The 67240-nt window shown below is 60.1% G+C and overlaps 3 protein-coding genes across 3 annotated transcripts in view; 1 reads left to right on the forward strand and 2 right to left on the reverse strand.

The window, feature by feature from the left end:
- The first annotated feature begins 9095 nt into the window (after positions 1-9095).
- Positions 9096-28029, forward strand: CYSTM1 (cysteine rich transmembrane module containing 1). Its single transcript, XM_068168048.1, has 3 exons — positions 9096-9180; positions 13421-13668; positions 27574-28029. The coding sequence occupies exons 2-3, from the start codon at positions 13440-13442 to the stop codon at positions 27678-27680; spliced, it is 336 nt and encodes a 111-aa protein (XP_068024149.1). The 5' UTR covers positions 9096-9180; positions 13421-13439; the 3' UTR covers positions 27681-28029.
- A 2186-nt stretch (positions 28030-30215) lies between these two features.
- On the reverse strand, positions 30216-58564 carry PFDN1 (prefoldin subunit 1). The gene is made up of 4 exons (XM_068168057.1): positions 58487-58564; positions 58128-58294; positions 43631-43715; positions 30216-30433 (listed from the first exon to the last, which is right to left on the reverse strand). The coding sequence occupies exons 1-4, from the start codon at positions 58517-58519 to the stop codon at positions 30350-30352; spliced, it is 369 nt and encodes a 122-aa protein (XP_068024158.1). The 5' UTR covers positions 58520-58564; the 3' UTR covers positions 30216-30349.
- Positions 58565-61990: 3426 nt separating this feature from the next.
- HBEGF (heparin binding EGF like growth factor) overlaps positions 61991-67240 on the reverse strand; it is a 7118-nt gene continuing 1868 nt past the window's right edge. The window contains exons 3-6 of the mRNA XM_068168061.1: positions 66120-66297; positions 64093-64248; positions 63894-63986; positions 61991-62853 (exon numbers count right to left, since the gene is read on the reverse strand). Of these exons, the coding sequence (XP_068024162.1) occupies positions 63914-63986; positions 64093-64248; positions 66120-66297 (407 nt within the window). The 3' untranslated portion in view covers positions 61991-62853; positions 63894-63913. The remainder of the gene's footprint in view (positions 62854-63893; positions 63987-64092; positions 64249-66119; positions 66298-67240) is intronic.

Consider the following 67240-nt stretch of genomic DNA (forward strand, 5'->3'; position numbering starts at 1 on the left):
GGCGGCCCGGCTCGGCTGCCTCCCCCTTCGTGCCGTGGTAAATACAGTGAGGAGATACAAGGTGAGGGAGGTGCCGTGTGACAGAGGAGGGGTGTTCCTCTTTCAGCTGCATCAGTTGCTTTGATCAAAAGGCTGACTCTTCCCAGGCACGTTGGGCGAGAAGTGTACTAGTGCTGTGTCGGTCAGCGTGAGGAGGAGGCAGAGGGGGCTGAGACTCGATCCAGCCTGGTGATCGTGTTTCAGTGCCTCTAGGGGACGGTCAGGATTTAGCGTGCGCTGCGGAGTGGTGTTTCTACCGAGGGCTGAAACTCCTTCAGCACTGGGGTCTTCAAAGGAGACACCAAACCCATTCACCTTCCAAGTTCGAGCAGTCTCTAATGCTTTGCCCCTGTACACCGCACTGGTTAGGCCACACCTCGAGTCCTGTGTCCCGTGCTGGGTTGATGGTTTGGACACTATGATCTTGAAGGTCTCTTCCAACCTGGTTTATCCTATCCTATCCTATCCTATCCTATCCTATCCTATCCTATCCTATCCTATCCTATCCTATCCTATCCTATCCTATCCTATCCTATCCTATCCTATCCTATCCCATCCTATCCCATCCTATCCTATCCTGCCCTGCCCTGCCCTGCCCTGCCCTGCCCTGCCCTATCCTACCCTCCCCTACCCTACCCTCCCCTATCTCCTGAAGTGCTATGTCTATGCCTACACCAAAGGGCAGCACACACATTCTCAGGCAGAGTGAGGCCAGTGCAGGCAGACAGAAGCAATGCATTACTCAGGGTGATTTCTGTGACAGGCTGGACAGAAGTTTCCTCTCCCCCCTCACACTTCTGCTCTTCCACATCCGACAGGCAGTTGCAACACTGATGCTTTACTTTGCCTGCAGGGCATGTGCAAGAAGCCTTCTTTAAAGGCTGCTCCCCACATTGCACAAGCAAATTTCTCTCATACCATTTGTCAGGAAACCAAGAATGCCTTTGCCTCACTCTGCCAGAAGTTGAAAGGGCTATTACAGTTCAGGGCACTGCCCTCAAAAGGTTCCAAGCCCAAATCATGCCTCAACAATGCAGTTACAGTGCTAGGGTGGAAATACATCTTTCTGATATACAAGTGAAAGAAAGAGCAGCTTTTTGTTTAGTAGAGATAGTGCCTGGCCAAGGAAGAGAGTAGGGCAGACACTCCCAAGCAGGGGCATTTCCCAAGCCCCCCAGGTGGGCTGTTGGGGCACAGCCTTGCCCCCTCTCCAAGGCAAGCAGCTTCCATAGAACTGGGTCCTGGCTGGGAAATGCACCCTAGGAGGTGACCACGGAGCTGGCACTGCACACACCTGCCCTGCAGCAAGGGTGCAAGGCCAGGCACTTGATCCCAGAGGAGGTGGTCTCTCCCACTCCTCAGAAGCTCCCAGACTGCCTTGTGGGAAGCCAGGCTGCAGCCAGCAGGATGTCAGACTCGGCACTGCTTGAATGACTCAGGCTCCTTGCTCCCTTCCCCTCTTCCCAAAATGACAGGGTGCTATTTTCTACTCACTGAGCCACAGGGTTTCAGCTCACCCACAGGAAATTGAGGAAGACAGAATACACAACTGAGAGTAGGAAACATCAATATTGAAGGCAGGCTCTCCAGCCCTGCTCATTCAGGTCCACAGCTCCCACCAGAAGTTTGCTGGACTGCCTGCCCAGCATGTGCCTTGATCACAGGGAGACCACAGCAGCTAACAGAGCAAAAGCAGGCTTGTCTGTTGGAAATCCACTTGCTCTGCCCTCCTAGAAAAAGTCAGTGTATTGATCTGATCATGCACTGAGCTACCTCAAAACCAAGCAGCTTCTCTGCTTCCCACCCCAGCAGCACTCCAGTGCAGTGCCATGAGCAGGAGCAGGGCTGCTTACACTCACTGGAACAGCAGCAAGCCACTGCCAGTTTCAAATGCCATACGGACCTGGGGGGCACACATGGCAGCAAAATACTTGAGCCTTCTGCTCTGACACAGAGCAGAGCCTGGTCAGCCCAGGTCAGAGCCCCTCACTCATTCACAGGACACCTCCTCTTCTGTTCAGCGAGGACACCTGCCAGCCCCTGCAGGTTAGCACTTGCTGCTCTCAAAGACTTAGGGGAGTGATAAATCAGTGCTACAACAGGGATGGCTTTTGTAGCACATGAATAAGGGGTAGGATAGGGTAGGGTAGGATAGGGTAGGATAGGATAGGACAGGACAGGACAGGATAGAATAGAATTAGAATAGAGTGGAATGGAATGGAATGGAATGGAATGGAATGGAATGGAATGGAATGGAATGGAATGGAATGGAATGGAATGGAATGGAATGGAATGGAATAGAATCAACCAGGTTGGAAGAGACCTTCAAGCTCATCACATCCAACCCATCAACCAACCCAACACCACCCAAACAACTAACCCATGGCACCCAGCACCCCAGCAAGTCTCCTCCTGAACACCTCCAGGGATGGGGACTCCACCACCTCCCCAGGCAGCCCATTCCCATGGGCAATCTCTCTCTCTGTGGAGAACTTCCTCCTCACCTCCAGCCTAAACCTCCCCTGGCACAGCCTGAGACTGTGTCCTCTTGTTCTGGTGCTGGCTGCCTGGCAGAAGAGACCAACCTCTGCCTGGCTACAACCTCTCTCCAGGGAGTTGGAGAGAGCAAGAAGGTCACCCCTGAGCCTCCTCTTCTCCAGGCTAAGCAACCCCAGCTCCCTCAGCCTCTCCTCACAGGGCTGTGTTCCAAACCCCTCCCCAGCTTTGTTACCCTTCTCTGGACACCTTCCAGCAGCTCAACCTCCTTCCTAACCTGAGGGGCCCAGCACTGGACACAGGACTGGAGGTGTGTCCTGAGCAGTTCCTGCTGAGGGTGGCAGGAAATCACGCGCAGTCCAGCAGCTGAGTCTGGGAGCGTGTCAGAGCCAGGGGGGTCACCCTGAGAGGCTGCTGCTGTCCCTGCTGGGGTGCTGCCAGAGCACCAGCTGAGAGCACACATGAAGTTATCATCTCTGCTTAGCCATTTTCTTGCCAGTCATCCTGTTTGTTTCACGTGCTCTTCTGAGCTGGACCAACCAAGCTGCTCTCTTTAACAGCTGTGATTTGCCAGGGCTAGTTCAGCTTGCTAATGGGATGTTTTCCTTGATGTTGTTGTTGGGTTTGGTATCTGTGGCACCTCAAATCTCTCTTGAGAGGAAAATATATCTGTGTGTGTTCCTGGAATAACCTAATATAGCCCATGATACAAAGGCTTGAATAAGAGCAGTGTGTGCCAAAGCATCCAAACACTGGCACCAAGATGGGAATGCCCCTCTGAGGCTGCACCAGGGGAGGTTTAGGCTGGAGGTGAGGAGGAAGTTCTACAGAGAGAGAGAGATTGGCCATGGGAATGGGCTGCCTGGGGAGGTGGTGGAGTCCCCATCCCTGGAGGTGTTCAGGAGGAGACTTGCTGGGGTGCTGGGTGCCATGGGTTAGTTGTTTGGGTGGTGTTGGATTGGTTGATGGGTTGGATGTGATGAGCTTGGAGGTCTCTTCCAACCTGGTTTATTCTCTTCCCTTCTCCTTCCCTTCTCCTTCCCTTCTCCTTCCCTTCTCCTTCCCTTCTCCTTCCCTTCTCCTTCCCTTCTCCTTCCCTTCTCCTTCCCTTCTCCTTCCCTTCTCCTTCCCTTCTCCTTCCCTTCTCCTTCCCTTCTCCTTCCCTTCTCCTTCCCTTCTCCTTCCCTTCTCCTTCCCTTCTCCTTCCCTTCTCCTTCCCTTCTCCTTCCCTTCTCCTTCCCTTCTCCTTCCCTTCTCCTTCCCTTCTCCTTCCCTTCTCCTTCCCTTCTCCTTCCCTTCTCCTTCCCTTCTCCTTCCCTTCTCCTTCCCTTCTCCTTCCCTTCTCCTTCCCTTCTCCTTCCCTTCTCCTTCCCTTCTCCTTCCCTTCTCCTTCCCTTCTCCTTCCCTTCTCCTTCCCTTCTCCTTCCCTTCTCCTTCCCTTCTCCTTCCCTTCTCCTTCCCTTCTCCTTCCCTTCTCCTTCCCTTCTCCTTCCCTTCTCCTTCCCTTCTCCTTCCCTTCTCCTTCCCTTCTCTCTGCAGTGAGGTCTGTATAAAGGGCTTCCATTTCTTGGTACCCTTCGCCCCAAGGACTTCTGCAGCTGGGTGTCTCAGCTGGTGTGTCAGCCTTGGCCTGTGGCACTGGGAGGGCTGTGCTGGGCCGTGTGCTGGCATGGTAGCTGTTTGCCTCTGGGGTTAAAGCACACATTCTTAAACCTTCATCAGAGGCCTGATTAGTCTGAGAGGTTTTCCCCACCAGTGTGGAGCTCCTGCAGGAGCAGCAGCAGAGTGCTGGGTTTGGGTTTTGCTCACCAACACAGGCAGCTGCTTCAGCCTCATTCATGCTCCTGCCGTGCAGAAGGTGTGGGTGGATGGTGGACAGCACATCCTGAGCAGGAAAGCTGGGCAGGGAGTTCTGAGTGGTGTGGTTTTGTGTTCACTGGTGAGGCACTGAAGCTTGTCTGCAGCAGGACAGCCCTGGCATTCAGAGCTGTGGAGGTGGGAGGCTGCACTGAGCCCTGTGGAGACAGAGCACCAAGGACAGGCAGATCCTGTGGCTGCCAGACGAAGGACACTGTGTCTCATAGTATCACAGTGTCACAGAATCAGTCAGGGCTGGAAGGGGCCTCAAGGATCAGCCAGTTCCATGGGCAGGGACACCCCACACTAGATCAGGCTGCCCAGAGCCTCGTCCAGCCTGGCCTTAAACACCTCCAGGGCTGGGGCCTCAACCACCTCCCTGGACAACCCATCCCAGGGCTTCACCACTCTCATGGGGAAGAACTTCCTCCTCCCCTCCAGCCTGAATCTCCCCACCTCCAGCTTCATTCCATTCCCTCTAGTCCTATCACTCCCTGAGATCCTGAGCAGTCCCTCCCCAGCCTTCCTGGAGCCCCCTGCAGATCCTGGAAGGCCACAATGAGGTCACCTGGGAGCCTTCTCTTCTCCAGACTGAACAGCCCCAACTCCTTCAGTCTGTCCTCACAGCAGAGCAGCTCCAGCCCTCTGCTCATCCTCCTGGCCCTGCTCTGGACACCTTCCAGCACCTCCAGATCCCTCTTGTCATAGGGGCTCCAGAGCTGGAGGCAGTACTCCAGGTGGGGTCTGCCCAGAGCTGAGCAGAGGGGGAGAATCACCTCCCTTGCCCTGCTGGCCACACTTCTCCTGCTGTAGCCCAGGCTCTGCTTGGCTTTGTGGGCTGCAAGTGCAGACTGAGAGCTCCTGGTGAGCTTCTCCTCCCCCAGCACCCCCAAGGCTCTCTCCTCAGGGCTGCTTCCCAGCCAGTCTGAGGCAGACACTGTCAGCATGACCACAGCAGGCCCTTTAGAACTGCTCATCCCCCTGATTCCTGAAGCCAGGCCCCACTGGGAACATGGAGACCAGACCTGCTTTCCTGCAGAAGGCAGGAGTGGAGAGGTGAGACAGGGATGCAAGTGCCAGCCTCACACATGAATATGCTGAGCATTTGCACAGAGAGGCAGGCTGCAGGCCTCAGGAGGGCTGGGAGGATGCTGGGAGGTGGAGGTGCCTGGCTCAGGAGCTCAGAAGCTTGCTCCATCTAGCCCTCCATTGCTCACTCTGCCCAGCTCCCTGCTTCAGCCACAGCAGCTAAGGCTCTCTTTGTGCAGCCACACAAATTCAGGGTGAGGAGATGCAGCTCTTCCTGATGACCCTGGAGCACCCCATGGCCCTGGAGCCCTCCTGAGAGAATAGCTTTTGGGGAAGCAGCATGCTCTGGCTTTCCTGTGGTGGCACAGAGCTGGGCTTTCCACTTCTGCCTGGGCCTGTGTTCTGGGAAGGAACCCAGTTTGGAGCAGCTTTGGTCAGAGAAGGTGGCTGCAGGGCTTGTGCAGTTCCCCTTTCAGCTCTGGCTCCAGGCTTGATGGTGCTGCCTGGTGAAGGGCGTGGGCAGATAGGGATAGGCCTTAAAGATCACCCAGCTCCAACTCCCCCACCATGGGCAGGGACATCTCCCACTAGCCCAGGTTACTCCAGGCCTCATCCAGCCTCCAGGAGGAGGCATCCATGGCCTCCCTAGGCAACCTGTTCCAGTGTCTCCACACCCTCACTGGCAAGGATTGCTTCCTAACCTCCAGTCTAGATCTCCCCTTCCCCAGCTCAAAGTCATTGCCTCTCATCCTATCACCACAAGTCCCTCCCCAGCTTTCTTGTAGGCATCCTTCAGGAACTGGAAGGAGACATCACAGGGCTGGAGCCCTGTGAGGAGAGGCTGAGGGAGCTGGGGTTGCTTAGCCTGGAGAGGAGGAGGCTCAGGGGAGACCTTCTTGCTCTCTACAACTCCCTGAAGGGAGGTTGTAGCCAGGCAGAGGTTGGTCTCTTGTCCCAGGCAGCCAGCAGCAGAACAAGAGGACTCAGTCTCAAGCTGTGCCAGAGGAGGTTTGGGTTGGATGCTGGGGAGAAACTCTTCCCAGCAAGAGAGATTGGCCCTGGGGATGTGCTGCCCAGGGAGGTGGTGGAGTCCCCATCCCTGGAGGTGTTCAGGAAGAGCCTGGCTGAGGCCCTTGGTGCCATGGCTGAGTTGATTGGGTAGGGCTGGGTGACAGGTTGGACTGGATGATCTCTGAGGTCTTTTCCAACCTGGTTAATTCTGTTCTGAATACCACCAAAAAGGATCAGGTGGGGAGGTGACTCTTCCTGGAAGCAAACTGAGCAAGGATGGCATCACTTCAGATCTATCCTCAGTGCACCTCTCCTGCAATCACCAAATGGAGCTGGCAAAGCAGCTGGCAGGAGGGAGAGACAGAGCCAGTGCCATTTCAAAGCCACTTGTGCTTTTTCCCTTTGGATGCTGTTCATGTTGAAATGTGGTTTAAATGCTAGGCTGGTTGCCAGGGGCTGGCCTGGTGATGTTCAATGTACTTTCCATTAGAGCTCTGTATTGGAAAACTACTTCCTAGTGCTGCAGGCATTGGAGGGGTGGGTTACATCAGGGTGCCCCAGTTGCCCTTCTCAGGGTCTGTGCCTCTCATTGTGCCCTCCAGCATCTGTGCAGAGGCCAGCTGAGTCGATGCCTGGCATGGCAGATGGGAACCCTGCTGGCTGGAGGAGCTCCTGAGGTGGGCTGCCTGTCCTGCTGCCCCCAACCCAAACTTCTTCTTGCCTCTCCATTCCTAACATCTGCTAATGGCTTGGAGGCTTTTGAGGGGCAGGAGGCTCTCTGAATGCTCCAGGCTGCTGACCTGCCTTGGAGTTCTCTGTTTGGGGGTGGTTTGTTTCACAGGGCTGCTGCTTGCCCTGTTCCCTGTGCAGCTAACCCTGCTTCAGTGCCCAGCTCAGGCTGCCCTCCCCCCGAGGCATGCACAGCTTTGCCCTTCATGGATTGTCTTGCACAGGAGATTGCATCTGGCTCCCAGGCAGCTGTCTGCAGGGACTGGTATTTCCCTGCAGGAGGGTTAGCAGCTGTGAACACCTGCTGGGTACATAGGTAGATGCTTCACTTATGCCAGGGCAATGAGGTGTCACCAGCACCATCACACAGAAGCAGGACAAAAGGTGTACTGGATCTTCTGGGGAAGGACTGGAGGCTCTTTGTCTGAGACCCTCTTGTGCTAGCAGAAGAGCTTTCCCTCCATCACTCCCTCCCATGTTCTCTTCATTCTTCTTTACCTGCATTGTGTTATCTTCTGATCAAAGGTCCAGCCTCTTCAGGGCCTTCATGCTGTGCTGCAGGGCTCCTCTTGCCAAGTGAGGTAGTAGTCAGATACCTCAATGAGGCTACTGACTTCTTTTCCCCTCCCCCCCCACTTGTTTAAGGGAAAAAGAAAATCCTTCCCAGTGATTCCTGAAGATGGATGGGATAAAGGTGGATCTCACTTGATTCATAATCCACCACATGCTGTCCTGTAGAAAGGGGGAATTCAGGGGCAGCTGTGGATGCTGAGACTTTCCCAGGGTGGAACCAAGGCTGTTTGCAGAGGCTTGCAGAAGAGTGACAGCTGCTCAGTGAAACTCTGCATCAGCTCTGCCCTGAGCAGTGGGAGGAGGATGGTGATCATAGATGTGCATGTGCAGGGACAGGCTCCACCTGTCCCACTCACAGGGAGCTTGCAGCTACAGTTAGTGTGGTGCAGCCTGAGCTCTCTGGGTGAGAGCTGTCCTGGGAGTGGGCTGGGAGCAGAATGAGAAGCAGAAGACTGCTGTAGCACTGCAGAGCAGAGCATCACACAGTAAGTGTGCAGAAGACACCAAGCTGGGGGCAGGAGTTGGTCTGCTGGAGGGCAGAGAGGCTCTGCAGAGGGACCTGGACAGATGGGCAGAGGCCAAGGGCAGGAGATTGAACACATCCCAGTGCCAGGGGCTGCACATTGGCCACAGCAACCCCAGGCAGTGCTACAGGCTGGGGGCAGAGTGGCTGAGAGCAGCCAGGCAGAGAGGGACCTGGGGGTGCTGAACATGAGCCTGAAATGTGCCCAGGCATCCAGGAGGGCCAAGGGCATCCTGGCCTGCATCAGGAACAGTGTGGCCAGCAGGAGCAGGGAGCTCATTCTGCCCCTGTACACTGCACTGCTTAGGCCTCACCTTGAGTCCTGTGTCCAGTTCTGGGCCCCTCAGGTTAGGAAGGAGGTTGAGCTGCTGGAAGGTGTCCAGAGAAGGGCAACAAAGCTGGGGAGGGGTTTGGAACACAGCCCTGTGAGGAGAGGCTGAGGGAGCTGGGGTTGCTTAGCCTGGAGAGGAGGAGGCTCAGGGGAGACCTTCTTGCTCTCTCCAACTCCCTGAAGGGAGGTTGTAGCCAGGAAGGGGTTGATCTCTTCTGCCAGGCAGCCAGCACCAGAACAAGAGGACACAGTCTCAGGCTGTGCCAGGGGAGGTTTAGGCTGGAGGTGAGGAGGAAGTTCTCCACAGAGAGATTGGCCATGGTAATGGGCTGCCTGGGGAGGTGGTGGAGTCCCCATCCCTGGAGGTGTTCAGGAGGAGACTTGCTGGGGTGCTGGGTGCCATGGGTTAGTTGTTTGAGTGGTGTTGGATTGGTTGATGGATTGGATGTGATGAGCTTGAAGGTCTCTTCCAACCTGGTCTGTTCTGTTCTACTCTCCCCCAGGGTTGCCTGGTTTCTGTACAAGCACCCAGGGTGGGACCACACCAAAAGGCCTTCAGAAAGCTGACACAGCTGCAAGCAGGACCTCAGGGGTAGGAGAGCACCTCTGCAGCAAGCTCTGGGGTGGGTGCCAGTGCAGCAGGCTGTGACTGCTACAGCAGACAGAAGGAGTTAAAAAGCTGCCAGTGGCTTGAGCAAACAGGGAAATGTTGACATGGGGGAGAGAAAGGAAGTAGCTGTGCTCTTTGTCCCACAGCCTGGCCCAGCCAAGGCAAAACAGGCTGTGGAGAGGAGGCTGGTCAGCACCTGAGCTCCTGCCTGTGAACGTGGGGGAGGGACAGAGGAGTCTGCTGAACAGCAGAGAGGTGCCTGGGCAGAGACCTCAGAGGAACAGAACAGTGCAGGAGGTGAGGGAGAGTGGGATTAGGAGGTGCACATCCACCTGGGCAAAGTTCCTTCTCCTCCACGCCCAAGGGTAAAGTAACAGGACTGGGATCAGAGGAGGAGAGAGCCTCTGAGCACAGCAGGGTCATGATGAAGAAGGAAACTCCTGAGCAGCTGGTGAAGGTCTCCAACAGCCCAGATTCCAGGTCCTCCAGAGCCCTGACCACTGCATCTGCCCATCCCTCCCAGCCCCACCCCAGCTGCAAAGCTCAGCCTCCTCCCAGCAGTCTTTGTCCTCACTGAAGTTCTTGGGAGGCATTTTCCCCTTGTCCCCCACTTCCACTCTCAGCTGCTGCCAAGCATACATCACAGTCTCACAGCCTCACAGCATCACCAAGGCTGGGACAGACCTGGAGGATCATCGCGTCCAAGCTGGCACCACAGCCCTCATGACCAGACCATGGCACCCAGTGCCACATCCAATCCCCTCTGGACCCCCTCCAGGGATGGGGACTCCACCACCTCCCTGGGCAGCACATCCCAATGGGCAATGACTCCCCCAGTGAAGAACTTTCTCCTCACCTCCAGCCTAAACCTCCCCTGGCACAGCTTGAGACTGTGTCCTCTTGTTCTGGTGCTGGCTGCCTGGGAGAAGAGACCAACCCCTTCCTGGCTATAACTGGACACAGGACTCAGGTGTGGCCTAACCAGTGCAGTGTACAGGGGCAGAATGAGCTCCCTGCTCCTGCTGGCCACACTGTTCCTGCTGCAGGCCAGGATGCCCTTGGCCCTCCTGGCTGCCTGGGCACACTGCAGGCTCATGTTCAGCCTACCATCAACCAGCACCCCCAGGTCCCTCTCTGCCTGGCTGCTCTGACCCCAGCCTGCAGCACTGCCTGGGGTTGCTGTGGCAGTGCTACAGGTAGTGGCAGGCTTCCTGCTTGGGCACCAAAGGGAGCAGGGAAGGGAGTGGATGGCCAGCCCTGAGGGTGGGAGATGGCCCCCAGGGATGCTGGCACAAGCCCCTGTGGCAAGGAGCATTGTGGTGGCTGTGGTTAAGGTCTCCTGGCCTGAACTGGAGTTCACAACCAGCTGGGGAATCACAACAGCTCTTGAGCACTGGCACAGCAATGGTGCCGACCACAGAGAGCTGAGTGGAGGTGTGTGAGGGGGCAGAAGGGAGGACTGCTCTGGGCAGCACTGGGAGGGGAGGGGGTGAGCTGAGCCTGCTGAGGCAGGAGGGCTTGGGAAAACCCAAGCAATAAATGTGACTTTAATGGAGCATGGCATTGATCACCAAAGTGAGCTGAGCCCTGGGGGTTCCTCATGAAAAGGTTTGCCTTGTGTCTGTCTGTCTGTCTGTAGGGTGGCAGCCTAGCACAGGCCTGGAGGGGCTCAGAGAAGGGGGAGGCTCTTGCCTGGGGAGTAGGCAGCAGGCTGGGGCTCTCTGGAACAGGGGATCCCCCCTGGAACAGGGGATCCCACATGCCTCCTCCTTGGTTTGGTGATCCCCAAGTTCAGGAGGGTGACTGCTGACCTCCTGCAGCCACCCCAGTGGGGCAGGAGCAGAGGTTTGGATCCCCTCCTGCTGGGCACAGGCACTGTCACTGTGTGCCAGTTGGGGGGGGGGGTTTCACAGGGGTCTGTGGAGTGCCTGGGCCCTGCCTGGTGTGGGCACCAAATGGTTAGCCTGCCATGTGCAGCACTGTAGGTGTACACATGCACTCCCCCTGTCCTTGTTCTTCCCTGGGAGTTTGCCTTTGGCTGCTATTTTGGGAGGATTTTATGGGTTAGATGAAAATCACTGACCTGTTAATGGGTCAGTTCTCAGCTCAGTGCACTGAGGTGAGCTGCAGGGCTGGCTGCCTGTCCTTTCTGGCTCTGGAGGGAGAGCTGCCTTGCTGCAGCTCAGGTGGAGGCTTGGCAGTGTAGTACAGGGGCTGAAGAACCTGGGGTGAAATGTGTTGTGCTGAGCTGGAAATGAGGAGAGAAGTGGTCTGGAAGTGAAGAGAGGAGAGGAGTGGTCTGGAAATGAAATGAAGAGAGGAGAGGAGTGGTCTGGAAATGAAATGAAGAGAGGAGAGGAGTGGTCTGGAAATGAAATGAAATGAAGAGAGGAGTGGTCTGGAAGTGAAGAGAGGAGAGGAGTGGTCTGGAAATGAAGAGAGGAGTGGTCTGAAAATGAAGAGAGGAGAGGAGAGGTCTGGAAATGAAGAGAGGAGTGGTCCTGGCTGGTCTGGCAGTGGAAAAGTAAATAAAATGCCTGCAATCCTTGGCTTTGGTTAAGCAGTTAGAGCTCATCAAAGCATTAAGACCATTGGAAAGGTGACAGCCCTGCCTTGGCAGCTCCTTGGGGCTGTGCCTGTCTGGCACAGCTAGAGGAGCATCGCAGTGAGTTCAGGTGAATGGCAACTGCAGGCTGGGGGAGGCCTGGAGAGGGCTTCTCGGTGTCCCTGTGGCAGGAGAGCCGCCCCTGGTCCCTTGGGGTGTGCCTCTGGAGTGGTTTGGGGTGGGCAGTGCTCTCCTGGGCCTGCTCCCTGCCCGGGGAGCCTACGTGGCAGCCAGCGCCACGCTCAGCACAGCCTGTAACGAGGCAGGGAGCCTCGGGATCCTTCCTTGGGGAGGGACAGGCAGCTCTGAGCTGATGAAAGCGCAAGCTGTAAACAGAGCTCATTGCAACAGTCAGGGCTGCTGCAGCTAAACATAGCCCCACGGCCTGGGCTGGCTTGGCTCCTGCCTGGAGATCACAGTGTCACAGAAGCAGTCAGGGTTGGAAGGGACCACAAGGATCAGCCAGTTCCATGGGCAGGGACACCCCACACTAGGTCAGGCTGGCCAGAGCCTCGTCCAGCCTGGGCTTAAACACCAGCTCTGGGCTGGCTCCAGAGCTACAGAGGTGAAACTCTGCACTCTGCCTCACACCACAGCCCAGGCTGGATGTGATGAAGGGCTCTTATGGACTGGAAATCTGCAGGGCCCCAGGAGTGGCTGTGCAGTCCTGAGCATCCAGGGCAGCCTAGCCCAGCTCCCTGCCCCTCTCTGTGCTACCCAAGGAGGATCCTGCTTGTCAGCATCTCCTGCTCCATGCTGGCAGAGCAAGCCTCAGTGGAGGCAAGTCAGGCTCCTGGTACTTCTGCTTGAAGCCTGTGGTGTGTGGGAGGAGATGATGTGCAGCAGAGGGGAAGGATGACCCTTCTGCACCCTGCAGTGCAAAAAGAAACCCTCAGGATGCAGTGGCTGAAGCCAGGATGTTTCCTCAGCACATGGCACCAAGAACTTCTCTTTCTTCAGCAAGGAGAAGCTTCAGAACCCTCATGGGAGAAGTGGTTTGCTTAGTCATGCTGCTTGCACATCCGAGTTGCACCCTTGTGGCAGTGTTGATGGCTGTACCATGAGGGTTTATGAACAGCAGCTCCCTGAGGAGGTCTTTAATGTTGCTTTTTGAATGAGACCCAGCCCGAGGTCCTGATGGTGTATGGCTGCTGAGTGATTCAGCTGCATATTACTGGAAGAGGGCAGCTTGATTTTGGTGTCAGCAGGAAATTATTCACACACAGCCTCGCTCCAGAGTGCTGGGTGGAGGTGCTTGGAGCCATCAGCAGGAGTGTGGTGGGCTGGTGCGCTTACTCTCTGCTGGCGGGGTTAATCCCAGCAGCAGCACGAAGGAAGCACGTCTAAATCTCTTCTGAAAGCAGTTTAATCACGAGTGGAAGCAGAGGATTTTGCTTTGCAGGACTGCCTGGTGACTTAGGGGGAGCAGCTGCTGCCCAGCTGAGCTGCTGTCACTGGACTCACCCCAGCTCTGCCCCTGTGCTGGGGCTAAAATAACCTCACAGTGAGGTCTGTGTCTTACAGCTCAGGCAGAGCAGTCTGAAGTGGGCATGACCTGGTGGTGGTTGAAGCAGACAAAGCCAAACTGTTTCCCTCTTTGTTTTCCTTCCTCTGCAGGACAGAGTCTGCATCCCACATGAGCTACGAGAATCCTCCGCCCTACCCCGGCCCGGGCCCGACCGCCCCTTACCCACCCTATGCCCAGCAGCCAGGGGGTCCTCCAGGCCCCTACCCAGGCTACCCTCCTGGACCCACGGGGCCATACCAGCCAGGCCAGCCAGGTTACCAAGGCTACCCCCAGTATGGATGGCAAAATCCACCTCCTCCTCCAGGACCCATGTATGCAGAGGGGCCTAAAAACACAGGTATGCCTAGCAGGGCAGGTGGGGGAGTGGAGCTGTGCTGCAAGAGGCCATTCTCCTTGCAGCCTGTTCTGCTGTATTCTGCTGTTGTGCCTCTGACAGATCTTCAGCTGCTGGAGATCTTGCTGAACATCTTGAATGTGGATCCCCCCAAGGCCATCCTTGTGCCCAGGCTGTTGTTCCCCCTGCTCTTTTGCTGGCTTTAGGGCTGCCACAGCCATCAGCCAGCAGGCAGGCAGGCAGGGTGAGAAGTGTCAGTGCAAAGCTGCAGTTAAAGAGTGTTAAAACACAGCTGCTGCTGGACTACAGACCAGAGAAAGGCTACCTGAGTGATCCAGCATCAGTGCCACTGCACTCAGTCACAGAATCAGAGGATGCACTGGGCTGGAAAGGACCTTTACAGGTCATCTGCTGTAAGCAGAGACATCCCCAGCTAGATCAGGTTGCTCAGGGCCCAATCAAGCCTCATCTTGAATGCCTTCAGGGATGGGGCCTAAGCCACCTCCTTGGGCAACCTGTTCCAGCCACCCTCTTTCTAACATCCAATCTAAACCTACCCTGACCCAGTTTCAAACCATTGCCTCTCATCCTGTCACGACAAGCCCTTGGAAAACATCCCTTTCCCAGCTCTCCCCTAGTCCCCTTCAGGTCCTGGAATGCTGCTCTAAGGTCTCCCTGCAGCCTTTTCTCCTCCAGGCTGAACAGCCCCAGCTCTCTCAGCCTGTCCTTGTAGGAGAGGTGTTCCAGTCCCCTGAGTATTTTTGGTGGCCCTTCTCTAGACCTGCTCCATCATATCCTTGTCCTTGTGCTGAGGTCCAACACAGCATAATCAGCAAATCAACACTAGTCCCAGTATGGACCCCTGAGGGACACCACTTGTCACCTTTCTCTGTCTGGACATCACGCCATTGATTGCTGTCCTCTGGATGAAACCATTCAGCCAGTTCCTTGTCCACCCATGGGATCCACACTCCCCAGCTTAGAGAGAAGGGTGCAGCAGGGGCTGTGCCAAAGGCCTTGCACAAGTCCAGAGAGATGACATCTGCTGCCCTTCCCTTGGCCACTGCAGAAAGCCACAAGGCTGGTCAGGCAGGACTTGCCCTTGGGAAGGTAAAAGGCTTTCCAAAGCTCTCATTTCTGTGGGGAGCTGGAAGCTCCCAGCAGGAGTTTTCCACCACAGTGCATCCAAGGAACATTTGAGGTGGGTGGGTGGGCAGGCTGGGCTGTGGGGAGGATGTTTTCATCAACTCTTCTCCAGCATTCTTGGCTAAAATGGGGGACAGCTTGGCCAGTGCCTGTGACAGCATGCCTGGGTCTAGAGCTGGTGGAGGATGGTGTGGCTCTGGCCAGAAGGACCAGAGAGGAGCAGCAAACAATAGGTGGAAGTGAATCAGAACCTGAAGGAGTGCAAGTCATGAGTTCAGCTTCCTCTGTGAAAGACAGAGGACCTCGAGGGCCTGCCCTTGGCAGGGAGGAAGCAGCACAGTGATGCTTCCAGCAGCAGCCCCACGTGGGCTGGCAGTGCAGGCAGGGCTTTCCCTGGGAAAGGCACATGGGTTTGGGGTGGCCAACAGGCAGCTCATGATACTGTGGGGGGAAAACTCCTTCTCTCCCCTGTGGAACATCTTTGGTTGGTGCCATGGTTGCTTTGCTGCCATAGCCATGAAAAAGGGATGTGAGTAGAGTAGAGTAGAGTAGAGTAGAATAGAATAGACCAGACCAGGTTGGAAGAGACCTTCAAGCTCATCACATCCAACCCATCAACCAATACAACACCACCCAACCAACTAACCCATGGCACCCAGCACCCCAGCAAGTCTCCTCCTGAACACCTCCAGGGATGGGGACTCCACCACCTCCCCAGGCAGCACATCCCCATGGGCAATCTCTCTCTCTGTGGAGAACTTCCTCCTCACCTCCAGCCTAAACCTCCCCTGGCACAGCCTGAGACTGTGTCCTCTTGTTCTGGTGCTGGCTGCCTGGCAGAAGAGACCAACCTCTGCCTGGCTACAACCTCCCTTCAGGTAGTTGTAGAGAGCAAGAAGGTCTCCCCTGAGCCTCCTCCTCTCCAGGCTAAGCAACCCCAGCTCCCTCAGCCTCTCCTCACAGGGCTGTGCTCCAGACCCCTCCCCAGCTTTGTTGCCCTTCTCTGGACTCCTTCCAGCAGCTCAACCTCCTTCCTAACCTGAGGGGCCCAGAGCTGGACTCAGGACTCGAGGTGTGGCCTAAGCAGTGCAGTGTGCAGGGGCAGAATGAGCTCCCTGCTCCTGCTGGCCACACTGTTCCTGATGCAGGCCAGGATGCCCTTGGCCCTCCTGGCTTGCTAGCAGAAGCTGAAGGGAAAGTGGTCTGCTGCTTTGGGCAGCCTGGCTCTGAGCCCAATCTGCTGCCTTGGAGGATTAAAGGATCTCTGTCAGCCTGCACCGGGGAGCTGATGACGCTGAACATCCTCTGCTCTGCTCAGGGCTCTGCTCATCTGGGGACCAGTGCAGAGGAGGAGGGTGGAGACTGGAGAGGGCAAGGAGTGTTGGAGCACCCCTGTCACTGGGAGCCTGCACTGCAGGAGGCACAGTCTCCTTGTTAAACCTGAGCTAACAAAGTGCTGCTTTGCAGAAGCAGCACCCTAACCCACGAGCCAAAGATCTTGGGGGCAGCCCTGTCCAGGCTGCCTTCCTGTGGCCTTCTGCAGGCTCTGAACCCCCCTTTGGAGCCTCTTGGCTGCACTGCTTCTGCTGAAGTGGGTATAACAAAGCCTTTGATAAGTGTGAGATGAAATCAGGGCTGGGGCTCTGTTTGTCTGCAGCAGCTTTGAGTTGCTCTGGATTCTGCTGCTGTTAGGCAGCTTTTCCCTCTTGCCCACTTGGGCCAGCCTGTCAGGCTGGAACCTGATCCTGTGGTGCTTTAACAGAAGCCTTCTGAAGGGGTTTTCAATGAGGCTTTGTTTAGTGATCACCTCCACAAGTGTGGGACACAGAAGGGATGTCCCTGAGAAAGCTGCTTGTCCAAAGCTCTGTCACACTGCTGCTACCTGCTAGTGTGGCTGAGTCTCTCACCTGGCAAATCACAGTGTCACAGAATCAGTCAGGGCTGGAAGGGACCCCAAGGATCAGCCAGTTCCATGGGCAGGGACACCCCACACTAGATCAGGCTGCCCAGAGCCTCGTCCAGCCTGGCCTTAAACACCTCCAGGGCTGGGGCCTCAACCACCTCCCTGGCCAACCCATTCCAGGGCTTCACCACTCTCATGGGGAAGAATTTCCTCCTCACCTCCAGCCTGAATCTCCCCACCTCCAGCTTCATTCCATTCCCCCTAGTCCCATCACTCCCTGAGATCCTGAGCAGTCCCTCCCCAGCCTTCCTGTAGCCCCCTGCAGATCCTGGAAGGCCACAATGAGGTCACCTGGGAGCCTTCTCTTCTCCAGACTGAACAGCCCCAACTCCTTCAGTCTGTCCTCACAGCAGAGCAGCTCCAGCCCTCTGCTCATCCTCCTGGCCCTGCTCTGGACACCTTCCAGCACCTCCAGATCCCTCTTGTCATAGGGGCTCCAGAACTGGAGGCAGTACTCCAGGTGGGGTCTGCCCAGAGCTGAGCAGAGGGGGAGAATCACCTCCCTTGCCCTGCTGGCCACACTTCTCCTGCTGTAGCCCAGGCTCTGGTTGGCTTTGTGGGCTGCAAGTGCAGACTGAGAGCTCCTGCTGAGCTTCTCCTCCCCCAGCACCCCCAAGGCTCTCTCCTCAGGGCTGCTTCCCAGCAGAGTTAGGCTGCCCCCACAGCCCCCATCCTCCATGTCCCCAGGAGGGGTGGGAGCAGTAAATCCAGAAAGGGCTTGGGGGGGGGGGGGAGGGGGGAGAACAGCCCAGCACAGTGCTGAACATGCAGCACAAGTGTTTGCCACAGCAGGCTGGCTGTGCACAGTGAGCCACCCACCATGGCAGTCAGAGCTGCCCTGGTCAGCCTGGGGTCTGCACAGCAGGATGTGGCAGTGGTGGCTGTGGGGCTCCCCTGGGGTACTGCACTGTAGAAGAGGGAGGCCAGGGGTGGCAGTGGAAGCTGGTGGTCCCTTCTCCATTCTCACAGGGAGTAGATGCAGTCCACCCCTCAGAGGCACTCCACTTGCCTCAACACTCCTGGGCACAAAAGGCCTTGGAGCAGGCATTTCTTCTCCAGGTGGAGGAACAGTGAGCCACAGTCTGGGTGAGCTGCTGGGGTGGCATGGGAGATGTCCTGGCAAGGTTTGGGGGGGTTGGGTGTTTGATAGCTGGCTGTTGGGCTTGCACAGTCCCCAAGGATATAACATCCCTTGGGTCTTGCAAGGGCTGGCAGCTGGCTTGGCTGTTGCTCATTGCAAGTAAACAACTTGACCTTTACCTTAGAGCTGATCATTCCTGCTCTGAGCCTGAGGGGTGTTACCCTTAAGGGATCCAACTTCCTAGCTCTGTGAACTGCCTTGCTCTGATTCCTCTTTGCACCTTTCCTGCTGTCTGTCTGCACACAGTCTGTGCAGGAGTGAGCTCTGCCACACCACACATCCACCACCCAGCTTCACACAAGGCTTTGGGTAGCTGGAGGGAACTCACCTGAGCCAGAACAGAGCTGGGATGGGAGCAGGGGTGGGAGCAGGGTGCCTGCATGGGGCATGGCAGGAGGAGCCAGGCCTTCTCCAGCAGCAGGGTCCTGCTTAGGTGGAAGGACATGTCTCGTGGCAGTGGCAGGGGACTGAACACATCCCAGTGCCAGGGGCTGCACATTGGCCACAGCAACCCCAGGCAGAGCTACAGGCTGGGGGCAGAGTGGCTGAGAGCAGCCAGGCAGAGAGGGACCTGGGGGGTGCTGGTCAATGGTAGGCTGAATATGAGCCTGCAGTGTGCCCAGGCAGCCAGGAGGGCCAAGGGCATCCTGGCCTGCATCAGGAGCAGTGTGGCCAGCAGGAGCAGGGAGCTCATTCTGCCCCTGTACACTGCACTGCTTAGGCCACACCTGGAGTCCTGTGTCCAGTGCTGGGCCCCTCAGGTTAGGAAGGAGGTTGAGCTGCTGGAAGGAGTCCAGAGAAGGGCAACAAAGCTGGGGAGGGGTTTGGAGCACAGCCCTGTGAGGAGAGGCTGAGGGAGCTGGGGTTGCTTAGCCTGGAGAGGAGGAGGCTCAGGGGAGACCTTCTTGCTCTCTGCAACTCCCTGAAGGGAGGTTGTAGCCAGGCAGAGGTTGGTCTCTTCTGCCAGGCAGCCAGCACCAGAACAAGAGGACACAGTCTCAGGCTGTGCCAGGGGAGGTTTAGGCTGGAGGTGAGGAAGAAGTTCTCCACAGAGAGAGAGAGATTGCCCATGGGAATGGGCTGCCTGGGGAGGTGGTGGAGTCCCCATCCCTGGAGGTGTTCAGGAGGAGACTTGCTGGGGTGCTGGGTGCCATGGGTTAATTGTTTGGGTGGTGTTGGATTGGTTGCTGGGTTGGATGTGATGAGCTTGAAGGTCTCTTCCAACCTGGTCTGTTCTGTTCTATTCTATCCTAGCACCTCCTTTCCCCACCAGGCTTTTCCTTACAGCATAGCTTGGTATCAGCTGGCATCAGCCAAGCCCAGTACCTGCTGCCTGGTCAGCAGGCAGGTTCCTGTCCCTGCTGACTGGAGGTGAGCTGGAAGGCAATGCAGTGCTTTACCGATAGTGGTGTGCTGTAAAAAGAGGAGGGCTGGGCCGAAGTACAGAGCCACACACACTCCTTCGGGAAGCCCTAGCTGCGGTCAGCACCTGGCCCAGTTTCCCTCCTGCCGCTCCCAGCCTGCTGGCACGGAGCAGCGTGACGGACGAGGGTGTTCCGTGCCGTGCCAGAGGAAGCCAGGCTCTGCCAGCAGCCCTCCTCCAGCAGCCCTCCTCCGGCAGCCCTTCCCCAGCAGCCCTTCCCCAGCAGCCCTCCTCCGGCAGCCCTCCTCCAGGCCGGCAAGGGCAGCTCGGCGCTGTGCCTCCCCTCGCCGTGCGCGCAGGGGGAGGCTCAGGCTGCGAGCGGATTGCTGGGGGCAGAGCCGGCTGCGGTAAGAGGCTTGGAGGGATGCTGCCTGCCGCCCGATGGTTGGCCTGGAGGGATGCTGCCTGCCGCCTGGTGCTCGGCCTGGAGGGATGCTGCCTGCCCTCTGGTGCTCGGCCGGCAGCGGGGGGAAGCAGTCACCGAGACGCAGTCGCTGCCTTCTGCTGGGAGGGTGAATTTCTCCTCTTTAGGGACCCGAACTGCTCTGCTTTGTGGCTACCTCCTCACTGCCCAAGCCCTGCTGAGTGAGGCTCCCCTAGCAGAAGTTCATGGGGAGGGCAGTTCCAGCAGGCTGGCTCTGTGCACTGACCCTTCCCAAGCAGCCTGGCAGAGCATTTAGCTCAACTGTTCTCTTACCTCCAGGACCTGGGACTCAGGCAGCTGGTGTCCTGCCAGGAAGAAAGCCTCCCTTGGCAGTCCTCCTCCTCTTTGCTTCTCCTCCTGTAGTGTGCATTAAAACCTGGCATCCTCTCTCCCCCAAGCTTGCTGTCTCATGCCTCCCTCTGTCCCTGGCTGTCAGCTGCCTGCAGGAGCAGTGGAGGCTGTTTGCTGGCAGCCAGTGCTGTCCTGGGGCTGACCTCCCCTTCCCAGCCTCCCATCCTGAAGGAGGAGAGGAGCTGAGAGAACCCTGCTGCAGAGGAAAGGATTCTCCAACTCCAGGTCTTGTGTCTGAGTATATGGTCAGGCAAACTGCCCAAACAAGGCTGAGGCTGCCTCTGAGGCCAAGCTAAATGAGGCTGCAGCCCTGGACAGGCCTTGTCAGCTGGGCACCTAGCCTGGGTGAGAAGTGAGCGCTGTCAACCCTTTGCAGCAGCTGCCCTGCTCAAGGACAGCCTTGCCTCCCCCGCTGGCTGCTTGCTGTGGTGTGCTCCCTTGCTTTAAAGCTGGGCTTTGTCCTCTCTGCCACCCAGAACTCTCCTCCAGGACCCTCCTGAGACCGAGTTTGTGCTGTGTAAATCCTTCCAAGCCAGGGTTTGCTTAAATCAATGGCTGAGGGTGAGTGGCAATGGAAACACTGCCTCCAGCTGAGGGGTGTGTGGGGTTCAGCTCTCCAGCTGACTAGGTGGAAAATGCCTCTTTGCTTTAGCAGTAAGCAAAGATTTCAGGGAGCAAGAAAATGTTGGAGGAAGTTCTCAACCTGCAGCTTCAGGAGGTGTCTGTCTGTCCAGTCTGCAAGCCATGAATGTAATTGAGACAGGAGGCAGCTGGGCTCCTCTTGCATTTATTGACCTGTGTGATGACTGAGGGGGCTTGCAGGGCCTTGGAGAGCTGGCACCCTGTAGAGAACAGAGCACTCCCTCCCTCAGGTTGCCTTGTCTGCTGTGAGGAGTGCCTGCAGCACCTTTCTGGAGGTGGTGAATCCTCCTTGGGCACTTCTGTACTCCCTAAGTGCTGGGCAGTGTCACCTCCATCATCCTGAGCACCTCTGCATCTCATCCCAGGGTGCTCAGCTGAGGAGCCTTAGGTCTCTCCCAGCCCCCAGTGTGCTGTGTGATCAGACCCAACCCCTGCTGGGGAGCACAAGTGACAGGAGAACTGCCTGTGTGTGGAGCTGGGGTTTGTGCAACTTGCTCCGAGCATAGTGCAGCACTGGGATGTCCTTGCTTGGAAGTTGGCTGTTGGCTTCCACCTGCCTCTGGCTGGTGTCTGTTTCAGGAGGTGCTGGAGGGGGTTCCTGAGATCCCAAGCTGGTGTCAGGAGAGACTGCAGGGAGTGAAAGCCTGGGCAGGAAGAGGCTGAGGAGCCAGGGAGTGTGATGTGACAGCTGTTAGGCATCAGCAGATATCCCCCCAGAGGAGAGTCCTCCTTGCCAAGGGAGTTGGATCTCACCTGTGCCCAGCTTTGCTCTGGAGGTCTTGTGGGCCAGGGAGGGGGCCTCCAACTCCAGCTGAAGTTCTAGGTCCCTGTTCCATGCAGTCTCTTACTCTGCACTTTGTGCCTCTGGGGAATTTCCTCTGGGACCTGTGGCTGGCTGGGAGGTCAGGGCTGGGTGTTCCTTCTTCCTGCAGAGCTGGGTCTGCAGACCTGCAGTGTACCCCCCAGAGAGTGGCTCAGGAACACTTCTGCCTGCTCAGTGTCACCTCTGCGTCCCTCAGCTGCCACTAACACCCCTGTGCTGACCTCCCCTTCTCTGGCTCCAGCCCGAGCAGAAAGGCTTTGGGTAGGAGTGGCTGGGAGGTGGAAGCAGAGGCAGACCTGGGGCAGGCAGCACTCAGCCCTGCCAGTAGCTGTTACTAAATCAGTGAGGTGCAGCTTGGTGCAGGACTTCTTGTCTGCTGGCTGGACAAACCAGCCCAGAGCTGCTGGTGCAGGACGGGCCGGTGACAAAGGCCACTTTGTGCACATGTGGACAGAGGCTTACTGTGCCCTTCTCTGCTGCATGCTTCCTCCCAGAGAGGATGACTCTGGTATTCACTATGGCAAGCAGCTGTTCAGATGCCACAGGAAGGTGGTTGGTACACAGCTTGGTTGTTACTCCTTCCTCTTGGGAGCTCCAGACCTTGCCTAAGCCTACAGCAGCTGGGCACTGGGTTTGGAGGCAGTTGGGTCTGTGTGCTAGCACAGAGCTGGAGCAGCAGCAGCAGTCATCTTCAGGGCTTACTGCTCTGGGCCCTCCCACCTCAATAGGAGCAGAGTCCCTGGGCCAGACTGGGCCAGCCCTGGGGGCACAGGCACCTTGCTTCTCCTGGACAGCCAACTCTGGGCTGGTCTTGCCCCTCAGCTCAGCTGGGATGAGCTTGTGCTTGCTGCCTGCAGTCACACCTGACATACCCAGGCAGGGGCCAAGGCTGAGCCAGGCCTGGGGGGGAGGGCTGCAGCGCTCAAGGCCTCTCAGCTGCTGTGGGGGGTGGCTTTCTGGGGGCTCTCCATGTGGGTAAGTCGGTGACTGAGCCCGTGCCTGAGCCAGGAGGGGCTGCCTCTGGCCTCGCAGCCGCTGTCCTTGCGCTGCACTCCCTGCAGAGCCGATAAAGCACAGTGGGGCTAAGGTCACAGTCGTCATTTATAGCTAGCTGGGTGCAAAGCGCCGCGCTGCCTTTGCCCCGCGGAGCTAATGATTAACACATCAATTAGGTGTGAGAAGAGCTGAGATAGAGCAGGCCGTGCACGGAGGAGCCAGGTGTGGGAGTGTTTGTTTCCCGAGCTGGGTGGGAGCCGTCGGCGCTGCCTGGCGCCGCAGGGGCTGCGGGGCGCTGCTCGGCGATGGGAGCGGCTGCTCAGCCTGCACCCCCCCTTTGCCCTAGCCTGCACCCCCCCCCCCCCCTTTGCAGGGCATCCTCTGCACGTACAGCCCTGCTGGGAGGAGGGAAGGACGGTGTCCTCGCACCCTCTGGGTTGCCCTGGGTACTTCTGTCACAGCGCTTCGAAGCGGGCTGCCGTGTCCGCAGTGAGCAGAGTGCTACAGGATGTCCCCAGCCTAGGGGGAGGCTTGGCCGGCAGTAGAGTTCATCTCCCCTGCCTTGGGGCTGCTCTTTCACCCTGTGCAGGCTGGTAGCTGTAGGTGAATAGCTGACCAGCCTTCCTCTCTCCTGCCTACCCTCTCGAGGCTGCACACCCAGCCGCTCGGGGAGGAGAGCTTTCTGGCACTGCTGCCCCATGGCTGTGCTCAGAGCCGCCCCGGCAGGCTGCCTGGGGACAGCAACAGCGCTACGGCTTCCGAGGCATCGGTGAGGCTTCAGAGCAAGCAGCCCTGGAGCTCAAACTGCGAGGGAGAGGTGGTTGTTTCCATCTAGAGGCTGACAGCTTCCAGGGGGGATGGTGTTTCCTCTCAGACTGCCCACGGCTGATGCTAGCTCCTGAGACTCTCTCTGGGAGAGGAACTCTGCAAGGGCAGGCAAGGGGTGTGCCAGAGAGCCTTCTGTGGGGCTCTGCTTGAACTTGGAAGGTGAATGGGTTTGGTGGCTCACTTGAAGCAACTCAAAGCTCATTTGAAGTATCAGAGAGGTTCCCAAGGTCTCTTCCAGCCTGGTTCATTCTGTAATGAGCACAATATCTTATGGCTAAACAGCCCCTGCTCCACCACCACCCTCTTTGCACCCACCCCAGAGCCAGAACCCTCAACCAGCCAAGATACCACCCAGAGGAGCTCAGCCCCAGTGAGGAAGCCCAGCCAGCACCCATGGGTGATACTGGAGAGTCATCAATGTTGGCCCTAACAGCCAGGGGGCCAGCGGACACACACACACGGACAGGGACACACACACGGACAGGGACACACACACGGACAGGGACACACACGGACAGGGACACACACGGACAGGGACACACACGGACAGGGACACACGGACGGGGACACACACGGACAGACGGACGGACACGGACAGACGGACGGACACGGACGGACACGGACAGACACGGACGGACACGGACGGACACGGACGGACACGGACGGACACGGACAGACGGAGACACACACACCCACCCAGCCTTTGTAGTCACCACCACCAACACCCAGTGTGCACCTTCCTGGTGGGATTAAATAGGGCAGTGGGTGGGGAGGGCCAACTGGCCACACCTGGGGTGGGAGGAGACCCCAACAGAGCCCAGGTGCTGCTGGTTTGAGGGGGAAAAGGGGGGAAAAGGGGCAGGTGAGGGACTTGAGGGTGTCAGGAATTATAAGACTAGGGGGAATGGAAACAAACAGAAGTAGGTAGATTCAGATTGGATGTGAGGAAGAAATTCTTCCCCAGGAGGGTGGTGAGAGCCTGGCACAGGTTGCCCAGGGAGGTGGTGGCAGCCTCATCCCTGGAGGTTTTTAAGGCCAGGCTGGAGGTGGCTGTGAGCAACCTGCTGTAGTGTGAGGTGTCCCTGCCCATGGCAGGGGGTTGGAGCTGGCTGAGCCTTGAGGTCCCTTCCAACCCAATCAACTCTGTGATCCTAAAAACCATCCTTGGAAGCATTTAAAATAAGCCTGGATGAGGCCCTTGGTGCCATGGTTTGGTTGATCAGATGGTGCTGGGTGACAGGTTGGACTTGGTGATCTTGAAGGTCTTTTCCAACCTGTTTGATTCTGTGGTGGTGAAGTGCAACAACCTCCTGCATGGGGAAGCCCACAGCTGCTGCTTGGAGGGGTTGTGCAGGAAGGTGCCTGGCTGGCAGAAGGCTGTGAGAGGCCATGGTCCCTCTCCAGTGCTGCTGCACTGTCTGGCACCCCCCAAAGCCTTGGTGAGTCCCAGGAAGCTCCTGGCATGGCTGCTGCCCCTGGCTGCCTCTGCTCGTGGCGCAGCCCCGGGTGGCTCCATCAGCCCCCTCGGCGCAGTCCCTCGCAGCAGGAGCTGCTGGCAGCAGCGTGGCACAAGCAGCTGGAGGAGCTGGCTGGCAGCTGGAGGAGCTGGCTGGCAGCTGGGAGCGCTGCCCACTGCCCCCTGCCTGTCCCACACTTGGGAGAGCCTTGGTGTTTAATGTTGCAGCAGGGCTTTCGTAACAGCGCTTGGAACAGGCTTGGTCAGGATGTCCTCCATGCTTGGCTGTGGCTTAAAGCTTCTGATGGGCTCATAAATACTTGAGGCAAACTCCTCTCCTGTGCCTGCAGCTGCAGACAGCTTGGCTGGGAGCTGCAGCAGCCATTCCTGCTCTGCTTTGGGAGCAGAGCACACTTCAGTTACCTGACTGCTTTGCAAGCTGCTGACAAACCAGCAGAGTCCTTTGCTGCTCAGTGTGCTGCCATGGAGCTCGTGTCAGTGGCAGCTGTCGTTTGCCAGCTTGTGCCCAGGGCCTGCAGCCCTTCCACACTAGCCAGGAAGCCAGGAGGGAAGGCCCAGCTCAGTGCCTTGTGAGCCCAGCACCTCCTGCCGTGCCAGGCAGCCCCTTTCATCCCTCTGAAAGGGCAGTCCAGAGACACATCCGAAGGGGGAAGCTGTCCTAAGGCAGAGGGGACTTGGGTCAGGCCCCTCCTACATGCTACCAGTCCCAAACCTCCACCCAGAGCTCTGAGTGCCAGACTTGCAAAGGCTTCACCTCCCAGGGCACGAAGGGCTGTGATGGTTTGAGCTCTCACAGCACGAGACCAGCTCTGCCCTGCCCGGGGAGGTGACCCATGGCCGCCTGCTCCCACCGCCCGGTGCAGTGCCAGCTGTCGGTCTGCGGCTGGCCAGCTGCCTGGCAGGGCCACCAGCCGCTTGGCAGGGGGGAGAAGGGCTGTGCCCTGCTGCCTGAGGGAGAAGCTGGCAGGGCAGAGGTGCCCACACTTGTTTTCCATCTCTGGCCAGCAGCACTGCAAGCAGCTGGGCCCCCTGACCTTGAGCAGCTCCCACCTCTCACTGAGCAGGGTCCTCTCTTTCAGCAGGGAGCTGCCCCTGTGCCTGGCCAAGCAGACCCAGCTGTGAGAAGCCAGCCCTGGTGCTGCACCCTAGCACAGCAGTGCAGCTCCCAGGGGCTGAAGGAGGCACTTGTGTTGCATGCTGGGGAAGGCCTCTGAGCACACTGCTTCTTTCTGGTGCCACTGGGGACGTGGGCACAAGCTATGGGAAGGAGGTGGTTGCGCCCCTGCAGCACTGCTCCACAGCCTGCCAGGCCCTGGTCTGTGCCCAGGGACTGATTTCCATCAGGTCCTGGTCTGCTCCTACATGCTTTGGCTGGGCAGGGGCAGGCAGGGCCAGCAGCTCCTGGGGGAGGAGAGCACGTGGCAGCTCTCCTGCTCCAGCACAGGCTGGCACAGCACTGCAGTGTGCTGCCATCTCCTTCTGGGGCCCGCTGGAGAAGGGATGTGCTTCCACCCTGCCATTCCTGGAGCAAGGGCACCACGTGCTATGGTGGCCAGAGAGAGAGAGGAGAGAACAGAGGAGTGAGACACAGAAGAGAGTTGGAGGAGGAGGAGGAGGTGCTCTGGGTGTTCACTGTGACTTGTGGAGAAGGTGGAGCCCATGAAGAGGACTTGTGCTGGAGCAAGCCACCCTGGCAGGGACTGCCCAGAGGCTGTGCTGTGTTGGAGCTCAGCCTAGCCCCCAGTGGCACCTGGGCAGGCCCAGGGCAGCTACTCCCTCTGGTCTCAGTGCTGTTTACTGGCAGCCTCAAACCACCTTCCCCATCACCAGGTGCCTGATGCTGCCTCCAGGTGTGCCTGGCACACAGCTTGCCACCTCCCTGCCCCCATGCATGGGCACAGCTCCCCTCTCCTGGCAGGAGCTGCAGGGAGCACTGTCCCCTGTGCTGCCAGAGGGGGGGGGAGGAGGAGGCAGGAGGGAAGGTGATGGTTTTACTGCTGGTCTTTGTGCCTCACTACCCAAATCTATTTTATTGGTGACTAATGAATTTCCTTTTGCCCACAGTGGCCATACCTGAGCAACCTCCCTGCCTTTATACCACCCACCAGCTCTCTCACCTTTTTTGCCTCCCCTTGTGCTGCTGGGGAGGAAGCAGGGGGAGGGTCTGGCCCTCAGCCAGGTCTGACCCACCACCATCCTCAGCCCTGCTTCCTCAGCAGCCCCCCAAAGCCTGTAGGAGCACGTTTCCCCCACAAACCACTGCCTGGGTGGGCTCCTTCCTGCCTGGCAAGGGTGGCTGTGCCAGGCCTGGAGGGGTGTTGGCTTCAGCTGGGATAGCTGCGGGGTGCTCAGCTCCGGGGATGCCCTCGAAGCTGAGCCTCTCGCTCAGGAGCTGTGTGGGGTGCCACAGAAGCCTGCCCCTGCCTGACTTCCCTGTGTGTGCCAAGATCTCAGTGCAGCCTGGACTGGGACCTGGAGGAAGGCCTTCCCCAGGACCCTTCCCCTCGCCGGGGTGCTGCAGTGCTGGGGGAGCAGAGGCTCCTGGCGGGGTGCTGCTGCTCGGGACTGAGGGGCTGGGCACCCGGCGCGGAGCTCGGCGCCTCCCTTCCAGCCAGCAGGGGGCGCCGCGGCGGCGCCGGGGCAGCAGGCAGGGCTGGCCGCGGCGGGGCTGACCGAGCTCTCCTGTCCCCGCAGTGTACGTGGTGGAGGAGCGGCGGAGGGACGACACGGGGGAGAGCGCCTGCCTGACGGCCTGCTGGACCGCGCTCTGCTGCTGCTGCCTCTGGGACATGCTGACCTGAGCGCGCCGCCCGGACCAGCCCTCACGAGTGCTATGCAGGCTCCCCACTCCTCTCCCCACTTCTGTTACTGTAATCAACGCTCTGCTTTGCACAGCCCGGAGTCCGTCTATCCGTCCTAGCGCCTCGGTGGGGTGGGGGGTGCACTCCTTTATTTTAGTAAAGAAGACAAGGAAAATAATCCCTTTTTACTATTTCTAAGACTTTTGGTGTGACCTTGAAGAATGTGCTGGTGGCGACTTCCGGCCGAAGGCGTGCTGAGGAGATGTGTGTTTATCGGTTGGAATTGTCCCGGTCCCGCAGGTGACGACGTCCGCAGTAATTAAAGCCAAGAGTTGATTTTTCCTCGCTAGGTCCTGGCCGGCTCGATGAATCTGTCCAGCAGGGGGCGCTGCGCCCTCGCCGCCCGTTGGCCTCCCGCCTGCGCTGGCTGCGCCAGAGCCAGCGGCTGCGCTGCGGCAGCTTCCAGCAGCTCTGCTGCGCAAGTTTGTGCCTCGACCCCTCGCTGGGGTGGGCGCAGGGGGGGTGGGGAGGGGTCTGCCCCCGCTGTCACTAGCCACTGACCTGCGGTGTAAGCCGTAAGGGCACAAACAGGCTGGGGAGTAGCAGGTGGGGCTCCCATGTCTGACACCAACCCCTCCTCCCGTACAGGGCAACTCATCCGGGTTCCCCTCCCTCTGCTTGGTCAGGGCTGGTTCCCTTCCGGGCCTGGGGGCCTCTCCAGCTGCACCTGGGGTGGTAGTGAGCCAGGGGAGCAGGTGCTGAGTGCTGCCTGTGCGCAGCAGCAGCTCCTGGGGAGGGACTCCTGGGAGTAGCTCCCACCCAGCTGCCTGCCACAGCTGCTCCCTCTGCCTGCAAGACAAACCTGAGCCACCCTGCCCAGGCCTGCACCCTTGCCCCAGGGCAGAACCCCGTGTTAACACACAGGGCCAGAGGCTCCTTGGGCTGCCCACCACCACTGATGGGGCCTGGAAAGGCCTGGTCCAAGAGCCCAGGAGGTGCTGTCAGGAGGAGACCACAGCCAGGCACAGGGGAGGCTTGGCTGCTGCACTGCAGGCACGAAGCACAGGGTGGCACTGCCCCTCCACGGCCTCACTGTTGCACTGGGGTTCTGCCAGGCCCCTGGGAAGGCAGCACCCGGGGCCTGTCCTTGAGCAGACAGAAGAATGACCATGGTGTGCCTGCCTGTGGCTGCCCCCACCCTGCTCAGACCCCACCCTGCACAGCCCCCACCCTGCACAGCCCCTCCCTGCTCAGATCCCACCCTGCTCAGCCCCCACCCTGCACAGCCCCCTCCCTGAACAGCCCCCACCCTGCTCAGATCCCACCCTGCTCAGCCCCCTCCCTGCACAGCCCCCTCCCTGAACAGCCCCCACCCTGCTCAGATCCCACCCTGCTCAGCCCCCTCCCTGCACAGCCCCCTCCCTGAACAGCCCCCTCCCTGCTCAGCCCCCACCCTGCTCAGACCCCACCCTGCACAGCCCCCACCCTGCACAGCCCCTCCCTGCACAGCCCCCACCCTGCACAGCCCCACCCTGCACAGCCCCACCCTGCTCAGCCCCCACCCTGCACAGCCCCCTCCCTGAACAGCCCCCACCCTGCTCAGCCCCACCCTGCACAGCCCCCACCCTGCACAGCCCCCACCCTGCACAGCCCCTCCCTGCACAGCCCCCTCCCTGCACAGCCCCACCCTGCACAGCCCCCTCCCTGCACAGCCCCTACCCTGCACAGCCCCACCCTGCACAGCCCCACCCTGCTCAGCCCCCTCCCTGCACATCCCCCTCCCTGCACAGCCCCCACCCTGCACATCCCCCTCCCTGCACAGCCCCACCCTGCTCAGCCCCATCCCTGCACAGCCCCTCCCTGCACAGCTCCACCCTGCACAGCCCCCACCCTGCACAGCCCCCACGCTGCACAGCCCCACCCTGCACAGCCCCTCCCTGCTCAGATCCCACCCTGCACAGCCCCCTCCCTGCACAGCCCCCACCCTGCACAGCCCCTACCCTGCACAGCCCCCACCCTGCTCAGATCCCACCCTGCTCAGCCCCTACCCTGCACAGCCCCTCCCTGCTCAGATCCCACCCTGCTCAGCCCCTACCCTGCACAGCCCCACCCTGCACAGCCCCACCCTGCACAGCCCCTCCCTGCTCAGATCCCACCCTGCTCAGCCCCTACCCTGCACAGCCCCACCCTGCACAGCCCCACCCTGCACAGCCCCACCCTGCACAGCCCCTCCCTGCTCAGATCCCACCCTGCACAGCCCCTCCCTGCTCAGATCCCACCCTGCTCAGCCCCTACCCTGCACAGCCCCACCCTGCACAGCCCCACCCTGCACAGCCCCACCCTGCACAGCCCCTCCCTGCTCAGATCCCACCCTGCACAGCCCCCTCCCTGCACAGCCCCACCCTGCACAGCCCCACCCTGCACAGCCCCCTCCCTGCACAGCCCCCTCCCTGCTCAGCCCCTCCTCCCTCAGACCCCCCCAGGGGAGGGCAGCCACTGGGAGCCACCCAGGAGGCAGAAGAGCTGAGCTGGGGCTGCTGAGGAAGGCTTTATTGCTGCTGCTGCAGAACAGGGCTCGCCCAGCAGTGCCCAGAGGCAAAGCTGCCCCAGGCCAGCCCCAGGCCGGCCCCAGGCCAGCCCCAGGCCGGCGCTGTGGGGCAGCCCCACAGCTACTGCGCCCTGCGGGCCAGCAGCATCTCCCGGATGTTGTCTTCGGCTTCCTTCACGCTGCGCTCCAGGTAGGACTTCTTCTGCTGCAAGGCAGAGAACCCAGAGGAGAGTTAATGTCCCCCCCCAGCACTGCTGGCCTGCTGAGAGCAGAGCTGCAGGCAGCCTGCTGAGGCCACACACAGCTGCAGCTGTGCCCAGATGAGAGCAGAGGCTCGTTCCTGCACCCTGAGCTGCTTGGGTTCTGTTCCCCCTGGAACCTTCTCCTCAGAGCTGCTGGGGCTGCTGCCGAGGTGCAGCAACCACGGGAAGGGAGGGAGGGAAAGGAAATCTGATCCTGCCTGGGGAGGAATGAAAGTGCTGAGGCCTCCAGCAGCCCCAACAGCAAACTCCAGCAGCAGTGGCAGCTCCCCCCCCTCGCTCCTGCAGCCACAGGGGGCTGGGACACACAGCTGAAGGAAGAGTCCTTGCCCCATAGCACAGCCCTGCTGCCATCGCTCTCCATCCCTCCCTCCCCTCACAGGGGAGCTGCAGCCGCCCCTGGGGGTGCTCATCTCAGATGCCCCTGCCAGGAGGACCTCTCTTCCAGCCCTGTGTCTCCAAGCTGGAGGGTTGCAAGGGAGAGCCAGGGCCATGGGCAGGGCAGAGGGCCCCAGGCCCAAGGGCAGCTGGTCAGGAGGGCAGGGGGAGAGGAGGCACCATGTAGGCTCCTGCTGCCAGCCTGCCACACACACAGGGCCCCTGCCCTGCCCTCTGCCCCTACCCAGAGAGACTTCCAGGGGCCTCACAGCTGGGGAACTGAGCCTGAAGGCTGCAGGGGCAGGTAGGTCCCCAAGTCCTGCATGGGACTGAGCTCCATCTCACCCTGCTGCCTGCAGGAGCCTGGCACCAGAGGAGCTGACCTCATTCATTCACCACTCAAACATCTGTTAATGTGGTTAGGTTCATCCACAGCATGGTTCTGGTTCCCTGCCCTCTCCACACCCCCTCAGGAAGCAGCAGGCCACCTTTGCAGGGAGCAGCTCTCCACAGACAGGGTGGCCTGGCAGTGACCTGGGGAGAGCCACACAGGGAAGCCTCCCCAGCAGCCTGGCAGGCTGCACCAGCAGCTCTGCTCTCACAGGTCAGTGGCATTTCAAGCCTGCCCTGGTAGGAAGCAGTGCTGGCAACCACCTGGGGCCAGCTCCCCCCGGGCTAAGGGGCCCTGAGCCCCAGGCTGGCCTGGCACAGAGCAGCAGCACTCGGGGCCCACGCACGTGGGGGCTGCCTGTGCCCACGGCTGTGCTCTGCCCTGCCCCAGGAGCAGGGCTGCTGGAGCCACACAGCTGGCAGCAAGGGCTGGCTCAGTGCTGTGCTTCAGGCCAGGCACTGCCTGCAGGCCCAGGCAGGTCTCATGTCCCTCAGCCCTGAGGAGCTGAGCTGCCCCTGGTGCCTTTGCTCTCAAAAGCAGCCTCCGGGCTGACTCTCCACGGGGGGCTCAAGGAGCATCCCTTGGGCATCCAGTGCAACTCTGCACCTGCAGCTGGGGGGCTGCAGGCTTGCTGAGTCCTGCTGCAGGCTGGCAGCAGGCAGTGCCAGAGCCCTCCCTGCTGTGAGGCAGCCTGGGCCGAGGGGCAGCGAGGAGCAGCCGGAGCAGCAGCCAGGCCTTCCCTCCCCAGCAGCTGGGGCCTGGCTTCTGCTTTGGTCATCAGAGGAGCAGCAGCTTGCAGGCAAACCCCTCCCTCCGGCCCAGGATTACTGGGGTCTAGACAGGAAACTCCATCTCACCCCAGTGTGCTGTCCCAGGGAGCTGTGCCAGCAGCAAGCTGCCCAGTCCAGCCAGCTCCCAGAGCCCAGGGACAAGCTGACAGCACAGCTCTGAAGTCATCCTGGAGGCTGCTCCAGTCCAGCCAGATCTGCCAGGCTGCTGGTGTCTGCTCCCTGGGGGGCAAAGACTTCACAGCCTCCCAAACCCCATCCCCAAGCCTCCCTGAGCCCATGCCTTCCTCAGCCCTGCAGCCCTCCTTCACCCCTGCCTGGGCTTTGCCTCCTCTCCCTCCCTGGTTTCCTCTCAAGGTCTGCTCCAGCTCCTAACTCCCTGCTGTACAGATGGCAGCAGACTTCCAGAGGCAGCCAAGGTGCACTGCTGGGTCTGGTGCCTCATGACACCACAGGCTGCTGCTCTCTGCAGCCCCAGCACCCCCAGTGCTCACCAGTCAGGATTCCAGCAGCCCACAGCAGCCCTGGGGACTTCAGAGGCTGCACATCCAGAGCTCCTACCCACTTCCCACACCAGCAGGGCCATGGAGCAGTGCCAGCCACCTCCTCACCAGCTCCTGCAGGCCTCTGGCCAGCCAAGGCAGGTACCCAAACCAGCAGGAGATGCCAGTGCTGAGCCACAGAGCCTAAAGGCAGCACCAGGAAGGGGGACTGGCAGTGGGTGGGTGAAGGGGGCACTCTGCTCCCAGGGGGGCCCAAGCTGCTGGCTCACAAAGGGCCCTGCTCTGCAGTGAGCCTGGGCACTGCCAGGAGCTGCTGCTGTCTCCCCAGCGTGGCAGAGCCATGGAGGAAGCTGTTTGCCAGCCCAGGGCTCCAGCTGTGGCCAGGGGCAGGGCAGCTGGCATGCCCCTGCCAGCCTGCAGCTGCCTGAGGAACACCTCCCATGCACCATGCAGGGAGGAAGGACCTGGGGCTGCAGGCCCTGCCCCTCCATCACAGAGGGGAGAAGGGCAGCAGCAGGTGGCTGAGGGCACTGGGAGAGGGAGCAGGGGCTGCAGTTGCAGCTTTCCAGGGGGGCAGCACGCCTGGCATGCACCCTGCAAGCAAGCCACTTGCCCTGCCCCTCTTGCACCTCACCTGTTGCCACCACAGACCACCCTCCAGTTCTCACCCAACTCCTCACTTGCAGTGTCAGCCCCCCACCCCCCTGCTGCCCCACACTGCCCCTGCCCTGGGACATGAAGCCAGCACTCCTGCTGCAAGCTCCAGGCCGGGGGCAGAACAGGTGGCAGGGGCAAGACTGCAGGAGATGCCCCCAGAAGGCAGTGCAGGCCCTGCCTCCCCACCCCTAGCTTTGGGAGGCCTTGGGGCCAGTGCCCCTGCCAGCAAGTCTCCTTCCCCAGCCAGGAGGGGCTGCAGTGCCTGCAGCAAGATGCAGGCCAGCTGTGCTGGGGTGTCTGAACACCAACCCTGAAGAAGATGCTGCCACCCAAACCAAACCAGGGCAGCTGCTGGGGCTAGGACACACTCCCTGTTCAGGAGGCTTCATCTGGGCTCCATACATGAGGAGGGAGGGGACCTGCCAAGCAGCACCCAGCTGTCTGTGCTCTGGGTGGAGCTGGAGCAGTGGGCACCAGCAGGGGGGTGGGGTGGGGGTCTGCAGGCAGCCCTACGCCCTGCTGGGTCCTCACCCCGCCCTGCTCCTCTCCCTCTCCCAGCCCTGCTCCTCTCCCAGCCCTGCTGGGTCCTCACCCAGCCCTGCTCCTCTCCCTCTCCCAGCCCTGCTCCTCTCCCAGCCCTGCTGGGTCCTCTCCCAGCCCTGCTCCTCTCCCAGCCCAGCACTGGGGCAAGTGCACACCCTGGGAATTGCCAGGCCACAGCAACCACCAAATATTTAGAGCCACTCCAAGGCCTCCCAGGCAGCTCTGCTGCTCTCAGGAAGCTGCCCAGGCTTTGCTCAAGAGTGAGTGACCTGCCCTGGGCAGGGAGCCCAGCTGGGTGCTGCTGACTGCACGATGATGCCATGCACCTAGGAGAAGTGGTGACTCAGCTGGGTTTCCCCCTGGCCACTCTTTCCCCAGAGCAATGGGGACCCTCAGTTGCTTCAAACCCCTCTGGAGCAGAGCAGAGCAGAGCAGACATCGAGCACCCAAGAGCACTGATGTGCTGGGGAGGGGGGGGGGGCTGGGGCTCATCTGCCCCCCAGCAGCTGGTGTGGGGCTGTGGTTTGGAGGCAGTGCTGGCAGCTCAGGGATGCTCTGGCTCCAGCTGAGCAGAGCTCACCCAGCAGCAGGGACTCCTCTGCTCCCCCCCCAGCAGCAGGCAGGCTGGGGGGGCACCCAGCTGACCCCAGCTGGCCAGAGGGACACTCCAGGCCCCAGGACATGGTGCTCAGCAGGTGAAGCTGAGGACAGAAGAGGAAAGGGGGGGAGTGGGACACACTTGGGGTGCTGGTGCTTGTCTTGTGAAGCCCCTGGGAGAGGTGGTGGAGCCTTGCTCCCCAGGGGATGGCTGCCAGGGGCCAGTGCTGAACGAACTCCTTGCTTGGCTGTGCTTCTCCATGCAGCTCTTGCTGCACCATCCAGCTCCTGGCCTCATCTCAGGAGCTCTCTGTCACCCTTCCAGCTCTCTCCCAGCCCAGCAGGGAAGGGTGAGTGGCTCAGCTGGCAGCTGGGGGCAGATCATCACAGCTTGCCAGCTCAGGAGGAGCTCCACAAGCACCTGCCTAAGGAGCAGAGGGTGCAAACCCACCCTCACTGTACCAACCCCTCCCTCCCTGTGCACCAACCCCACCACAGCTCCACCAGGAGGGCTTCCCACCCTTGCCAGGGCCCTGGGAAGCTCATGTGGAGAAGCAGCTGCCATGCTTGTCACCAAGGCAGGCCAGCTTCCAGAGGAGAAGGGGCAGGGCAAGATGCTTGCAGAGCAGGCCTCCTGTCCCCAAGCCCTGCTGAGAACACACTGCAGGGACCTGCAGCCATGGGGCAGCCTGTGCCAGGGGGGAGGACAGCTGCTCCCTGCAGCTGAGGGGCTGTTCCTGTGAGCTCCTGCAGCCCAGCCACCCAAAAGCCTGCCTGGAGCCTTTCAGCAGGTGGCAGCAGCAATGTGTGAGTGACCCAGAGCACAGCGTCAGGCACAGCACAGCTTCAGGTCAGACCCTGCAGCCCTGCCAGCTCAAAGAGGGGAAGGGGGAGGCTCAGCCTACACTCCCCTGGGCTGGGCTGGGCTGGGCTGGAGGAAGCCTCTCACCAAACTGCCTCTTGCAACATGTGCTGAGTTCCCTGGTGTGGTGCTTGGGTTTCTGTGGCCCTGCTGAACCAGCAGGGTTCCTCAGAGCACCTCCCAGCAACCTGCCCTCTGCAGAGTCACCTCACACCTTTCACCCCATGAGGTCCTGCCCAGGCGAGGCCATTGCAAAGGGCAAACTACAACAGGGCCTCAGCCCCTGGAACTCAACCCCAGCTAACCACACTGCCCCCACTCCAGACACCCCTGGAGTGGCTGCCTGGCAGGCAGGAGGTTTGCAGAGGGAGGAGGGCAGCTGGCAGGCAGCTGAGGGCCTCCCCAGCTCCCTGCAAGGTGTGGCTTTGCCAGGCTGACTCAGGGCTGGGGCTGGGCTCCTGCAGGCAGGGGCAGGCTTCCCAAAGAATCATTTCCTGTTCTCCCCAGGCCAGATGGAGGAGATGGGGGCAGGAGGGAGGTTTATCAGGCAGAGATAATCCCCCTCCCCAGAGCTGCTGGCAGGCAGGGCAGCCAGGGAGGACTGCAGGGCCTGGTGACTAAGGCAAGGGCAGCAGCACTGGGCTGTGACTGGGCTGTGACTCAGGGCAGCAGGAATGTGCAGAGGGACCCACACTCAGCCTGCTGCTTGCTCTGGATACTTCTGCAGCCAGGCACAAAGGAGAGCTTTGACAATGAATCAGACCCTGGCTTAGGATTACAAAGACAGGCTTATCTCCCAGCTCTGTGCCCAAGTGACTCCAGGGCCCTCACAGCAGCAGCCCAACGCTCACCACCGAACACAGGCGGTGGGGCCAGCCCCAGATGACGAAATGCAGGCCCTGGGCAGGCACAAAATCGCTGAGAGAGGGCAGCAGCAGTGCTTGGTTCATGCATAATGGGGGTTGCACTTACCTCTGATCACAGGGGAGGGCAAGCACGCTGCCACAGTTTGCTGGGAAGGCTTTTCCCATGAGGTGGAAATGAGTGAGCACAGAACAGAGGTAACCAGGTTGGAAAAGACCTTCGAGGTCATCAGGTCCGACCCAGCACCAGCTGCTCCACTAAACCCTGGCAAGATCAGCACAGACCTCCCTCCACCTCCTAAAAGGAGCTCTGGGGTACAAGCACCTAGCTCCTGAAGGGTTGGAAAGGAAGCAATCAACACCCAGGGCAAACATTCTCCTGCTGCTGAAATCCACAACGATCCACCCCAAGAGCAGTGAGAAGAGAGTCATCGACTCCCAGCCCTCCCCTCCTCAAGTCTCTGCCCTCCCAGCTCCTCTGGAGGCTCACTCTGCAGCCCTCCCTCCTCTGGGGGCTTACCCTGCAGCCCTCCCTCCCCTGGGGGCTCACTCTGCAGCCCTCCCTCCTCTGGGGGCTAACAAAGAAGGACTTAATTAAGCTGTTCAAACAGAGCCTGGAGACTTGTGGCAGTGAATGCTGAGCCCCCAGGGCAGCCCCGGGCTGGCAAAGGCAGCCCCCTGCCCCCTGCTGCTCTAAAGGGGAGGTTTAGGCTGGAGGTGAGAGAGTGATTGCCCATGGGAATGGGCTGCCTGGGGAGGTGGTGGAGTCCCCATCCCTGGAGGTGTCCAGGAGGAGACCTGAAGGGGTGCTGGGTGCCATGGGTTAGTTGGTTGGGTGGTGTTGGGTTGGATGTGATGAGCTTGAAGGTCTCTTCCAACCTGCTCTATTCCATCCTAAAGCCACCTCCTGCCCCCCAGAGCAGCAGCAGCCATGACCACCCTCCACAACCCCACGAGGTGTGGAAGTGTTCAGCAGCCATCCCAGCAGGGGAAGCCTTCCAGAGGGGTGGGAATCCCCCCCCCAGGATGTGATTCCTCCTTTCTGTGCCTGGAGGATCAGCAGATGATGTTTTGCAACCAGTGACTTGTGCTCCACTGAAGCCAGGGCAGGCTGCTTGTGCAATCTGCCAGGCAGAGCACACTTGTGTTTGATCTTTAGCTAAGACACCAGAAGCAGTGCTCCAAGAGGATGCTCCTCCTTTTCCTGTGCTTGCTGAGGAGCATTTGCTCCCTTTCCAGGTGCCTCACACAGCCACCCTCCCTCCCTCTGGGAGCAGAGGTGATGCCATGTGCAGGAGAGAAGCAGCACCCAGCACAGGTCAGGCTGGGCTGCCAGAATGCAGCTCTCCTGCTGTGGCAGATGCCACTGGGGCAGGCTGGAAGGCTTTAGACAGCAAGAAGAGAGTGAAGTCATTCCTTCCTCCCAGCCCTGGGAGCAAGCAGCCAGGCCTGTTGTTCATGTTGCCAACCAGAGAGCTGGGTCAGGGGACAGAAGGAACCAGAGCAGCATTAGCTGTGTCCCAGCTCCCCCTGGGTGTGTGGCCCCAGGCCAGTCAGAGGCTTGGAAGGGACCTCAAGGATCCTCCAGCTCCAACCCCCTTGCCATGGGCACTTGCAACTAGAGGATCCTTGAGATCCCCTCTAAGCTCAGAGGGCTGCCCCACAAAGAATTGGTTTGGACACCCTCAGCCTGCCCAGCACTTTCAAGCTGCTGCTGCTTCTCCCTCTGAGTGTTTCTCAGGTCAAAGCTGAGGAATGAGAATGCAGACTCTCCTCCCTGCCAGCCAGCCGTGCCTCCAAGCAGAAGAGAGGAAGGAATGAGCCTCAGATGCTCCCTCCTCCAAAGCAGGCTCTCTGGGGAGGGTGAGGCAGGGCTGACAGCTCTGCCCGTGCAGGCTGTGCCTGGGGATGCTCCCCAGCTGACAGCAGGCTTAGGCAGGCAGCTGGACCACCCAGGCCCTCCAGAAGCAAGCTGAGCCTCCAGCTCTGCAGCCTGAAGAGCAGGAGCAAGGCCTCAGGGACAGCACAGACTCAGGGCTGGAGGACAGAAGCCAACAGAAGAAGATGAAAAGGACTTCCCAGGAACTGACATCACCCAGCCCAAAGGGCTGTGCCCAGGCACATGCCGCTGCCTCAGACACCCAAGATCACAGCAGGTGAAGGCTACTGCTTGAGCTGGTCCTCAGAAGGATGCAGTGGGGCTCTGCAGCTCACCTCCACACCCCCTGGAGTCTCCAGAGTCTCCTCCTTGCATGGATTCACGCTAGGCCAAACGTTAGTCCTACATGATAGCTGCACTCCCCTGTTCCACCTGGCCCCACACCAGCTGTCAGCCTCCCCCCACAGCAAACAGAGGCAGACCCCAGCTCCAAGGAGGAATTGCCCTCCAGAAGCATCCCTTGTGAGGGCAGACAACATCTGGAGGTGGCCAGAGCGTCAATGAAAGTGCAGTGTGGGCAAGAGGAGGAGACAGCAGCCCTCTGAATGCCCAGACATCAGATATGGTAAGGCCAGAGGGGAAGAAGGGGGAAAGCAATCCCCAAGCAACATTCAAAGAGAGAACCCAAACAAAAGCCCCACAGCAAGGCACCCTGCAACACCCCACCTCTCAGAGCAGCCCCCCAGCAGTGCCCCAAACCTGCACACCCCCTGCCAGAGCAGCTCTGTGCCTCTGCAGAGGGCAAGGGCAGACAGAGCCCCAGGCTTGGCTCTGCAGGAAGAACAGCCACAGGGGCACGCTGGCCTGCCTCAGGGCAGACCAAGCAGGCCAGAAAGCCAACAGGGCTGAAGGCAGGCCAGGGCCTGGCCTTGTCTGTGCACACACTTGCCAAGGAGGGGAAGCCTCTGTGCCAGCATCTGCTTCCCACAGCGCCCTGGGGACGTGCCTGCCTGCCAGCCCCGCAGCAGGGGAACAGCACACCCAGCCAGAGCCAGGCCTGCTGCAGGCTACAGCACACAGGGCTGCTCTTCAGGCTGCCCCCCTCCAAAGCCAGCAGCAGCATTCCTCCTTGCCCCCTCTTTACTTAGAGAGCCCCTCACACCTTCCTGGAGCTAACCAGGGGATGAGCTCCTGCATTGTCCACTCCAGGAAGGAATTGGTCTCCTGGGAGCAGCTTCACAGTTGCTACCTCCTGCCAGCCGCTCAGTGGCCTGCAGGTTCCACCACAAAACTCAAGAGAGGTTTGTTTTCACATCTTTGAAGCCACCCTCAGGCTTGGCCTCAGGTTTGTTTTCACATCATTAAAGTCACCCTCAGCCTGGCCTCCAGGCTGCTGTTGTGGGCTGCCCCGGGCTGCGGCACAGCACGCCAGGGCCACACCGAGCAGGTCCACCCCAGCCACAGCTGCCCAGAGGGCACCACCAGCTCCCAGCCTCAGGCACTTCTCCCCAGCCACACCTGGCCTGCTTAAACCTCTGCTCCCACAGGGTACAAAGGTGGCTGTGGCAGCCACCAGAGATGCCCTGGTGGGCGGCTGGAGGAGGGCTGCAGCGTCTCAGGGCTGCAGCAAAGCCACTTTAAAGCTCCTAGAGAAAGAAGATTAGAATGGAAGCTGCAGCCCCAGCCAGCTTGTGCCCAGGCAGCACCAGGGAAGAAGTCTGTTGCTACCCCTGGTGTCTGCTCCCCATGAGGCATGGCAGTACAGACACTGCTTGGCTTGGCCAGGAGGGAGCCCTGCAGCACCAGCCAAGCCGCAGGAGTCCACCACCACCGAGAGCAAAGAAATCCTCTGTGCTGGACAGGGCAAATGAGCACAGAATTGTAGGGCTCAGGGGAGGGATTCCTCAGCTAGAAATCAAGCACTGTGGTGCAGCTCTCCTGGCTCAGCTCTCCTGCTCCAGGCAGAAAGAGAAGCAAGCAATCAGCAGCCCACCTTCAGCCTCCCGTGCGCAGTGCCGGGGAGGCAAACCCGCGGCGACCCTGTGCTCAGGGGTTACAACCCAGACCCCAGTCCAGCCAGAGGCTGCAGGCTGCTTTTTCCCCTTCCCCAGTGCAGCTAAGCTGAGGGGCACAGGGTGGACAGAGCTGCCCAGCAGAGCCTCCTCCTTGTTTGTTATTTTTAGCCGCTCGGGCTGCCACCGCCTGCCAGCCAAAGGTGCTGAATATAGCAGGGCAGAGCCAGGCTGCCCGAGGGGAGCAGGGAGCACCCCATGGCAATCACCTTCCCCACCCCTCACCAAGAATCAGTTTTCCATGCCTCTGTCACATCACAGGGCTGGCTCTTTGGAAAATGCCCCACTGGAAGGCAGGGTCCCTCCAGCCCCCACAGTGGAGGTGGAGAACACTTCCTGCCACACAGCCCTGCTCCCAGGTCAGGTTTCCTCCAAAACAAGGCAAGGAAAACATTACTTGCTTTTTCTCCTCGTGCTGCACAAACAGTGCTGAGCTAAAAAGAGCCTGTGCTCATCCCTTTAGAATGCTTTCAAAATAGATTGGACACATCCCCCCCTGGCTGTGAGGCACAACAAGAGGCTGATAGCATCAGGGCTGGAAAAACCCAATGGCTGCAGCCCAGCAGGCAGCTCCCCTGGGGCTGCAGGAGCAGCCTCTGCCAGCCCCTCACCTCAGCCAGGCTGGTGCTGAAACACAGCCCTCTGCCTCTTGGAACCCCTCCAGGGATGGAGGTTCAACCTGTGCCACTGTCCAAGAACCCTTGCAGTCAAGAAGTGCCTTCAAATGTCCAACCTAAGCCTCCTGGTGCAGCCTGAGGCCATCCCCCACAGCAAACCCCTGGCCAAGCTGCCAGCCCCTGGCTTGGGCAGCAGCACTCTGAGCTGGGTGAGGAACTGGCTGGAGGCTGAGCCCAGAGAGTGGTGCTGAATGGTGCCACAGCCAGCTGGCAGCCAGGCACCAGTGGTGTGCCCCAGGGAGCAGTGCTGGGCCCTGTGCTCTTTAACATCTTCATTGCTGATCTGGATGAGAGCATTGAGTCCATCAGCAGGAAATCTGACACCCAGCTGGGGCAGGAGTTGAGCTGCTGAAGGGCAGAGAGGCTCTGCAGAGGGACCTGGACAGGCTGGGCAGATGGGCAGAGGCCAAGGGCAGGAGACTGAACACATCCCAGTGCCAGGTGCTGCACATTGGCCACAGCAACCCCAGGCAGTGCTGCAGGCTGGGGGCAGAGTGGCTGAGAGCAGCCAGGCAGAGAGGGACCTGGGAGTGCTGGTGGATGGTAGGCTGAACATGAGCCTGCAGTGTGCCCAGGCAGCCAGGAGGGCCAAGGGCATCCTGGCCTGCAGCAGGAACAGTGTGGCCAGCAGGAGCAGGGAGCTCATTCTGCCCCTGTACACTGCACTGCTTAGGCCACACCTGGAGTCCTGTGTCCAGTGCTGGGCCCCTCAGGTTAGGAAGGAGGTTGAGCTGCTGGAAGGAGTCCAGAGAAGGGCAACAAAGCTGGGGAGGGGTCTGGAGCACAGCCCTGTGAGAGCATTCCTCAGCTTCAGGCTGGTATCAAATCCACACATTCCACACTGCCTTGGCAAGAGCATCCTGACAGCAAGGCTGAAGCTCAGCCTCCAGGGGCAGCCAGAGGGCTGGATGGAGGTGCCCCTGCTCAGCTCAGGGAGAAAGCCAAGCAGGCACCGTGGGGGTGAGCAGTGCCAAACACAAACCCAGGCACTGAAGCCCTCCAGGTTCCCATGGCAGGTGGAGGGAGGTTTCAGCCTCTCTTGCTTTGGTATTCATTAAGCATGCAGTGGAAGCACAAGGTCAAAGGTTCACATTCTTGCCTGCTTCCCTCACAACGTGCTTTCAGGACAGCAAAATCCCCTGCTCTGACTTGGACTCAGGTACTTCCCCTGAGAGAGTTTCCAGCAGCTGCCAGTCTCAAGCTTGTCCTCCTCCCTGGGGATCCTGAGCTTAAGGAGAACCCTCTTCCACAGAGCTGCCAGGCAGTCAGAAGCTGGCCCTGAGTGCTCCCTTGACCTGCTGGCAGTTTGGGCAACCTGAGCCTTGCCTGTGCTGCTCAGGAAGGAAAGCCAACCCCTCTGGCAGCCACCTTCCCACTCCTACCACCTCTGCGGGCACCCCCAGCTCAGGGGCACTGACCAGAGGCTCACACAGCTGGGAGCTAGGGAGCAGACAAACATCTGCAAGGCAGCCAGCTTTGGGCTTTGGACAGGAAGAGCAAGGGCCAGAATTTGGGGGGAATTCCATTCACTCTGCCCAACTCAGCAACCAGAGGTTCAGGTCACCAGAATCAGATCATTCCCCCACCAGGAACAGGAAGAAACTGAGCTGCACAGCTGCAGGGCACAGCAGCCACAAAGCTGACCACAGCCCAAGGGAGGCAGCAGGGGTGGACCCAGCAAGCAGGCTGCAACCAAGGCTGCCAAACATGCTCCAGCTGCCTCCAAACCCAGACACTCTCCTGGGGTGCTCCCCAAGGCCAGCTGCAGGGCTGCCTTTGCACAGAGCCCCTGGCAGCTGGGATGGCTCCAGAGCAGCTGGGATGCAATCACTTCATCACATGGCCACACAAAATCCTGTACCTGCTCTGCATTAACAGTACCCTCCAAATGCAGCCTGTCCATGGAGGGTGCTGGCCAGAAGCCCCCCAGTGCCTGGCCCAGAGAGCACTGCAGGCACCACAGCCCATGGAGGTCACTTTCCCCAGGCAAGCTGAGTTTTAAGAGGGAATTACAACCCCCCCCCAGACTCCTCTTCTGCTCTGCCACAGGCAGGAGACAACAGAGGCAGAACTGCACAGGCCCAAGAGGGTCTGAGCACTGACCTCCCATTCCTGCCTGTCTCAAACACTCACCTTCCCCAGGGCTGAGCTGTGCCAAGCTGGTTCAGGAATGGGGCTTCCTAGCAGCTGTATTTTAGGGTCACTAAATGCACTGCTGGCCTTGGGGAAGAACATTCTGAGCATCTCCTCCAGAGCTGTGCCCTGTACCTGCCGGCACTGAGAGCTGGGCAGGCCCCAGCAGCAGGTGTGCTGGAGCACTGGGGCCTGCACACACACCCCTGCCACACAATCCTCTCTGCCCTGACAAACCCAGCACAGGACTGCCCTGACCACACCTCCCCACCTCCCCCTAGCTCAGGTCTTCAACAGCAGCCACAGATGCATGCCCAGGGCAGGGTCTAAGGACAGGGAGGGCAGTGCTCTGCTCCCCTCTCATGCTTGCCCAGCCTCCAGGGGCTCCCTGAGCAGGATGCCATTCCCCCAGGCTGGGCAGTCCTCAGTGGGTTTCTCTTCCATCAATTTGTGCCATTGTCCTGAGCCAGACTGAACCTGCAACAGCCACAGCACTGGCAGAGCTTCACACCATCTGCCTGCACCACACACACACTCCCATGGCCCTGCTGATCTCACTGGGATCCCTCACCCCTGCTGCTCACACAAAGTGACCAGCCAGCCCCTGCTGGGGGTGCAGAGCTAGCAGAGAAACCAAGTGACATGAGCCACCTGGGGCTCACTTGTGAAGAGGTTCTACACTTCACCCTGCAGTCCCCCAGGGTGCAAAGTACCAACTGAAAAGGAGGGATGCAGCAAGGAGCATCCTGGTGACCTCCCACCCCCTGCCTCTGCCACCCCCTGCCTGCCACAAACTTACCTCCAGTTCCTTAATCTTCTCTTCAGCTATCCTCTGTTTCTCCAAGAGCTGGTTGTGAATCACTCCCTTGGGCTGAAGGATAAACCTGCCAGCAAGAAAAGAGAGGCAGACAGCTGTAGAGCAGAGTAGAGCAGAGCAGAGCAGAGCAGAGCAGAGCAGAGCAGGTTGGAAGAGACCTCCAAGCTCATCACATCCAACCCAGCAACCAATCCAACACCACCCAAACAACTAACCCATGGCACCCAGCACCCCAGCAAGTCTCCTCCTGAACACCTCCAGGGATGGGGACTCCACCACCTCCCCAGGCAGCACATTCCCATGGCCAATCTCTCTCTCTGTGGAGAACTTCCTCCTCACCTCCAGCCTAAACCTCCCCTGGCACAGCCTGAGACTGTGTCCCCTTGTTCTGGTGCTGGCTGCCTGGGAGAAGAGACCAACCTCTGCCTGGCTACAACCTCCCTTCAGGGAGTTGCAGAGAGCAAGAAGGTCTCCCCTGAGCCTCCTCCTCTCCAGGCTAAGCAACCCCAGCTCCCTCAGCCTCTCCTCACAGGGCTGTGCTCCAAGCCCCTCACCAACTTTGTTGCCCTTCTCTGGACTCCTTCCAGCAGCTCAACCTCCTTCCTAGCCTGAGGGGCCCAGAGGGCAGGGCTGGGCACAAGGAACAGATGTTGTCCAGTGGCAGTGGTGAGACACTGGGACAGGCTGCCCAGGATAGCTGTGGATGCTCCACCTCTGCCCCACGTCAGGCTGGAGAGGGCTTTGAGCAGCCTGAGCTGGTGGAAGATGTCCCAGGGCAGGGCAGGGCAGGGGGGAGGGGGTTGGACTGGAGGGTCTGTGAAGGTCCCTTCCAAGCCAAACCATTCTGTGGCTCAGTGACAGAGAGCTTGCAGCAGACTGAGAGCCATGGCACACCTGCCTTGAGCTGAGCTCCCACCCCTCCCCCTGCTCAGGGCTCGACTCCAGCTCATGCTGACCTCCAAGGCTCCTCTGCTTTCCCCTTTCAGAAGGCCTTGCTGTGGGGGTGGGGTGGTTGTTTCTCCCTGAAACTGCAGCCACTGTTTGCCATCTGCCCTGCATCCACAACACCTTAGCTGTGCAGCCATGGCTTGGGCTGCCCAGAAGAGCCTCTGAGGGAGCAGGAGCATCCAAAGCAGCTCTCCAGCACGTGGCCCTGGCATCCCACACAGAGGTGAAGCACAACTGAGTCCAGATGAATTTTGGGAACCCTCCATGATTGTTTTTCATCCCTCCAGACATAAAGAATGCACAAGCCACAGATTCATCCCTTCCCTACTTAGAAAGGCCCCCAGGGGATTTAGAAGGAGCCTGCCTGGGTCATACCAACGAGGGCAAGGTCTCCCTCCAGCCCCAGGGAGGGGCAGTGCCTTCCTGCCAGGTGACAGGAGCCCAGGCTTGCACAGTTCAAAGGAGCAGCTTCAGACAGGGCAGAAGCAGAGAGCATTCCCTGTCTGCTCCAGAAGCATCTGCAGCCAGCCTGCAGCACCACCTCCCACCACAAGTGACATTACTGACGTGCCTGCCCCGGGCCTGGGAACAGGAGAGGGATCTGCCTGGGCTGCAGAGCCAGCAGGACAGCAGCACAGCAGGACACCACCTGCCCCCTGCACTGCTGCACACCCCCTGCCCCCTGCCCCCCCCTGCCCCCTGCACACCCCCTGCCCCCTGCACTGCTGCACACCCCCTGCCCCCTGCACACCACCTGCCCCCTGCACTGCTGCACACCCCCTGCCCCCTGCCCCCCCCCTGCCCCCTGCACCCCCCCTGCCCCCTGCACTGCTGCACACCCCCTGCCCCCTGCACACCCCCTGCCCCCTGCACACCCCCTGCACCCCTCCTGCCCCCTGCAGCCCAGGGGAGCAGAACCAAGGCTCCCTGGCACAGGGCTGCAATTAAAAGTCTCTTCAGTGCCTCCAGCAGCTGCAGTCCCCAACTGCTTCCTCCTCTTCCTCCCACTCCTCTGCCCTGCTCTGCTTCACCTCCCTCTCTGCAGTAACTTCCACTGCACATTTCACACTGCCACCCTCCCAGCTCTCTCCTCCTTTCTTCCCAGCCTCACCTCCTGTTTCCTGCTGGGGTCATCTTTGTCCTCTACCTGCTCCTGCTGGCACAGCTCCCTCAGACTCTGCCCCCTCAGTCACCCCCTGTCCATGGAGTGCCCCTACACTCCACTTCCACACAGTGCCAACGTCCTCAGCTTCAGCCTGCACCCAACCCCTGACCTCAGAGGTGGGGTCTGCTGCCTTGTGAGACCAAAGCTGCCAGGACACAGCAGCTGTGGACACTGCTGCCAAACACTGAGCCTCTGGGGCCAGCCAGGCAGGAGACACTGCTCAGGGTCAGCAGCAGCCTTGAGCCTGCAGTACCAGCAGGAGCACACAGCAGCCCTCACACACACACACACATCCCCTGGGGATTCTGGGGTGAAGGCTAAACCTCTGCCTTGCTGCTGCCAGCAGTGAAAGCTCAAAGCTGCAAGATGCCCTCAGCAAACAAAAGCCATCAGCCCCCTCCCACCTCACAGCCTTCCTGAGCCTGGGCCTAGAACACTTCCTTCAGGGTTTCCTTTCTCTCTGAGGGCAGCAGAGGAGAATGGAATCCCTTTTGATTTGCCTCCCCCAGACTGTGCAGCCAGATCCATCACTTGGGCCTCATGTCTCAGAAACAAAGTTAACCCCCAGCACAGCTTGATCTGTGCCCCCTCCCCATGCTGCAGCTGGGAGGGACCCTGCTGGGGCAGAGGCACTGAGGGACCTCAGCCAGCTGAGAGCCACCCTGGGCACTGAGGCCTCTGAACAGCTAAGGGGTGGTTAGCTCCACTGCTGTGCCCCAGGGAGCAGTGCTGGGCCCTCTGCTCTTTAACATCTTCACTGCTGATCTGGATGAGAGCATTGAGTCCATCAGCAGTGAATCTGACACCCAGCTGGGGGCAGGAGTTGAGCTGCTGGAGGGCAGAGAGGCTCTGCAGAGGGACCTGGCCAGGCTGGACAGAGGCCAAGGGCAGGAGATTGAACACATCCCAGTGCCAGGGGCTGCACATTGGCCACAGCAACCCCAGGCAGTGCTGCAGGCTGGGGGCAGAGTGGCTGAGTGTCCTTCCTAACCTGAGGGGCCCAGAACTGGACACAGGACTCAAGGTGTGGCCTGAGCAGTGCTGAGCACAGGGGCAGGATGAGCTCCCTGCTCCTGCTGGCCACACTGTTCCTGATGTAGGCCAGGATGCCACTGGCCCTCTTGGCCACCTGGGCACACTGCTGGCTCCTGCTCAGGCAGCTGTCAATCAGCACCCCCAGGTCCCTCTCTGCTTGGCAGCCCTCAGCCACTCTGCCCCCAGCCTGCAGCTCTGCCTGGGGCTGCTGTGGGTCCTCTCCCCCATGCCAGATTTCTACCCCTGGTGCCCCTTTGGGCAGTGTTTACACAGCACTCCCTGGGGCCCTGGTCAGTGATGTCTTCAGGCTCCAGGCAGGCCAGCAGTGCTGTCAGCTGCATCCTGTCTGCTTCCCTGTGCCACAGGCACACGCCCAGGCCGGACGCCGTCAGTAGTTCCACAGCCTGTCTGCAGCTCCATCTGCCTGTTTGCTCCACTGCAGGACACACCAGGCACAGTGAGGTTATGGAGATGTTTGTTCAGCACACACCAGCCTTCATCATGACACCCAAGCCATGACAGTGGTGAAAGGTGGGGCAGCAGTGATGCTCAGACCTCAGCTTTTCCATTAGGAAGCCTCCGCTGGGCTCCTGCCTGCTGCACCCAGCTTCAGCCTCTGCCCCCCAGGCCCCCAGGGACAGGCACCTGGCCCAGGCAGGAGCACTCTTTCCTCCTCCTGTTCTGCCCAGGGTGTCTCCTGCACAGCCAGAGCCTGTGTGTGCTGCAGAATGGCAGCCAGAGGGAAGGAGCCACAAGCAGAGTGTGGGGCTCCCCCACCAGCCTGCACAGCAGCTCTTCCCCCTTGAGCCCCTGGCAGCCTGCTGCAGGAACCCAGTGGGACACCAGGGAAGCCTCTGTGCTCCCCCCTGCCTGACCCTGGGGTACATCCCTCTGCCTGGCTTCAAGGAGAGCATTTCACAGCTGCTGTTTAGCCAGAGCAGTGAAAACTGCCAGGCTGAAGGGGCTTTCAGGTCTGCCTCAGCTGATCACAGCCCCAGCTCCTGCTTCCCACTGCAGCTGGGTTAATACCTCAGCACTGAAGATCCTGAAGACTATCAACTGTGGACAGAGCCAGAACTTCATTGTCACACCTCTACTGCACCCCCAAAACACCCCCAGAACACCCCCCACCCTGCTGTGCTGTAACCCAGCACAGCCACTCTCATGGAGCAGCCTGAGCCCAAGCCTTTGGCCCTGGGCTGCTGCAGCAGAGCAGCTGAGCTAAGCCCAGCCATGCCCTTAGCTATTTAAAGATGCTCTTTAATGCTGAACTTGCACTGCTGCTCCAGCTCTGAGCATACTCAGCAGGGGATTACTGCATTTTAAGCACTGTCCAAAGCCAGTGGCAGAGAGGCTTCCAAGGGGCTGATCCCAAGCAAGCCAGCTGGATTGAAGAGGAGCTGGCTGTGCACAGCTGCCTGCACCCAGCGGTCCCCTTCCGCTCTCCCAGGGTCTGCTGAGGCTCCTTTGTGGAGCACCACAGGCACTACTTGCACCCCAGCAAGCTCCACCCCAGGTTAATCACCCTTCCAAACCAGACAAGCAAGGGATAGCAAAACAAGGAGGGAAAAAAGGGGGGGAAAGGAGAGAGAAACAAAGGGGGAAATCCTGAGTCAGAGGTGGTGCTGCTGCCACCCTTTGAGGGCCACCAAAACCATCAGGGGGGTGGAGCACCCCTGCTAGGAGGACAGAGCTGGGGCTGCTCAGCCTGGAGAAGAGAAGGCTCCAGGGAGACCTCAGAGTAACCTCCCAGTACCTGGAGGGGGCTCCAAGAAGGCTGCAGAGGGACTGCTGCCAAAGGCCTGCAGGGACAGGAGCAGGGACAATGGTTTGAAATGAGAGCAGAGCAGACTGAGACTGGGTGTGAGGAAGAAGTTCTGCCCCAGGAGGCTGCTGGAACACTGCCACAGGTTGCCCAGGGAGGTGCTGAGGTCCCATCCCTGGAGGCTGCACAGGGCTGTGGGCAGCCTGCTCTAGTGGAGGATGCCCCTGCTGAGTGCTGGATGAGCTTTGGAGCTCCCTTCCAGCCCAGGGCATTCTGTGACTCATGGCTAAGGGTCTCACACTTTGCAGCCTGAGTCTGGGTTTCCCCTTGGGCAGCTCACACACCTTAGCCAGAGAGCCTTCAGAGACATTTGGAGTTGGAACTGCTGAGCTGCAGCTTCTCCTGGGGTGGGTCCAGGCCTGGTGGCCAACCCCAGCATAGTTAAACCTAACCTTTTCCCCTGGCCCTGCCATCCCAATCCTGCACCCTGTGTTGGGAGGATTCTTTCTGGACACGTTCCAGGAGCAGCAGTGCACAGGCCACACGTCATCCCACTCCTGCAGCCAGAGGCAGACCTGCAGCAGGAGCTGCCTGGGAGGGAGCTGGGCCAGAGCACACCGGCAGCAGGGCTGAGGGGCAGCAGGAGCTGGGCAGGCAGCAGGAGCTCTGCAGGCAGCAGGGGCTCTGCAGGCAGCAGGGGCTGGGGGGAGCAGCAGGGGCCGTGCGGGCAGCAGCAGTGCTGGTGGGCAGCAGGAGCTGGGCAGGCAGCAGGAGCTGGGCAGGCAGCAGGAGCACTGGTGGGCAGCAGGAGCTGGGCAGGCAGCAGGGGCCGGGCAGGCAGCCTGGCAGCGCCGCACCGAGACCAGGCTCAGCAGCCCTGGAAGCAGTCCAGCCCAGCCTTATGTAGGCCACAAGAAGGGTAACTTTTACTCAGCTGAGCACTGGTGAGCCATAAACCTATTTACTTAAGGAGCTCAGGGGACAGAACAAGAAGTGCCACACTGTTTGCTTACTCAAAGCTCCCCAGGGGCCGGCCCCGGCCTGCCCTGCCGAGGGGCTCTGGGGCTGGCTCTGCACTTCAGGCCGTGTTTACATTGAGCTCCCTCTCTCTTTCATCTGTCAAGGGCTACAGCATATTGCATTACCTCGGGCCAAGATAGCAACACAGCCTGCAAGCAGCAGGCTCTGCATTGCCAGACACTTAACTGGGTGGCAGATTTACACCACTGCCCATGCTTGCTGCTTTAAAAAGCCACAGCAGAGCTCTACCTCCCAGGGTGCATTAAACATAGCACCGCTCAGAATAACCCAGCAGGGCTCTGGGCACACCAGCAGCTCTTTTTGAGGCTTCAACTGGCAAAAGGGGGAGTTAAAAAAAGCAGGAGGAGGAGGGGGGTGGTGGTAAAAAAAAGGCAAGCCAAGGCCTCCCCCCTGCCCTGCAGGAATTCCTAGCATGTGAGACTGAAAGCGCTGGGGGAAGCTCTCCCAGCTGGCTGCAGCTGATGGAGGGGAGGTCTCCATGAGCAGCTTCTCCTCACCACAGCCCTGCCTTCATGCACTTCTGCAGCACACAGCAATGGTGACCTGCAGCAGGTGGAGCCAAGGAAGCTCAAAGAGCTCCAGCATCCCACCTGAGGCAGATGCACTTCAAAGAGGTTTGCTGCAGGCCAGGCTGCAGCATGGGAGAGAGCTGAAGGTTTCTGTCTTCTGCTCCAAGATTCACTCTGCAAGCTCCAGGTGGTGGTTGGAATCCCCCAGCCTCCCAGGGAAGAACACTGAGACACCACCCCCCTGGCCCCAGCACCCAGTGAGCATGCAGCAGAAGGATGGCACCCAACAAGTGCCAGGGGCTGCACATTGGACACAGCAACCCCAGGCAGAGCTGCAGGCTGGGGGCAGAGTGGCTGAGAGCAGCCAGGCAGAGAGGGACCTGGGGGTGCTGGTTGACAGCTGCCTGAACATGAGCCTGCAGTGTGCCCAGGCAGCCAGGAGGGCCAAGGGCATCCTGGCCTGCAGCAGGAACAGTGTGGCCAGCAGGAGCAGGGAGCTCATTCTGCCCCTGTACACTGCACTGCTTAGGCCACACCTTGAGTCCTGTGTCCAGCTCTGGGCCCCTCAGGTTAGGAAGGAGGTTGAGCTGCTGGAAGGAGTCCAGAGAAGGGCAACAAAGCTGGGGAGAGGCCTTGAGCACAGCCCTGTGAGGAGAGGCTGAGGGAGCTGGGGTTGCTTAGCCTGGAGAGGAGGAGGCTCAGGGGTGACCTTCTTGCTCTCTCCAACTCCCTGAAGGGAGGTTGCAGCCAGGCAGAGGTTGGTCTCTTCTCCCAGGCAGCCAGCACCAGAACAAGAGGACACAGTCCCAAGCTGTGCCAGGGGAGGTTTAGGCTGGAGGTGAGGAGAAAGTTCTTCCCTGAGAGAGTTGTTGGCCATTGGGATGTGCTGCCCAGGGAGGTGGTGGAGTCCCCATCCCTGGAGGGGTTCAGGAGGGGACTGGATGTGGCACTTGGTGCCATGGTCTGGTCATGAGGGCTGTGGTGCCAGCTTGGACTCAATGATCCTCCAGGTCTCTTCCAGCCTTGGTGATGCTGTGAGGCTGGGAACTGATGGTAAAGCAGGACCACATCAAACCTGGCTGCTTCAGCATGGCATGGGGAAGCTGCACAGCCCTCCTGAGTGTGCCCAGCACAAGTGCCAGGCATTCTCCTCTTGTACATCAAGCTCCTGCCCAGGTTGGGGCTTGAAGAATGCAAGGGGGAAGGTCTGAAATGCTGGGACAGAAGCCTGAAGCTTAACCTTGCAGCAGAGCTCTGAAAGCAATCTGATGAGCTCAGCTCACAAACAGCTCAGGCAGGAGGCCAGCAGAGCAGGAGCTGTCTCAGGCTCCCTAAGAGGCCTTTCCAAGGAGTATGAAGTAACAGAACTGCAATGCACTGGGCAGGATGCCAGCACCAGCCCAGCCCCCTGGGTCCCTGCAGGGCACAGCAGTTCATCTCCCCACAGCATGTGGCACTGACACTGCTTGGGGCCAACAAAAAGCAGCTTGGGCAGAAGCAAAGGGAGGAGCACAGGTGGAGGCAGCAAGGCCTCTGCATGCCCTCCACACACAGAGCTTCAGGGGAGGGAAAGGACCAACACAGAGTCACAGAATCAGGGCTGGAAGGGACCCCAAGGATCAGCCAGTTCCATGGGCAGGGACACCCCACACTAGATCAGGCTGCCCAGAGCTTCATCCAGCCTGGGCTTAAACACCTCCAGGGACAGGGCCCCAACCCCTTCCCTGCACAACCCATTCCAGGGCCTCACCACTCTCATGGGGAAGAACTTCCTCCTCACCTCCAGCCTGAATCTCCCCACCTCCAGCTTCATTCCATTCCCTCTAGTCCTATCACTCCCTGAGATCCTGAGCAGTCCCTCCCCAGCCTTCCTGGAGCCCCCTGCAGATCCTGGAAGGCCACAATGAGGTCACCTCAGAGCCTTCTCTTCTCCAGACTGAACAGCCCCAACTCCTTCAGTCTGTCCTCACAGGAGAGCAGCTCCAGCCCTCTGATCATCCTCCTGGCCCTGCTCTGGACACCTTCCAGCACCTCCAGATCCCTCTTGTCATAGGGGCTCCAGACCTGGAGGCAGTACTCCAGGTGGGGTCTCCCCAGAGCTGAGCAGAGGGGGAGAATCACCTCCCTTGCCCTGCTGGCCACACTTCTGCTGCTGCAGCCCAGGCTCTGCTTGGCTTTGTGGGCTACAAGTGCAGACTGAGAGCTCCTGCTGAGCTTCTCCTCCCCCAGCACCCCCAAGGCTCTCTCCTCAGGGCTGCTTTCCAGCCTGGATTTGTGCCTGGGATTGCCTCCACCCAGCTGCAGGACCCTGCCCTTGGTCTTGTTGAACCTCCTGAGGTTGGCTTGTGCCCAGCTCTGCAGCCTGCCCAGGTCCCTCTGGAGGGATCCCTTCCCTCCAGCCTGCCCAGCTCCCTCTGGAGGGATCCCTTCCCTCCAGCCTGCCCAGCTCCCTCTGGAGGGATCCCTTCCCTCCAGCCTGCCCAGGGCCCTCTGGAGGGATCCCTTCCCTCCAGCCTGCCCAGCTCCCTCTGGCTGGATCCCTTCCCTCCAGCCTGCCCAGCTCCCTCTGGAGGGATCCCTTCCCTCCAGCTGTCTGCTGCCCCGCTCAGCTTGGTGCCATCAGCAAACCTGCTGAGGCTGCACTCAGTGCCACTGCCCATGGCACCCACATGGATGTTGAAGCAGCCTGGTCCCAGGACTGATCCCTGAGGGACTCTGCTTGTCCCTGGCCTCCCCTGGCCCATGGAGCCACTGACAGCCACTCTCTGGGTGGGGAGTGACACACAGAGCCTCACATCAGTCAGCAGGGCAGGGAAAGTCTCTCAGAAAGGAAGGAGGCCCAAGAGAGGATTCAGAGAAGCCACACAACTACTTCCCAAGCAGGGCAGAGGCAAAGCACTGAACCCATCAAGCTTCCTCCCAGCATGCAGGACATGACCACACTTCCTCCAGCCCACAAATTCCACGAAGCCCTGCAGTATCTCATCCCACAGCAGGCTGCACACCAGCCCCCTGCACACACTGCACAGCACCACAGCTGCAGAGAAGAGCACAAGCACTCTGCCAGAGGCCAGACTCTGAGCAGCAGCTGAAGGGAATTAAAGACTGAGAGCAACCAACACACACAACCAACACCCAACTGTGGAGCCCCAGAGTCACCTCAGAGAGCTGAGCCATCCAAGCCAGTGGGCAGAACAGCACTGGCAGCCAGAGCACACTGACAGCCACCAGAGCTCTGCCACTGGCATGCCAGCCTCTGGGGGCTCAACTCCTCAGCAGTGCAAGGCAGTGAAGCCAACAGCACCTGCAGCTCCACTTCACTGGACATGGCTTCTGTGTCCAGAGGAGCCAGAACAGCCACCTCCCTTGACAGCCAGTGGAGGACAGGATGCCAGGCAGCCCTTAGACTTCAGCTCCTGCTCAAGGGCTGCTCTAGCCTGCCTTGCTAGAAGCCCAGGGGTTGGAGTGAGCTCCAGGAAGAGCCTCCAGCCCCTGGTGCACATTGACTATTCTGTGTGCTACTCCCTGATGTAGGGAATCATTCCTGCCCAGGGGCAAGGCAGCCCTCCAGGCAGAGCCCCCAGAAAGGCTCCATGGCAGGACAACAAACAGATCAATAGCTGAGTGAAGGAGCAGGATCCAGAAGGGCACTCTCTGAGCCTGCACTTGCACAGCACTCAGCACAAAGCCCACTGGAAGCTCAGCTTCTAAACACCAGCACAGTGCAAACAGCTCTGTGGTGGCACTGCTGCCATCCCTGGGCAGCCAGAGCTGCCTGCCACACCGAGCTCACCTCTCTGGCCACAGGGAGGGGAGCAAGAGAGGACTCCCCAGGAGCCTGCCACTCCTAGGGGCTCCAGAAAGGGACAGAAGGGAGCTGAGCATCCTACCCTTTCCTCCTGAGTGGGAGGCAGGAGCAGGAAGAAGGGTGATGCACCCAAAGCCCACCTGGCACCCCCAGCTGACTCCCAGGCAGGACCAGGACCAACACACTCCTGGTTTTAAGGTACCTTGGAGGGACAGGGCCCCGACCCCCTCCCTGCACAACCCATTCCAGGGCTTCACCACTCTCATGGGGAAGAACTTCCTCCCCACCTCCAGCTTCATTCCATTCCCCCTAGCCCTATCACTGCCTGAGATCCTGAGCAGTCCCTCCCCAGCCTTCCTGGAGCCCCCTGCAGATCCTGGAAGGCCACAATGAGGTCACCTCAGAGCCTTCTTCTCCAGCCCCAACTCCTTCAGTCTGTCCTCACAGGAGAGCAGCTCCAGCCCTCTGCTCATCCTCCTGGCCCTGGAGGTGTTTAAGCCCAGGCTGGATGAGGCTCTGGCCAGGCTGACCCGGTGTGGGGTGTCCCTGCCCATGGAACTGATGATCCTTGGGGTCCCTTCCAACCCTGACTGCTTCTACACTGTGAATTCTCCACACAGCAGAAACCATTCTCTGCTCCTGGGTTTCAGCAGAGGATGATCTTCCCTCCACCTTTCTGACCATACCCAGCAGAAGAAAGCCTTAGGAGTCCCTTTGTGCCTGCTCCAACCAGGAGCACCTGCAGCCTGCCTGCCTCAAACCCCCTGCCAGGGGCCAGCATCCATCCCCTTGCAGCTGGCACCCCCCACAAACCCAGCTTTGCCTTCACCTACATGGAAGTTTGTTTACCACAAGGCAAGGAGGGGACTCTGTCACACTCCCCCCAGCCTGGGTACAACCTCAGCTGACAGCAAAGGGCAAACCACACTGTCCCTGGCCTCCCAGTGCCACCACCTCACTGAACACAGAGTGGCCTCCTGGGTCCCAGCTTGTGCCCACTGCCCCCTGTCCTACCCTTGGGCACCACTCTGAAGAGCCCAGCCCCAGCCTCTTGACCTCCACCCTTTAGCTATTGATTAGCACTGGTAAAATCCCCTCTCAGGCTGCTAAGCAGCCCCAGGGCTCTCAGCCTCTCCTCCCCCCAGCACCCTCACAGCCTCCATTGGATCCTCTCCAGGAGATCCCTCCCTGGCCTTCATCAAATGGGGAGCCCAGACTTGGGCACGACACCCCAAGTGAGAGACCCTCCCTCATCCTGCTGGCCTCCTGGATGCCCCCCAGAATGCCCTTGGCCCTCCTGGCCACAAGGGCACACTGCTGGCCACAGGCTGGTCCCCCAGCACTCCCAGGTCCTTCTCCCCAGAGCTGCTCCCCCCTCACCTGTACTGCTGCAGGAGGCTGCTCCTCTCCAGGGGCAGGACTCTTCACCTTGCCCTTGAACTTGGTGAGGTTCACCTCTGCCCAACTCTCCATCCTGCCCAGGTCACCCCTGGCAGGGTGTCAGCCAGCCCCCCCAGGGTGGTGCCATCAGCAAGCTGGCTGAGGCTGCACTCTGTGCCTTCACCCAGGGGGTTGATGGAAGAGGCTGAACAAGGCCCTGGGGTTCCCCAGCCCTGAGCCCTGGGGAGCACCACTAGCAGCAAGCCTCCAAGCAGCCCCTGCACCCCTGATCACAGCCCTGTGTGCTCTGGCCTTCAGCCAGCTCCCAACCCACCTCAGTGTCCACTGCAGCCCACACCTGCTGGGCTTGCCCATGTCCAAAGCCTGGCTGATGTCCAGCTGGACACCATCCACTGCCCTCCCCACACCCACCCATCACAGAAGGCCATCAGAGTCATCAAGCACAACCTCCCCTCTCTGAGTCCATGCTGACTGCTCCTGACTCTTCCACTGCTTGGAGCTCCAGACAGGGCTGTTCCTTCACCTGCCTAGGGATGGAGGGGAGGCTGAGTGCCCTGCACTCTCCAGGCTGCTCCTCCCTGCCCTTTTTTAAGGCTGTAATAGAATAATAGAATAAACCAGGTTGGAAGAGACCTTCAAGATCATCCTGTCCAACCTACCATCCAACACCACCCAACCAACTAACCCATGGCACCCAGCACCCCAGCAAGTCTCCTCCTGAATACCTCCAGGGATGGGGACTCCACCACCTCCCCAGGCAGCCCATTCCCATGGCCAATCTCTCTCTCTGTGGAGAACTTCTTCCTCACCTCCAGCCTAAACCTCCCCTGGCACAGCCTGAGACTGTGTCCTCTTGTTCTGGTGCTGGCTGCCTGGGAGAAGAGACCAACCTCTGCCTGGCTACAACCTCCCTTCAGGGAGTTGGAGAGAGCAATAAGGTCACCCCTGAGCCTCCTCCTCTCCAGGCTAAGCAACCCCAGCTCCCTCAGCCTCTCCTCACAGGGCTGTGTTCCAAACCCCTCCCCAGCTTTGTTGCCCTTCTCTGGACTCCTTCCAGCAGCTCAACCTCCTTCCTAACCTGAGTGGCCCAGCACTGGACACAGGACTCCAGGTGTGGCCTGAGCAGTGCAGTGTCCAGGGGCAGAATGAGCTCCCTGCTCCTGCTGGCCACACTGTTCCTGATGCAGGCCAGGATGCCCTTGGCCCTCCTGGCTGCCTGGGCACACTGCAGGCTCATGTTCAGCCTACCATCAACCAGCACCCCCAGGTCCCTCTCTGCCTGGCTGCTCGCAGCCACTCTGCCCCCAGCCTGCAGCACTGCCTGGGGTTGCTGTGTCCAATGTGCAGCCCCTGGCACTGGGATGTGTTCAGTCTCCTGCCCTTGGCCTCTGCCCATCTGCCCAGCCTGGCCAGGTCCCTCTGCAGAGCCTCTCTGCCCTCCAGCAGCTCTACTCCTGCCCCCAGCTGGGTGTCAGATTCACTGCTGATGGACTCAATGCCCTCCTCCAGATCATCAATGAAGATGTTAAAGAGCACAGGGCCCAGCACTGCTCCCTGGGGCACACCACTGGTGCCTGGCTGCCAGCTGGCTGTGGCACCATTCAGCACCACTCTCTGGGCTCAGCCTCCAGCCAGTTCCTCACCCAGCTCAGAGTGCTGCTGTCCAAGCCAGGGGCTGGCAGCTTGGCCAGGGGTTTGCTGGGGGGGGATGGTGTCAAAGGCCTTGCTGAAGTCCAGGCAGAGCTCATCCCCAGCCTGCCCCACAGCCACCAGGCAGTCACCTGGGCATAGAAGGAGATCAGGTTGGTCAGGCAGGACCTGCTCCTCCTAAATCCATGCTGGCTGAGCCTGATCCCTCAGCCATCCTCTTGGCTGTTCAATGCCCTGGATCCTGATGGGTCAGGGCACTCTGCCTGGCTCACCACCAGGCCCTGTGGTCATCCACCTCCCCACAGAAGAGGGAAGAGGTTGCTGCAATCAGCCCTCTGACAGCAGCCAGAGCAGAGTCAGTGTGTCACCCACCCCCAGAGTGAGCTGAGCTGTCGTCACTCTTACCCAACTGATGGCTGTTACCCAACAGACAGACACCAGCCAGGCCCCACAGCCCTCTCCCATCAGGAGCCAGGAGGATGCCTCTCATGCAAGCTTCTGTTTCAGAGTGGGCAGCACTCTGTGTGGCTACCCCCAGAGGCTGCTGAGGCCAGGCAGAGGCACACTGTGGAGTCAAGCAAAGTGACACTTGGAGGTTCAGGGCTTCCTCCTGACAGCCCTCCCAGCTTTGTGCTTGTGAGGGCACTGGCACCACCCAGGAGAGCTCCATGCTCGCTTCCAGAGTGTGAAGGGCTGTGGGCAACAGCAGCCAGCTGCACCCTGTGGCAGGACACTGCAGAGGGCATCTCTGCAGGGGAGGGGGGGTGCAGGGAGGCTGATGGGAGCTGCCCTGCAAGGACTGAAGCTGGCTGGGTCTGTGAGAGCCTTCTCAGAAAGGAGGCTGCTTGGCACCAGGACACAGGCTCCTCAGAAGTGCCAGGGAAGACCAGCACTGCCAGGAGCAGAGCCAGCAAGCACAGCCATGCAAACCCAACAGCACCACAGCAAGCCTCCCCCAGGACAGCCAGGGGCTGACCCCAGAGAGGAGCCCCATGGAGCCTCAGCACTGCCTTCCCGAGCAGGACAAGGAGCAGAATCCACCAGGCCAACCCGCCGAGACACAGCTGGCCCCTTCCCTGGGACGGCCACAGCCTGCCGCGCACGGCGCAGGGGGGCCGGGGGCGCCCCGGGGGGCACGGCCCCGGGCAGGTACTCACATCCTTCCCATGCCCTCGTACATGCGGGTCTCGTCCACCAGCATCATCACCTCCGTGTCCGTCAGGTGAGCGTGCTTCTTCGTCTTGGTCAGCTGCTCGATCTGGATGTCGGCCAGCTTCACCTTCTGCTGCGTGTCGATCACCTTGGCCTGCAGCTCGGTGAAGGCCTGGGGGGGGGAGAGCGGCCGCGGTGAGGGGCGGCAGAGAGCGGCGGCCCCGGCGAGCCGCGGCTCACCGACCCCGCGCCGCCGCGACCGAGCCGAGCCCGCCGGCAGGGGAAGAGGGACGGGGCAGGAGCCGGCAGGATGCGGCCGGGAGGCGCTGCGGGCAGGCCGCCCGCCCCGGAGGGGCTCTCCCACCTTCTTCAGCTCCAGGTCCACGGGCGCCGCCATCTTGGGTCCCAACGGCGCCTGCGGCGGGGGCGGAGCCTGTGGAGGGGGCGGTGCCCGCGGTAGCAGCGCGGAGCCTGCGGCGGGGGCGGAGCCTGCGGCGGGGGCGGCCGCGGGGCGCAGCCCGGGGGGCGGAGCCTACGGAGGGGGCGGCCGCGGGGCGCAGCCGGGGGGCGGAGCCTGGCCGGCAGCTGGACGCCTGCCTGGGGCTGTCGCGGGGCGCAGCCGGGGGGCGGAGCCTGGCCGGCAGCTCTGGACGGCCGCCTGGGGCTGCCCTTGGGGCCGGTCTCGCCTGAGCGCCCGTGCGAGGCGGGAGCAGCGCTGCCAGGGGAACGTGCGAGGAGAGGAGCCGGGGGAAGCCCTGCGGGCCTGGTGCAGTTTAATCCCCGGAGCAGCCCGGGGCTGCCCAGCCGTGGGGAACGGTGCTAGCCCGGCCCTGGTGCTTGCCTCTCCCGGTGGGGTCTGCGTTGCCAGCTCCTTGCCAGCACCAGTGCGGGTCCTTGGCTGGCCCCGGGAGAGGCTTCCAGTGTCCGCAGAGGAGGAGCGGCAAGGACAGACCACAGGGCAGCAGGAGGTGCCCTGGGAATAGCACCCTGGGCAAAGCGCGGCCCCGGCCCCGGCCCCACGGGGCAGCAGGAGGTGCCCTGGGAATAGCACCGTGGGCAGAGCGCGGCCCCGGCCCCGCGGAGGTGCAGGGAGAGGGCTGCGGTGGCACACGGGGCAGGCTGGCACAGGGGCGTGCTCGGCAGGCAGGTGCCGGGCCGGGCAGCGTGAGGCTCCCAGCACCCTCCCTCTGCCTACCGAGGGATTTGCCTGCGGTCCCTCCAGTCCCGGAGCCTCCCCCGGGGCTTGCGCGGGCGGGCTCGGGTGAGCGGCGAGGTCAGGCACCAGCGGCTGAAGCGCCCAGGGTGCTGCTCTGCAGCCAGGGGCACGCAGGGGGAACCTGCTGCTGCAGCAGCCCTCTTAGCAGTGTGAAGGAGCCAGCCTGCAATGACTCTCAGGTCTCCTTGCCACCTGCTCCCACAGCCCAGCTGCCCTTTTCAGTGCCCTCCACAGCTCTTTGGACCTACCACAGCTGCTGCCCATCCTCAGGCATTGCTACTCACCCACTGCAGAGCTGGGGAAGAGTTTCCACTGCCTGTGCTTGCAAGGGCAGCCTTCTACCTTGCCTCCAACTCTACAGGTGCCTGGGGGGGAACTTGTGTCTCCCTTTCTGAAGTAGGAATAAACCCAGGGAAGATGCTTCCCTGCAGCAAAGGCCCTCCCAGACTCAGGGCTTAGCAGCTGGTTGAGGAGGTGGGCAAAGCTGACCACCCTAGTCAGGAAGAGAATCAGCCAAGTAACTCATCTCTGGAGAAGAAGAGACAAAAGAAGCCACACAACTCTCCTCCATGATCTCTGTCTGCAGGGGAACCCAGGGGGAGCTCTGGGGAATGCCCTGGGTGATGATGTGTAGTGGCTGGGCACAGGTCTGGTCACCAGTTGACAACCCAGGCAATAGGATCTGGAAGGAGGTGCCAGAGGTCACAGCATGAAGCCCGTGTCAGAGGCAGCAAGGGGGCTGGACACTGGCAGCCAGGAAATGCTGCAGCTGTGGCATGTTTGTGCTCCTGGGTCCATGCCCAGAGTGGGATGAAAGGCTAGGCTGCTGGGCTGGGGCTGCTGGAGGCCACCACCTGCCTGCACCAGGATCCCTGCCAGTGCTCAGCCTGGCTGGCTGCCCACTCCTGCCAGGGGAGATGGCAGAGTGGTGAAGACTCCTTTCCTGAAGCCCCATTCCCGCAGGCACAGCTAGATGAGCAGCCTGGCCTCCCCCACTGGGCATGGGCAGGGCCTGTGAGCTCCTGCCAGGCTCTGGGGCACCTCCTGTTCCCCAGCCACAAGAAGGGCTGGAGCAAGGAGCTGCCCTGGGGGGCTTCATCCCTGCCTTAGCAGGGAAGAGACCATCTCTGGGACTGCCAGCCTCTCCCAGCCCAGGGGGGCAGAGGGAGCCAGCCCAGCCTCAGGCACCCTGCATTTCCAAGATATGCTTCCCTTCACATGTCCCTGCAGGCAAGGGAAGAGGGCAGCTGGGGCCCCTGGCACGCAGAGCTGCCCACAATGAGATGCAGAGAAGCAGCAGAGCCAGTGAAGGGAAGTGCTCCAGGAAGGGGAGCGGCAGAGACACAGCAGGGCAGGGACACAGCCAGGTGAAGACCTGGAGCAGAAGGGCCTCCTGCACAGCAGCTGGAGCCTTTATTTGCTTAATACTCATTGACAAAAGCCCAAGTGTGGAGTCCCTGATTGGAGTGGCACTCCCACAGCACTAAGGTCCAGGTCTGCACAGACCAGGGCCAGTGATCTGCTTGCCTGTCTCTGGGATGCAACTGCTGGGCAGTTGTCACCAGCCCACTTCCCCTCTGCTGTACTTCAGTCCTTCTATCTTGGGGAGCACTGGAAAGCTGGGATACTGCTGCCTTCCCCCTTTCTATGCCCCAGGTCTTGTGGCTACCACAAAACCTAGCAGCTGTGTAAGAGGGATGAACCCAGGCACTCACTTCCTAAGCAGCTACTCCCACAGTCAGCATAAAGCTCATTTCATACTTTACCAGGGGCTAAGGTTGGGCTAAGTAAGGCCCCAAAGCTCTGCAGTCTACTCATTGCCTGGCTTTAGCACATGTTGGAGGAGGAGGAGTGGAAAGCAGTAGCTTAGTACTCCCCTTTGAGCACTGGAGGTGGACATCTGCTGAAGGAAAAGGGGTTGGAGAAAAGCAGGTTCCTTGCAGGAGGAAACCCTTTGTCTCTGCTTCAAGGCTCCCTCCTAGAGCCAGAGTCTCACCCTGATCTCAGCTCACCCTGGAGAAGATCAGGGAAGAGGAAAGATGATGGTTTGAGCCCTGGTTTGTACTGCAAAGTCTTGACCAGCCATCTGGAATGATGTTGCTGGGATGACCCTAGCCCCAGAGGCCAGCCACCACTCCAGCAACTGCTGAGGTGCCCTGCAGGGGAGGCCTGAGTACACCTCTGGCTGTGTTAGCCAGGTGTTGAATTAAAGCCAGGAATCAGCCCTGTGTCAATCACTCAGCAGCCAGAGTGGCTTCACTCATACCAGAGGCAGCTTTGCCTGAGGAGAGAACACCCAAACATCACATCCCTCCCAGGAGCAAAGATGCCAGTCTCCAAAGTGGGGCTCCAGCAGGACAGACTCTGCCCCTAGCCCCTTCCACCAGCCTACTCTGCTGCCCCCCAGGGCTGGCAGAAGCCTCCCCTGCAGTTTGCCACCGTTTGCAGTACCACCAGCAGCAGCACATCGCTGCGTGCAGCCTCCCGAGCTCTGAGTCCCCTTCCCGAAGCTCTGAGTCCCCTTCCAGAACTCTGAGACCGCTCCCCGAGCTCTGACTCCCTCCCCGAGCTCTGAGTCCCCTTCCCCGGAGCTCTGAGTCCCTCCCAAAGCTCTCAGTCCCACCTCTGCCACCCGATTAAGGAGCCAGGAGCTTGTAACAAAGTGTTATTTATTAGAATATTACATTGCACTTAAAAAATAGGGAGGTCTGGCCCTGCCCCCTCAAGCCCAGGGGAGGGCTGCAGGGCCAGGCTTGCAATAAATATAAATACTATGTACAGTTTATCTAAAATAAATAGATAATTTAAAATGAAAAATATCTTGTTAAATAACTGTTACCCTCCCCCCCCCCGCACCTAAGAAAGCCTCAAGCCTGGACTCCTTCTTTCACAGTTTGTTCCTCAGCACACCCTGCAGTGCACAGAGAGCTGCTGGGGAGCCCCTTGCACACCCCACGGGGCACAGAGAGCTTCTGGGGAGCCCCCTGCACACCCCAAGGGGCACAGAGAGCTGCTGGGGAGCCCTGCACACCCCACGGGGCACAGAGAGCTGCTGGGGAGCCCTGCACACCCCACGGGGCACAGAGAGCTGCTGGGGAGCCCCTTGCACACTCTGCAGTGCACAGAGAGCTGCTGGGGAGCCCTGCACACCCCACGGGACACAGAGAGCTGCTGGGGAGCCCCTTGCACACCCCACGGGGCACAGAGAGCTGCTGGGGAGCCCCTTGCACACCCCACGGGGCACAGAGAGCTGCTGGGGAGCCCCTTGCACACCCCACGGGGCACAGAGAGCTGCTGGGGAGCCCCTTGCACACCCCACGGGGCACAGAGAGCTGCTGGGGAGCCCTGCACACCCCGCGGGGTACAGAGAACCTCTGGAGTGCAGCCACCTGGCTGGCCAGCGCCTGTCCCAGGCCGGCTTCAGCCCCGGGACGGCCGCCGAGCTGCCTGCAGGACGGCGCTGGCTCCACGGCTCTCACCTCTTCACGGAGGTAGAAGTGCATCAGTGCCGGCCCCTGCAAGAGAACAGCAGGAGAGCTCTCACGACACAGCCCCGGGCTGCTCAGCCCACAGAGGGGCTCCTGCGGGGTGGGGCCAAGGTACCTGTCCCACCCAGCCTGGCAGGAACCTCCCTTGTGGCCGCTGAGATCACAGCAGCCCCTGGTCGCCTTGGGCAGACGGACCCGGGATGGCAGGGAAGTGCCACGTCCACCCTGCTGCCCTTCCAGGGACGTTCCCCCTGCTCACACCGACCCCTCTAATCCCCAGGGCAGGAGGGGCAGTGACAAAAGCCTTGTGCTGAAGCCTCATCTCCAGATGTCAACTGCTGTGAGCAGCTACCCACAGCTACCCACCCAGCAGAGATTCCTTGAAGGCATTGCCTCAGCCTCACCATTTCCTTGGTTCAAAGAGAGAAGTAGCTGTAATGTGTGGGCACAGCTGACCTCGGGGTTGGGGCCAGCCCAGAGGAAGTCTGCAGGCTTTCCAGCACCTGGCCACATGGCCAGCCCCTGGGTCAGAGCACAGCCCCATCACCCAGCCAGACTAACATGGCATGGGCTGGCAGCAGGATGCCCCCCATGCCCAGCTGCAAGGCAGTGTGTTGGTACCAGTGAGGAGCAGAGTGGGAGTGAAAAGGAAGGGTGGGGTTTTTTATATACATATAAATAGAGGCAATATCTAAGGAGGGGAAGTGACTCAGAGGGTCAGAGAGGGAGCAGAACAAGTAGGGGGGGGAGGAGGGGAAAAACCACACCACAAGCAGATTCCCTACTGCTAAATGTCCCCAAAGCATTCACCAGGGCAAAGGAGGAGTCCAAAGTTAGAGAGCAGGAGGTGCTGGTAGCCTGGGAGCCAGGCACTTGGACAGGAAGGAGGGAAAAGAGGCCTGGAACCCCCCCGGGGCAGCCTCTTGGGCAGAAATCCAGTGAGCTGCTTCTCCAGGCTCAAAACTGCCTTCAGCTCCTGCCTGGCTCTGGCACAGAGCAGTTCCAGCCAGCATGAGCAGGCAGAGCCCCCAGATGCCCACCAGCCCCATGCCCAGCCGGGGGCTCACCTCGCCAGCACCTGGCATCCTCAGTGGTTCACAGTGATGCCCAGCTTGATCTTCTCTTCGTTTTCGACATCGTAGACACCCCTCTTGTGACACCTGTGAGGCCAGAGAGGTGCTCAGAGCACGGAGAAACCCCTGCCACCCTCCCCTGCACGGAGTCTTCCCGGGACAGGCATCCCCCAGCGCAGCCCCTCCCACTCACTTGAGCATCAGCAGGGCTGCGATGATGACGAGACACAGGGAGGAGAGCACGACGGCAACCACGGCCAGCGCCGTGGTGTGGTCGTAGGCGCTGGGGGGGTGCTCCACGGGCAGCAGCAGGCCATGGCATCTCTCTCCATGATATCCTGGCTGGCATCTGGGAGAGAGGTTGGAAAGGTTGGTGGTGACCGAGCACAGAAGGGTCCCTCACATCCCCCAGCGTGGAGGGACAAGAGGAGCTGCCTCTGTGCCTGGCCTTAGCCAGCACCCTGCCCTTCCCCTTGGTCCCCTACCCCTGAGGTGGGAGAGCTGATCTCACCATCACCTCCTTCATACTGGCAAACTAAGTTTCTCCTGCCCCAAGCACCGAGTGAAAGCTCCCCCCAGGAGCTCATCTGGCTGTGCTCTTCCCAGCCTAGAGCCAGACTGCCCAGCCCACCTCTGGAGGAGAGAAGTCCCACAGAAAGGAGCAGAGAGGCAGCTGGGCTGGACCTCAGCACTTCCCTTGGAGCAGGATAACTCTGCACACTGCCAGCCAGAGAGGTGCCACCTCCCTCAGGACTCAGGAGGTTACTCACATAACAGAAATAATGCTGCCCCTCAGAGCTGCAAGGCTGCCAGCCCTCAGAGCTGCCAGGCAAGGTGCAGCAATGCCACCATGTCTTGCCATGCCCAGTGCCACCAACCTTCAAGCCTGCAACAACACTGCATGCCAGCATCACTGCCCAGCCATGGCAGCAAGGCTGGTTGCAAGGCAGAGGTGCAGGACGCAGTCTGGCAGCATCTTCAACCCCACCCTGCACCCAGGGGTCCAGGCCAAGGAAGTGACAATCCAGGGGATCCTGCAGCCACAACCAGCTGACACCAGCCAAAATGAAGCCTCACTATAGGAGGGGACTGGGAGAGTTGGCTGCTACCCCTAAACCCCACGATGGCTTGGGAGCTGTCACCCAAGGATGGGCCACCAGGTTGAAGAGTCCCAGCTGGTCCCTGGACCCTTCCTGCTTATCCATGTCCCAGGTCCTCCCTAAGCCCCAGAGATCTGGGAAGGGCAGGAGGCACCTGGTTGTCCCAGTCCCAGGCAGGGTGTGCTGGGTCACCAGCTCGAGCTGAGCCAGCAGAGATCCCTTGCTGGCAGTCTTGAGCCTCTAACTCCATGGCAGCTTCCAGACAGAGAGAAACTAAGCGGTTCAAAGAGCTCTGCAGATTGCAGAGCATGAGATCCCATGGGCACCATAAGTCAGGGAGCTATTATCTTTCCTGGGCTCCAGGCACAGGGCTGGGTGGCTCAGAGGATTGATAGCAAAGAACAAAGCCTCTTATATAGCTGCCAGCTCAACTCTGCCCACGTCAGTGGGGATCAGATGTGCCACTCCTGGGTATTTCCTGCAGTAGTGGTGCTGGATCCAGGTGCCCTGGCAGTGGGCAAATGCTTTCTCCTCTGCTTGCCTTGTCCAGTCCCTGCTCTTCACCTGCATCCCAGGGAGTACACAGCCCTGTCCTTTCATCAGAGACAAAGGACAGCTTGGGCATGGCTTTGGCAGACTGTCCCCAAAGATGGCACCTCCAATCCACCTTGCTGGTGCCGCGGCAGAGGTGCTCCTCCTGCCTGCACCAGCTGCAGGCGCCCCAGGCTCTCAGTCAGTGCTGGACACACCAAAGAACAGGGGGGCAGAGGGTGACAGGGTCAGGATGGGGTCTTGCAAACCAGACCTGCAGAAGCCCTTGCCTGTGAGCCCCCAGCCCCTGCTCCCCACCCTCCAAACCCCAGCGCTGCAAGTCTCCATGCAGCAGCTCAGCCAAAGCCCCTGCGCCGGCGGGGGATGCTGGGTCTGCGTCCCCAGCAGACGTCGGCGGGGGATGGAGGCTGCTCAAGGAGCACAAGGAAGGAGGCCAAGCCAGAGCGGTCCCTGCATGGGCAGAGAGCGTGCACTAAAAATATCTCCTCCGCTCTTCCTCTGCCTGGCCCAGAGAATTGAAGGAACCGTGACTAAGGCTCCCCCGGCCCGGCACACGCCAGCGACTCACATGCAGGAGGGCGCTCCCAGCTCGCGGATGTATTTGCATTCCCCGTGAATGCAGAAGTCTTTGTACTTCCGCAGGCACGGGTCCCTCTTCTTCCCCAGCCCTTTGCCTTTTCTTCGTTTATTCCCGTTCCCTTTCTTCTTGGGGGTAACCAGGCCTTGAGGCTTCGACAGGAAAGCCACTGGAAAATAATTCGGTAAGGAGGAAACGGCAGTCAGATCACCTCCCCGTCCGGGCAGAGGAGGCAGAGCGGCAGCCCCGGGGCTGCTGCAGCCAGCTCGGCCCTGGCCCTCCCACAGCCTTTTGTGCGGCAGCCTGCCCTGGAGCTGAGGGGGTTTTCCATTACTGTCTTTTCAGCTTCTCAAATACCACGGCCTTTCCAGCTCGGAAGGAAAGAAAGGAGTGGGGACAAGGCGCGGTGTGGAACAGAGCTTCTTGCATCTCAGACGTTGCTATTGTGTGCACAACTTTCCACTGGACACAGAGCGCTGCCAACGGCCTCTCTATCTGCCTCGTACTTCCCTGAGGAGCACGGTCTTTTGTAAGACCCTATTCATGGCTCTGATGGATTTTCCTTCCTGTGGGGGGTACAAGGATGGCTTGTGCACCCAGAGCAAGACTAAGAGAGCAAGCCTGGTTTGAGTTCTGGCTTTGCAGAGCCAAGGAGATGCTAAGGACAGCACTCCCAGGAGTTAAAAAGGAATGTTTGAATTGCTGTGCAGAAAGCAGTGGCTCTGGCGCCAGGCCAGCTCCCTGATGGGCTGGGGGGGAACCAGAGCACTGAATTCCTCTCCTGGACATGGACTGAACCCAATGACTTCACTGGAGTAGCTTTAAGACATGCAGCTGCCCAAAGAATCGTCCCCCAGCTTGACCTCACAAGGTGCTGAGATGCCTCACTGCTCCACAGAGGGCTCCCTCCTTCCCAAACCACGGTGCCCAACCCTGATGAGCCCAAGGAAATAGGAACTGAACCCTGTGGTGCTGGAGTAGAGGCAGCTGAGTCTACCCTGGCAAGCTGTAACCTGCCCAGTTCCTCCTCAAGCCACTGCCTGACGTAACCATGCCCCCGGAGCTGCAGCACGCCGGCTGCACACCTAGCCACGGTAACTCACTCTCTGGCT

The sequence above is a fragment of the Melanerpes formicivorus genome, unplaced genomic scaffold (assembly GCF_026170545.1).
Source record: "Melanerpes formicivorus ecotype bairdi unplaced genomic scaffold, bMelFor1.0.p_v2 SCAF_130, whole genome shotgun sequence".
Taxonomy (NCBI): Eukaryota; Metazoa; Chordata; class Aves; order Piciformes; family Picidae; genus Melanerpes; species Melanerpes formicivorus.

Excerpts from the sequence above, each read along its gene's own strand:
- PFDN1 (XM_068168057.1), bottom strand. The coding sequence starts at position 58,519 with ATGGCGGCGCCCGTGGACCTGGAGCTGAAGAAG. Across the intron at positions 43,716-58,127 it reads TACGAGGGCATGGGAAGGAT|GTTTATCCTTCAGCCCAAGG; the intron begins GTGAGTACCTGC and ends TCTTGCTGGCAG. Across the intron at positions 30,434-43,630 it reads AGAAGATTAAGGAACTGGAG|CAGAAGAAGTCCTACCTGGA; the intron begins GTAAGTTTGTGG and ends TCTGCCTTGCAG.
- CYSTM1 (XM_068168048.1), top strand. The coding sequence starts at position 13,440 with ATGAGCTACGAGAATCCTCCGCCCTACCCCGGCCCGGGCCCGACCGCC. Across the intron at positions 13,669-27,573 it reads AGAGGGGCCTAAAAACACAG|TGTACGTGGTGGAGGAGCGG; the intron begins GTATGCCTAGCA and ends CTGTCCCCGCAG.